This window comes from Impatiens glandulifera, chromosome 1 (assembly GCF_907164915.1).
Source record: "Impatiens glandulifera chromosome 1, dImpGla2.1, whole genome shotgun sequence".
Taxonomy (NCBI): Eukaryota; Viridiplantae; Streptophyta; class Magnoliopsida; order Ericales; family Balsaminaceae; genus Impatiens; species Impatiens glandulifera.
The window spans coordinates 61516135-61588223 of record NC_061862.1 but is presented as its reverse complement, the minus strand read 5'-3'; the positions used below and the strand labels follow the sequence as shown (position 1 = coordinate 61588223).

General features: G+C 33.7%; 6 protein-coding genes across 6 annotated transcripts; all 6 read left to right on the top strand.

The window, feature by feature from the left end:
• Positions 1–4259: 4259 nt before the first annotated feature.
• On the top strand, positions 4260–7293 carry LOC124917293 (probably inactive leucine-rich repeat receptor-like protein kinase At5g48380). The gene is made up of 3 exons (XM_047457755.1): positions 4260–4525; positions 4967–5829; positions 5974–7293. The coding sequence occupies exons 2-3, from the start codon at positions 4987–4989 to the stop codon at positions 6970–6972; spliced, it is 1842 nt and encodes a 613-aa protein (XP_047313711.1). The 5' UTR covers positions 4260–4525; positions 4967–4986; the 3' UTR covers positions 6973–7293.
• Positions 7294–21049: 13756 nt separating this feature from the next.
• Positions 21050–22387, top strand: LOC124929641. The gene is made up of 2 exons (XM_047470045.1): positions 21050–21432; positions 21544–22387. Exons 1-2 carry the CDS (start codon positions 21050–21052, stop codon positions 22385–22387), a joined length of 1227 nt encoding a protein of 408 aa, XP_047326001.1.
• A 14725-nt stretch (positions 22388–37112) lies between these two features.
• LOC124917279 lies at positions 37113–46124 on the top strand. Its single transcript, XM_047457751.1, has 7 exons — positions 37113–37495; positions 40854–40953; positions 42101–42160; positions 43163–43280; positions 44358–44440; positions 45119–45180; positions 45740–46124. The coding sequence occupies exons 1-7, from the start codon at positions 37302–37304 to the stop codon at positions 45849–45851; spliced, it is 729 nt and encodes a 242-aa protein (XP_047313707.1). The 5' UTR covers positions 37113–37301; the 3' UTR covers positions 45852–46124.
• Positions 46125–47096: 972 nt separating this feature from the next.
• LOC124917269 (ubiquitin carboxyl-terminal hydrolase 5) lies at positions 47097–55246 on the top strand. The gene is made up of 13 exons (XM_047457744.1): positions 47097–47460; positions 47936–48187; positions 48384–48528; positions 48629–48688; positions 48806–48901; positions 49760–50140; positions 50854–50994; positions 51072–51242; positions 51423–51680; positions 51778–51926; positions 52544–53095; positions 53828–54101; positions 54834–55246. Exons 1-13 carry the CDS (start codon positions 47339–47341, stop codon positions 55017–55019), a joined length of 2787 nt encoding a protein of 928 aa, XP_047313700.1. The 5' UTR covers positions 47097–47338; the 3' UTR covers positions 55020–55246.
• Positions 55247–56916: 1670 nt separating this feature from the next.
• LOC124917264 (auxilin-related protein 2-like) lies at positions 56917–64808 on the top strand. The gene is made up of 8 exons (XM_047457734.1): positions 56917–57830; positions 59750–61121; positions 61229–61367; positions 61623–61720; positions 61968–62033; positions 62347–62436; positions 63853–64029; positions 64385–64808. Exons 1-8 carry the CDS (start codon positions 57253–57255, stop codon positions 64421–64423), a joined length of 2559 nt encoding a protein of 852 aa, XP_047313690.1. The 5' UTR covers positions 56917–57252; the 3' UTR covers positions 64424–64808.
• A 2604-nt stretch (positions 64809–67412) lies between these two features.
• On the top strand, positions 67413–71468 carry LOC124917252. Its single transcript, XM_047457723.1, has 6 exons — positions 67413–67675; positions 67767–67801; positions 68713–68904; positions 69560–69610; positions 71071–71135; positions 71228–71468. Exons 1-6 carry the CDS (start codon positions 67599–67601, stop codon positions 71324–71326), a joined length of 519 nt encoding a protein of 172 aa, XP_047313679.1. The 5' UTR covers positions 67413–67598; the 3' UTR covers positions 71327–71468.
• Positions 71469–72089: the final 621 nt, after the last annotated feature.

The window sequence follows — 72089 nt, the reverse complement described above, 5'->3', positions numbered from 1 at the left end:
ATATAAAGAAGAATTTGACACAAGAGAAGAGACTGAAGCCCCAAGTTTCGGTGTGGTATCAATCGGCGTAGTTGACGAGTTACAAGATGACATACTTGCACGGTCTATAATCTCATAAGCATACTTTCGTTGAGAGAGGAACATACCATTTGCATGAGGCCTTACCAAAATGCCCAAAAAATAATGCAAGAGACTCAAATCTTTCATAGAAAATTTTGCACTCAAACTAGAGATGAAGAATCGACGGAGAAAGTCAGAGGATGCCGTCAATATTATATCATCAACATACAATAACGAGTATGTCATATGCTCACCCCTGGCGAAACACAGACAATGAGTGATCTAAAATAGTTCGAGAAAAACTAAGTGTGGACACAAAATCCATAAAGCGTTTGTTCTAAACTCGAGGAGCCTGCTTCAAACCATACAATGATTTCTTCAAACGACAAACATGATGAGGAAATGAGGAATCTCTGAACCAAAGAGGCCGATGCATGTATACAACATCATCAAGAGTGCCACGAAGAAAAGCATTTTTTACATAAAGTTGGTGAATTGACCATTTCTTCGATAGGGCAAGACTGAGGACCAACCGAATAGTGGTCAGTTTGACAACAAGACTAAAATTCTCCCCACAATCAACGTCAACCTGTTGAGTTTTTCCATCACCTACAAGACGGGCTTTATGCCTCTCAAAAGAATCATCATCATGGTCTTTATGAGTAAAGACCCATAAAGAACGAATAATATTAGCATCACTTGGACGGGGAGCCAACTCCCACGCCTTATTAGCAATTAAAGCATTAAACTCTTCCTACATGGCTAACTTCCAATTCGAATCCTATGAGGCAGCTACAAGGTTACGAGGTAAATGATATTTAGACCTAGTAGAAAAAAGATTAAGAATATGTTTGGGCCGAAACACCCCGTTGACTTCGAGTGACCGATCAAAGAGAAGAGGGAGGATGAATGGGATGTGGAGGTAGAGGTGGAGGTAGAGTTGGAGTTGGAGTTGGAAATGGAGAGTGAGGAGGAGAAGGTGGAGGTGGAGATGAAAATGTAGACTAATGATGAATCACATATGGTGATGGAGGATCATCGAGAAAATCATACGAGAGTGGAGGGGTAGAATTTCAACAAGATGAAAACGAGACTCGTCAAAGATGACGTGACGACAAACAATGATTTTATCATTTGATATGTCAAAATACTTATAGCCTCGGTGATTCGATGGATATCTAGGAAAGACACATGGGGTAGAACGTCAAAGAAGTTTATGAATCGTCGTGGATGGAAATAGAGGGTAACACAAACACCCAAACAGGTGTAAATGGTCATACGTCGGATCATTGTGGTATAAGCGTTATAACGGGATTAACGTATGTCGTGTGTTTACGGGAAAGAATATTTAGCAGGTACGTGGCCATTTCGAGAGCATGATGCCAAAATGAGGTGGGTATCTTGGCATGAGTGAGTAATGTACAAATTATATTATTAATAGTACAAAACTGTCTCTCGACTTTGCCGTTCAGAGACGAAGTGTGAGGACATGAGAAGCGAAAATTCATCACATGCGTGGACGCAAATTCCCTCCCATTATCACATTGAAAATATTTTATATCTCTCTCAAAATGGGTTTTGATGAGTGTCCGAAATTGCAAGAAAGCACAAAACACTTGGAATTTATGAGATAAAAGGAATGTCCACAAAAAAGACGAAAAATCATCGAGAAACAAAACATAATATTTATGGCCCATATAACATAACACATGAGACGTGCATACATCACTATGAATAATGTCAAACGGTAATAAAGAAGTCGAAGTATAAGCCTTAAATGGAAAACGAACATTTTTCCAATGAACACGAAGGACAAATATGAGAAACATGTTGTTTATTACAATTAATTAATTTATTTAATTTAAGAGATTCAAAACTAGAGTTGCTAGGATGATCTAGGCAATTATGCCACAAGGATGTCGACAAAATAGCAAAAACAAAAGATGACACATGTCTCCCAGTTGTGATCGGATATAGATCTCCCCGACTCTCACATCTCATTAGACGCGTCCCCGTCTGAAAATCCTTAATAGAAAACTCAAAAGAATCAAACTCAATAGACACAGAATTATCTGTAGTAAATTTACGAACAAAAACTAGACTTTTAACAAGAGCATAAGCATTGAGAACATTATTCAAGATAAGTTTAGGATTCAAAGAAGAAATAGTGGTATGCCAATATCCGAAACCGGAATCGTATTACCATTACCTATAAAAATATCATGTTTAACGCCTGAATTGAAATAAGACGAGAGAGTACCTTGTTGAGATGTCATGTGGGACGTCGCACTCGTGTCCATGTACCATGCAGTTTCCCTCGAGCAAGAATTTTCCACCACCATCATGGTAGATTTTCCTGGGGTCTTGGCTTATTGTCAACGTCTCAAATTCATGGTTGATCAGTTGAGGGCGTCGGTAGCCTAGTCTCAAACGCCCGCCTCATATTGTAGTTGGTCGCGGGCCTGGAGGAGGCGTACAACAAGGTGGCAATATTACTCCGACAGAGTGATCATTTGCCTCAGCTCTACCAAGCGTGCTCCATGTTGATTTTTGAGGAATCTAGCTTGGCGAAGCGGGTGGCCTCTAGTTTGACACCGACGTCGGGTGTAGCTCTTGTCTCCGACATGTCTGGGACAAATGGGTCACAACATATGTCATCGTGTGGATCTTGGCAGAAACCAAAGAAGAATGGCTCTCGTAATGGGGGTCGATTATGGCAGTCCCAATACCAAGTCCAAACTCAGCCTCCTTCTCCCTGATCGCAACAATGGGCTGGATGTTTAGGTTCACCATCATTGTCTTGGTAGTGGTCATGGGCTTCTTCTCTATGCCCGTATCCAACGGCTCAATGGAATAGACATCCTTCCAGCTATTGTTCGTTGACACCACAACAACAATTGGATCTCTGTGCCCCGTCCACAAGCATACATGGCTCAGTCTCCACCAACTTCGACGGACATTGAAACAGCCATGTATTTAGTATTGTTGGAATTTTAAACTAATTCATAAATTCCATTAATGAATGGAAATGAGAATTTGGATAAATAAAATCAAATGAAATTCAAACGAAATTCACATGAAATTTCAAATGTGAATTAAAGTGAAATTTGATCCAAATAATTAAATTATTATAATTAATTTGTTAATGATGTAATTAACATTTAATGGCTTGAAGAACAATTATCAAATTAAATATGTTTAATTTTGTTAATTGTCATTGTAACTTTCATATGATATTATTGCTATCAATTTATTGCTATTAATTTATTAGCAAGAAAATCATTTAACGTGTATTTTCTATCGAAGAGAAAATACAAAGGGCAATAAAGAGACAATCAAGGTCAGCCGTTGGATCAAAGATTAATGGTTGATTTTATTTTTATGAAAGTTTAACTTTTCAACAATATAAAACTCTTCATCTCTAATCTCAAACATTACATTATCTTATATTTTCGAGTGTTCTTCGAGTTCTTTGTTCGATATTTTCGTTGAAACCCGGTGATAGTTCAGGTACGCTGATCAAGTTCGGCGAGTAGTAATTTCAGTGCAGAATCACTACAAGATTCGTTGTACCCTGGGAGACAGCCATCTGTGATAAGCTCCAGCACAAACGGGAGACGATGAAACTGCTTTAAATGAAATGTGCTAAGCACATGACTCGAATCAACAACTTATTCGGTGATATTGTTTTTCATATATTTTATTTATTTCATTTATTTGTAACATCATTTTATATATATTTCTGTAATTTATTTCAAGACAGTATATTGTTCTTCTAATCTTACATGGTACTTAGACACTGGTGGGACGTTCTACATGACATCTCAATATATTATATTTATTAGATTTAAGGATCTCCAATATATTAAATTAATTACATTTATTAATTGAGTGTGAACGGATAAATATTATTAAATTTATTAATATATGCACAGTAAAAATATATTTTAAATATTATTTTATTTAAATTAATATTCCAATAAAATAAAATAAAATAGTTTTTAAATAAATTAATTTTTTTACAAAACCCAGATGAATGTTTTCAAACTTGGTCAATGTAGACAAATATTTACTTGATAATCAATTTATAAACTCAAAAGAGATTTTTCTTTCTTTTCATTTAAAAGAGAAAATATAAAGCAAAAGAGAAAAATGGCGTCAAAGTCGTCTATTTCCCACTTCCTTTTCTTTCCCCTATCAATTTAGTCAAGCTCAAGCCTTTGAGTCTTCGCCTCTCTCTCCCCGTTCTTGTCAGTCATCACTGAATGTGGAAAGAAGCAGGCTTGGCGTCTTTGACCCGATAAACAATTACATCCCTCCCTCCTTCCTCCTTCAATTTATCTCCCTTCATATCTTCCTCGTTTCACAGCTGAAGATCTCCATTTTACACACCGACGAATTCACGAGCCCGAATAACATCTCTCCTTTTCTTATCATGAGGATCTAGGGTTTCGTCGTATCAAAGGTGGGTGTGTGTGTGTTCATTAGACTATCTTAATTCATTATTTCTCATCACTCTGTTGTTTTCCATGTTATTTCACATACTTCTTAAAGAAACGTTATTCTCTCTATAGATTATAGTTGGTTGGTCGATTGATTGGATCGTAGGGTAATTGATAACTATGGACATCGAAATAAAGTAATCGGTCAGTTAATTCTGTAATTGACCGAAATTTATTTCATCTGAAGATCATCCTAATTCTCTTCATGATTCTATTTTCCTTTTAAGACGCGTCCATAGTTGAATTTATAAGTACACTTTAACATTTACTTTTTTCCTTTTGAATTCATTGCTGTCAAACATGTTCTTCTAACCATGTATTGATTCTTTAGCCTATCACTTTGTCAGAATTACAACTGCTTCCTATGAATCCCAAACTGATCATTTGAGCAATTTTATTGGTAGATTCAAGCATTCATAGAACAATGGAACTATTGAAGAACAGGAGTCCTGCTAATGTGATTATTTCAGTTCTCTTGATCAATTTCACCTTCTTGCTGCTCAATAACCAGCTTGGATATGGAATTCAGAGTGATATAGATTGTTTGAGAAATCTGAGAGATTCATTGAAAGATCCCTTAAAAATCTTAGCCACATGGAATTTCCAAAACAATACTGAAGGATTCATATGCAGGTTTACTGGGATCGAATGTTGGCATGAAAACGAGAACAAGGTCTTAAACATCCGCCTTTCTGATATGGAACTTCAGGGCGAGTTTCCTCGTGCTCTTGCAAATTGCTCAGCATTAACTGGCCTAGATCTCTCCAGCAATAATCTTTACGGTCAGATCCCTTCTGATATTTCGACAATACTCCAGTTTGTCACTAGCCTGGACCTCTCCTCCAACAATTTCAGCGGTTCTATTCCAGACAATCTTTCGAATTGTACCTACCTCAACAATCTAAACCTCGCTAACAACAGATTCTCTGGACAGATTCCTCTACAACTTGGCTCTTTGGGTCGAATCAAGAGATTTAGCGTAGCGAATAATTTATTGATTGGTCAGGTCCCAAATATAACAAACGCAACCTCAGACAGTTACAAGAATAATCCAGGGCTTTGTGGTGATCCTTTACCACGCTGTCGGGCTCCTTCAAAGAGTGTAAATGCTGGAATCATTATTGGCATTGTTGGTGGAGTGTTTATTGCAGGAATAGGCTTGACTATTGGCATGTTCTTCTATATTCGTAGATTGCCAAAGAAGAAGAATGATGACCCAGAAGGAAACAGATGGGCAAAGAATATGAAAGGGACTAAAGCCATTAAGGTAATTAAGCTCATTAGCTCTTTAAGGGCTAACGTTGTGTTGAGTCATTCATTCATAGTTTACTGAATTAAGTCATATTTTTTAGTTTTAAATGACAGTTATCAACTGCATATATTAAATTCCTTTTGAATGTTGAAATTTCAGCTTTCCATGTTTGAGAAATCAGTTTCAAAAATGAGACTGAGTGATCTCATGAAGGCAACAAACAGTTTCAGCAAATACCACATAATTGGATCTGGAAGAACAGGAACTATGTACAGGGCAACGCTCGAAGATGGGACCTCACTCATGGTGAAGAGGCTGCAGGACACTCAGCATACTGAAAAAGAGTTCACATCTGAAATGACAACTTTAGGAAACGTGAAACACCGTAACTTGGTTCCTCTTCTCGGTTTCTGCATTGCTAATAAAGAGAGGTTTTTGGTTTATGAGCACATGTCAAACGGAACCCTTAATGATAGACTACATCTTGCTAACAACGAAGGGAATACTTTGGAGTGGCTAACAAGACTTAAAATTGGTATAGGAGCTGCCAAGGGATTCGCCTTTCTTCATCACAGTTGCAATCCGCGTGTCCTACACAGAAACATAAGTTCCAAATGCATTCTACTCTCCGCAGATTTCACTCCAAAGATATCCGATTTCGGACTGGCTAGGCTCATGAATCCAGTTGACACTCATCTAAGCACTTTCGTGAATGGAGAATTCGGGGATTTGGGTTACGTAACTCCTGAGTATTCCAAAACGCTTGTCGCCACTATGAAAGGCGACGTTTATAGCTTTGGAGTTGTGCTTCTCGAGTTGGTTACGGGTGAGCAACCAACCCATGTGTCAAGAGCAGACGAAAGCTTTCGTGGGAACTTAGTCGATTGGGTTACAGAAATCAGAAACAAAGGGAAACTGCAAGACACGATTGATAAGTCACTTTTGGGTAAAGGAAACGATGGCGAGGTTTTTCAGTTTCTTAAAGTTGCGTGTAATTGTGTTCAGCTAAATCCGAAAGAGAGGCCGACAATGTTTGAAGTGTATCAGTTTCTAAGAGCTATTGGTGACCCATATAACTTGACTACAGAAGATGAAGTTCTGATGATATCTGATGTAGGTGATACTGGAGGAATAGATGAACTTATTGTGGCTCGATAAGGAAAGCGAACCGGGACATCGAAACACTATGTAAGTATACCTCGATATTTTTATTTGAATAAATCCATTGTTGTTAATCTTTCGAGGCTTATAAGCAGGTAATTAGTTTTCCTATGTATATTAGTTGTGGAGATTTGTCAAATAGCGATGCGAAGTTATGTTGTATCCAATGTGAAACTGGCCTAGTATTTGAGGTGGGGAATACATGAGAATAGGTAGTAGGTTGAAAGTGGTGTTATGTGATTGACACTTTGAAAACTCGTAAGAACTATTGTAATTTTTTCTCTTTAATGTGGTTTTTCACTATTGTCAAATTTTCTAGTTATCTGTTATTCACACATGCATGTGCAAGCCACCTAACTAGAGATTGCATTAAAGCAGCTTCTATAGGGAGAGATCGACTAGATCAAAATTAACTGTTCGTTTTTTTTATATAACACAGCCCCTCCCCTCATGTCTCAAAGTTTGAATCTGATCATTTTTTTTTATCTTGGGCTAATGGATAGAGAGTGTAGGGATAGTGCATGAATTATGAATTTTTGCTGAAAACCAAAGTCCGTATTCTCATCTACTTCAATTAAGTCTCAGAGCCTTCTTCTATCATCTTAAGTGGTGTCTCCTTTAACACTATATCTTACATCTTTTCATCGCTCTAAATGATGTCTTAACTTCTTACTTGATGTCTTTATTTTCGGTCTAGCTAACCATTTGAATGGTCGATGGTTAGCACATTGGGTTTTTGAAATACCATTCAGTTTTGTGAAGGTGTTATTTAGTGTTTGCCATGGAACTTGTTATTTCATTATTTGAGAAGGGTTAGAAAGAAGAGAATGAAGGTTGATAATATGATATGGCTATTTATCTAGGTACTTTGATTGTCAGGAAGGAACTATGGTTACTTAATGAAACTAGTTTTTTTTTTCATTTCCCAAGTCATGCACCACTTGAAAATAGAGTTTGAAAACAAAGAAATGGTTAACTCATTCTTTAGCTTGTCTCTTGAATTGGATGGTTCATTTTCCTCGTATCACTATTTCAAACCCTTCATCTTGAGACTTTATTATTTTATGGGGTTTTATTTTTAGAGGAAGTTAGTATTCTTAAGAAATTTTGGAGTTTGTAAGTTTGATTTACGAAAATGAATTATAATTCAATTATTTATGTTTTGAATTTTTTTTAAAATAATAATTCTTAACAAGTTATATATATATAACTAATTTATGGGCTTATTTGAATGGCCAATTTGTCGTTTAACCTAGTTGTATGCATATTTTAAATAACTTGGTTTTGTTTTAGGTACAAGAACAAGTTGTAACCTTCCCTTTAATAAAAGAATATGATTATATATATAACTAAAAATATATATTTTAGTTGATAATTTAAATAATATAATTAAAAAAATATATTAATTTAAATTGGTCTTGAAACATTTAAATAATTTCTTAAATATTTTTTTAAATAAAATATTAGGTTAAAAAATTATTTAATTTTGAAAAATATTATTTAATAATGTTTTTTTAAAGGTATTAATATATAATTATATTTATTAAAAATAAATAGAGGTTCAATCAATAAATAAAGAAATTTAATATTTTAATTAATAAATTAATTAATTTAGTCAAATCATATGATTATATTAAAATTATAAATACAAAAATGGAGCTGGGGCCTTGTTTGAAATCTCTACTTGTGATTAAAATATTATGATTTTGGCCAACAATTTGTTTGATATGAGATTTTAAATAATTTAATTATAATTTGAAAATCTTATTTGATGGAAAAAATGAATTACTTGATATTGTTTATGTTAAATTATTTTTAAAAAAATAGTATTTTATTTAAATTTTAAAAATAATTAAATATTTTACTTGATAATTTGAATAATTTAATTAATAAAAAGATAAGTTATTCAAAATTAAGTAATTTGAATAAAGAAAATATTTAAAAATAATGATTAAATAATCTTTTACAATTTGTTTGAGTTAATTAAAATTACTTTATTAAATTATTACTTAAAACATATTTATTTTAGTTTATAGTCTCAATCAAACTAGTTCTTAATTATAAATAAAAATAGAATATTAAAAAACTTTGAAATATAAATATTAGGTCTTGGATTGGGATTATTATAATAAGGGAGAAAATAAATAATGATCGGTGATGATTTTGAGGTAATGAGAATATTTTTGGTAAAATTATTTATTGGGTATTGAAAATAATAATAAAATAATAAATTTAAATTTAAATTAGATGATATTTTAATATTTGAGGTAATGAATTGAGTGATGTGATTAATAAGAGAAGTGTGAAAAGATGTTTAAGTGGGTTGAATTATTTAAATAACCCCAACCGAACAAGGCCTTATACTTCATAATTGAAAAGTAAAACAATTATTTGATGTAAGATGTGACAATCTATTTTAACCTAAAATAATCAAGTAGGTTATTTGAATTAAATCAAATAACTCATATCAAACAATTATTATTGTAAGAGAAAATATATTTTGTTTTGTTCTTAGACCTTGTTTTTGGTTGAGTTTGTTTTTGATTTATTTAAAAAATGTTGATTATTTTTATTTTAAAGAGAATAGTATTTTTTGATAAACATATTTAATGTATTAATTTATAATAATAAAAAAAATATTTTAATAAATTGGATGATGATGTTTAATTATGATTAAATTTGAAAAAAATAAACTTATAGATTTGTTTCGTTTAGGGTTATTCCATAAACCTATTTTATTTAAGAAAAACAATCTTAATTGATTTTGATTAATTATACTTTATTTTTTAGTAAGAATTTAGAGCTTAATCTATTGTCTTTTATAAAAAAAAAAAAAAACAATCAAATCACACTTAAAAGTCATTTTCAGGTTAGACATAGTTTATCATTAAACAATTAAATAATTTAAAAAAAATTAATATATATTAAAAAAATTTAAAATTTTTATTATGCACCTCTTTAAAATTACTCTCACTCAATTCTATTTTTTTTTTAAGTAAATTGAATTTATTTCATTAAATTCAAAGTAATAATTTTTTAAAAATTATTAATACATAATGATAAAAGAAAAAGAGAAATGATTAGGTGGGGGAATTCGGTGAGGGAATTTGGTGAGGGAATGACTTGCATAATCTTATTTGCCCAAAAAATCAAATAATTTCTCTCTTTTTTCTTTTTCCTCCCACTTTTACATTTTCTAACGTGATGCCAAGTCATTCCCTCACCAAATTCCCTCATCAAATTCCCTCACTCTATCACTCCTCATGATAAAATATATAAAATAATTAAAAAATATTTTAATATTTTAAGTTTTTTTGGTTTGGATTATTGAAATAATCTAGATAGAGAGAAAAATTATGATTGATAATGATTTTGAGGAGGTACAAACATTTTTTTTAATAATTTAAATGGTATTAATATATATAAATAAAATTAAAAATAATAATTAAAAATATGAAGTATTTTAATATTTTGGTTAATAAATTAATTAATTTGATAAATAAGAAAATATGTGAGATAATGTTTGATTTTGTAGATTCTTTATAATAACCAAAAATCGAAAAAGGATGAGGTAATGAATTGGGAGATATCTATATATATATATTGTTAGATAAAATTAGACCGGTCAACAAAACTTAACATAAATAAAGCTCACATGCAGGAACAAAGAACCGGACCGGTCAAACCAATGAACCGGTTAAGAAGATCAACCGGTCAAGCTATCAAACCGACCAGGAACATGACCGCACAAAGAAAGATAGGATCGGCCAAAACTAAAAGCCGGAAACACCAGACAGTCGGTTATTAAGAAGTCAAAGGAATAACCGGAAGCCATCTGGTTGAAAACCGGAAGTCATCCGGTTAACATAAACAACCGACCAGCATAAAAACACACTTCGGGTATCTGTTGAGAATGATACCGAAGGAACAGACTGAGCATTGCCATATTCATACAAGTCTGAGGACAGTTTGCAGGCTGCAGAAGACAGTCCTACAAGATCTTTCTACTTCAGGATAAATTAGAAAGACAATCTTCCAAGTACAGACAACTGTCTAACTGACAGTTACCACATTGAGTAAAAGACAAACCTAGCCGGTTTGTCCTATATACTGGAAGAACAGACTGCCAAGTCTGAAAGGTTGACTGACAGGTCTGAACAGTTGACCGCCAGGTCTGAATCACTGAACCTCTGCTCAGCCAATCAGATTCAAGGAAGTGAAATATGACCGTTGGCATATTTCACCTATAAAAGGAGCAGCTGAAGAAGAGTAAATGGGGGACACAGTGAGCAATTAATTTAGAAGTGATAAGATTGTGTTCTCTCTCTAGAAAAGGCCTAAGTGCTAAAATTGAAGTGTGTATTTACAATTTCGGTGTAAATTGTACGGGTGTTATCGAGCAGAAAATAAGTCTCGATCGGATTGTATTTGTATTCCTCAGTGAATATCCTTCTCGCGGTTTCGAGAGGAAGGGGTGACGTAGGAGTTTTATCTCCGAACATCCATAAAAACTTGTCTTGTCATTTATTTTATGCCTGGTCCACTTTATAACCAAGCTGCACTAACCGACCTACACCATCTTGACCGACTTTACACTATCTAAACCGAATCACCAAGTTACAAAAACCGACCCATCAATTTTCAAACTTGTCTTATCCAAAACCGGTTCTGCCTATCTCGTGAGTGTGCTGCTTCAACCTGAAACAAACCTCTTTCGCGCTTGAACCTGGTTCAAGGGTTTGTGACAGTTTGTGTAGTATTGAAACCCCGGTGTTAATCTCTAACCGGATTAATCACCACCCTTTGAGTGAGACGCGCTAACCGGCCTAGACCCCGGTCCTCCAGCGACGACCTAGATCCTAACAATTGGTATCAGAGCAGTTAGTTTCAATACTCAAGCAAGCATGTCGTTCGATAGGCCACCAATGCTAGAAGATGATGACTTTGCCAACTGGAAGGCACGCATGCACCTACACTTAATCACCATGGATGATGAGATGCAGTTCATTATGACCGAAGGACCGATAATCATTGACAAGGATAGAAAGGAATGGACAGCTGAAGACAGGAGAAGAAATAACCTGGATAACCATGCCAGAAACCGGATCTCCAACAGTGTGGACAGAAACACGTACTACAAGATCAGAGACTGCAAAACCGCAAAGGAAACATGGGACACGGTTATTCAGATTTATGAGGGAAATGAAAGAACCAAGGAAAACAAAGTAATGGTAGCTACTCAGAAGTTTGAAAGCATCAAAATGAAACCTGGAGAAACAATGAGAGAATACAGTGACCGGTTCACAGGTGTGTTAGACGAGCTGGCAACTCTTGGCAAGAGGTATGACAACAAGGAGGTCATCATGAAGGCGCTAAGATCTCTTCCAAGTGCGTGGGACATAAAGACAATGGTAATGAGGGAATCAAACTGCCTAAGTAAGATGAAACTACACGATGTATTTGAAGATCTTAAGGCATATGAGTTTGAAATGAGATCTAGGACTGAAGAAGAGGTTTCGGCCTCAACCTCAACCAGAGCACTAATCACATCCACAGAACCGGTTGCACCTGCACCGATCAGAACCGCCGAACAGTTTACCGAGGATGCCATGGCAATGCTTGCACAGAAATTTGGGAGGTTCATGAAAAGAAGCCAACCAACAAACTACAACTATGGTGACAAATCCAATGTAAGATGCTATAACTGTAACTGTTTGGGACATTTCAAGTGGGAATGCAGAAAACCGAGGAGGGATGACCGGAAACCGGAAAACCAAAATAACCGAAATAACTATCAACAAACCGGTGAAGGAAGTGAGGTTCAGAAAGCACTGATAGCCGATGATGGAGGAAGTCTATGGGCACACAGTGACAGTGATGATGAAGTCACATGCCTCATGGCAAATGAGGAACAGGTATTTGACTCTCCTTGTGAAGAATTTACTAAAGATGAGTTATATAATGCATTGAATGATATGGTAGCAGAGTATAAGAACCTACTTGCCTTGTTACCTAAACAACTTAACTTTAGAACCGACCCTATAGTACCCATTCTGACAGAACCAGAAATACCCGCTCTAATCGAACCAGAGATCATAGAACCTGATGAAACCCCTACCTTAGAAACCGAGTCAGAACCTGAACCATCACTTAAGACCGAACAGCCTAATGAATCAGCTCGAGAACTGACCGAGGAAAAAAATGCCCGACTTCAGTATAAAATGGCCGCATATAAAAGATCTAGTGACATGGTAAAGAAAATGTGTAGTTATAAGAGACATCCTTTTTGCATGTTTGGTTTAGGGTACAAAAAGGATAGATCCAAAGACTAAAAACCCGTAGATAAAATAAGGTTCACAAAGGATGACCTCCCCTTTATAAGTTTCATTAGAAGTTCCTTAACCGCTGAAGAGGAATTGACCGCATATTATACGGCAGAAAAACTAACCTATGTAGGTCCAACCGACTCTGAGAAGTGGCTTGACCCTGAGAAAAGAAAAGCCAACCTGCTCAATAATAGGAGAGTCAATCCTCAACCGCCTAGGACAAACCAAAAATCACCCTCATTTAAGGCCTTTGTAGAAAAACCGAAGTATCCAAAACCGAGTGCCAAAAGAACGGTTAAGACCTTAACAAAGAAAGTTGTCCGGTTTGTCAAGGTCTGGATGCCCAAGGGACTAATCGCCTGTGGACCCAAGTAAATGTGGGTACCAAATAGTTGTAAATATGTACATTTTGCAGGATTTAAAGAAACGGCTAGGAAACTCTGAATGGTACTTGGATAGTGGTTGCTCCAGGCATATGACCGGGAACAACAACCTTCTAACCGACATCAGAATAGAAACCGGTGCACTAATCACATTCGGTGACAACTCAAAAGGTAGAACTGTGGGCAAGGGTAAGATTGTCCATGGTAACCTTACGATTGATAATGTACTCTTAGTTGAAAACCTACGTTTTAACCTACTAATCATTAGTCAAATGTGTGATGCTGGATACACGGTAGAATTTCTTAAACATGCATGCCTAGTTAAGAATTCTCAAGGTACCATACTACTAACCGGAAATAGGCTAGGAAATATTTACAAGATAGACTGGAAAACTAAGGTAGAATATCCTGTATGCATGATAGCTAAGACTGATCAAACCTGGTTGTGGCATAAAAGACTAAACCATCTGAACATGAAAACCTTAAACTATATTCGCGGTAAAAAGTTAGTCGACGGAATTCCTGACATAGTATTTAATAAGGATAAGGTTTGTTCAGCATGTCAAATGGGTAAACAAATTAGGTCAACCTTTAAAAGTAAATAAAATATTCAATCTAACTGATGCTTAGATCTCCTTCACATGGATTTATTTGGACCAATTCAGGTCATTAGCCTAGGAGGTATGCTTTACTCCATGATAGTTATTGATGATTACTCTAGGTATACATGGGTAATATTCTTACCATCCAAACGTGAAACCACATCAAACTTGATCACACTACTTAAACGTTTGCAAAATGAAAAATCAACTCGCATTAATAGCATTAGAAGCGATAGAGGTACCGAATTTATCAACAGTACTTTAACCGCATTTCTTGATGAATCCGCCATTAGACACGAGTTGTCTAGTGCTAGGACTCCTCAACAAAATGGCCTGGCCGAGAGAAGAAACCGGACTCTCAAGGAAGCCGCACGGTCCATGATAACCGATTCGGGTATTGCTCAAAAATTTTGGGCTGAGGCTATCAATACTGCATGTTACACACAAAACCGGTCTCTGATTAACAAATTTCACAACAAAACACCTTATGAGGTTTATTTTAACAGGTTCCCAACCTTAAGTACCTTAAGATTTTCAGTTGTAAATGCTATATTCACATAAATGGTAAAACCTATCTTTCTGCTTTTGATGCAAAAACTGATACTGGGATCATGTTAGGTTACTCAGCAGTGAGTAAGGCATATAGAGTATATAATAATAGAACTTCAACCGTGGAGGAATCACTTCATGTTGTTTTCGATGAATCGGTTGAAAGTAATACTGCATCATGCTTTGATCTACACAATAGACTGGAAAATAACAATATCCATTCTGATGGTGAAGATGAAATTCTGGTTTTCAGGCGGTTTGTCCATGACCAAATGGGTAATGATGAAACCCAACCGGATCAAGCTGTCCCACGACAGGAAGCTGACACTTCGGTTCAAACCGAGGAAATCGGTCGGCCTGACAATCCTGCTCAGCCTACCGATATTTCTAGCCTTGGTCAAATAAACGGTAACTTGGTAGACATCCCTGAACCGAATTTTAAAAGGAATACTAAACATCCTCATGAGCAAATTATAGGTGACCCTTCAGAACCTGTTTGAACTAGGCGTCAAATTCTGGAGGAATACTTTAATTCCGCATTTATATCCCAGATTGAGCCGAAAAGAGTGGATGAAGCATTGTCAGATCCGTATTGGATCTTGGGAATGCAAGAAGAATTAAACCAGTTCGAGAGTAATAAAGTCTGGTACCTAGTCCCTAGACCAAAAGATCAACCGGTCATAGGAACAAGATGGGTATTTAGAAATAAACTCAATGAAGACGGTTTGGTCACGAGAAACAAAGCCAGATTAGTGGCACAAGGTTACAAACAGGAAGAAGGCATTGATTTTGAAGAATCATTCGCCCCTGTAGCTAGGATTGAAGCTATTAGGATTTTTCTAGCTTTTGCCGCATTCAAAAATTTTAAGGTTTTCCAAATGGATGTTAAAAGTGCATTTTTGAATGGTGATCTACGTGAAGAGGTATATGTTGAACAACCACCAGGTTTCAAAAATGCCGAACTACCCAACCATGTATACCGGTTAAACAAAGCTTTATACGGTCTAAAACAAGCTCCTAGAGCCTGGTATGACACACTAACCGCATTTTTGTTAAAACATGTTTTCACCATAGGTTTAGTGGATAAAACGTTATTTAAGTTTGAGAAAAAGGAACATATCCTACTTGTTTAAATCTATGTAGATGATATCATCTTCGGCTCAACCGATCCTAAGTTATGTGATAAATTTTCAACCCTGATGACTAACAAATTTGAAATGAGTATGATAGGAGAATTAAGTTTCTTCCTAGGTCTTCAGGTTAAACAACTCGAAGAATGAACTTTCATTAGCCAACCCAAGTACACTAAGGAACTGTTAAAGAAATTCGGGATGGATACATGCTCCTCAGCGGCTACTCCAATGAGCTCATCGGTCAAATTGGACAAAGATGATGAGGGTCAATCAGTAGACCTGACCGCTTACCGGGGCATCATAGGTTCTTTCCTATACCTGACGGCAAGTAGACCGGACATTCTATTTGCAGTCGGTGTGTGTGGAAGATTCCAAGCCAATCCAAAACAATCCCACTACACAGCCGCAAAGCGAATATTGAAATACCTAAAGGGAACACCTGACGTCGGCCTGTGGTATCCAAAGGACTCATCCTTTAACCTAACGAGCTATTCAGATGCAGACTATGCAGGTTGCAAGATTGATAGAAAAAGCACCAGCGGAACATGCCAATTCCTAGGTGACCGGCTTGTCTCGTGGCATAGCAAGAAACAAACATCAGTTGCCACATCAACCGCAGAAGCTGAATACTTGGCGGCCGGAAGCTGTTGTTCACAACTTCTTTGGATCCAACAACAACTGAAGGATTTCGGTATCACAGCCGAAGAGTCTCCAATCTTCTGTGATAACACAAGTGCCATAGCAATCACCTACAATCCGGTTCTACACTCCAGAACCAAGCACATTGACATAAGGCACCACTTCATTCGGGAACATGTCATGCTGAAGCATATCCGGTTGGAATACGTACCAACAGATCAACAAGTAGCCGATATCTTCACCAAGCCTCTACAGGAAGCTAAGTTCTCTCAATTCAGACTTACACTCGGTTTAACCGACATTAGTCAGATCATCCCTAAGGATGCTTAAAAGAATTCGGTTTGGACAGAAAAAACTGGTAGTTCCTCCTAAATTGTCGGATTTCAAATCTTCCAAGGTATCTATGGAAGAACCGCCTGGTCTATCAGTCAGAGTAAATCGACCGGTTACTTAGTGCATGCACCAAATAACCGCATCGGGACGAACGACTAATAACTGACTAGGTCGGAAATAGCTTATCTTAGATTATTTGGTCTTCGAACAAAAATGGAATAATTACCTGTGTTTAAACTTATCTGTCCTGAAACATTACATTTTCAAAGTAAAATGGTCGCACCTAAAAAGACGTGAAGATTTGATATCTTTCATGGTTCAGGTCTATGACCAACATCCTAGGCTGCAGACATGCTTATTTCATGCAAAACTCTTTATCCTATGGTTAATAGACATTATCACCTGTGATACCTGGATAATAAGATCCTCTCCCCACTAGTATATAAGTTGAACAAACCTTAAACAAAACAATCACAAGTTGTATAACTCTTCCTCTCACTAAGACAAAATGTCTCAATTTCCAAACATCCTTCAAGTGGATTTCAACTCTGCTCAAAGCACTGAGCACTATGAGGTCTTCAAGATGATCAAGTCACTTGAAGATACTGGTCTCCAACACTTTCTAGATGACAAACATGTCATCTATTCTGAGTCTATCATGGAGTTCTTTTACAACGCCAGGGTTTTTCGTGGAACTCCTCACTTTGACACTCACATACAGTCAAAGGTAGGAGGAATCGTATTTGACTTTACCGAAAATGACTTTGCCAGATGCTTTAACCTACCAAAGTAGAGGCTAACCGACCTCAACATACCAGCTGAACTAAAAGCCGAGATCTCCCTAGCCTTTGCCCGGTCAATCCATCCAGTGGATGACCACAGTGCTAAGTCACTATTGAAAGCTGAATACCAGCTTCTCAATGACGTAATCGGTCGAGGCATCCTGGGAAGGGATGTGACCAACACATACTGCACCGCTACCTTCAACATCATGGCAGCTATAACTACTGGCACACCGGTCAATTGGTCGAGGGTACTGTTCGACGTCCTAATCTGGATAATTGGCGTTCAAACAGTCGGCCTCGTTCCTCAAATAAGTTGTCTGCTTCTAGAGCTTAGAGTCCCAACATGCCCGGGGGAAGGGCTGAACCAAGCCCAAGTACTTACCAAGGAAGTTACCGACTCTTTCTATGAGCGGTTTGAGAAGGCTTGGAAGAGGAGGAACTGTCACATCCACTCCAACGGTCACACCAACTCAAGCGGAAATTAGGTCACTCCTTCTTACACCCGGTCATTTTGCTGCACGCACCGGCTGTATCTCTGTTCAACTCTCTTATGATCATTTCGGCTTCATCTATGTTCTCTTCGGTTTAGTCTAAGTTATCTTCGGTTTCAATCGGTTACTTTTCAATGTGTTGTTGCATCAGTCATTAATGAAAAGTAAAATTTAATTAATGAGGTAACCCCCAACTACTTACTACCCAACTAACTTGGTTACCTTTCAACTAAATACCTACCTCGAGCTCCGCAATAGGTCAAAAGTAACCTCTTCCCAACACACTTTGGAAACATAAATATTCCCTTGTCCAATAAGACAAAACTAACATTCAATGTTGATGTTTTCCCTCCAAAACCGAATCTATATAAAGAGACTTTTCCTAATCAAATTAACACATCTCAAATCATAAATCCCTTGAACTCCTTCTCTCTCTACTAGCAAAGTTTGAATCATGCCTAGCCGAACTCTTCCAAACTTCCTAAGCATTGATTTTGACTCATGCCTTGAAATCAATGATCATGAAACAAAGGAGCTGTTGTTTAAGTCTCTCATTGACACCGGCCTTCGAACTTTTCTCGAAAAATCCGGCCCAATACTTCTTGAGGATGTCAAGACCTTCTTTAGAAGTTCTTGCATAAGAGGAAACTATATCGTTTCTACGGTACGAGACCATACCTTCTAGCTGGATGAAGCCGAGTTTGCTCAGATGTTCAACCTGCCCACCGAAGGGTTTTTGGATTTTCCACCCCGAGAGGGCAGCGCCGCGGAATCCTATGCTTGACTGTTCTCTAGAACCGGGGTGATGGTGGAGAACAACGGACCGAAGACTTGTCTTCGGTTCCACACCCAGCTACTAGTAGAAATCGTCAATCGCTCGATAATCTGCCAATCTCTCAACCAGCGATACTCCAAAAAAGTGTATAACATGATGACCTACATCATGAGCTATGCTCCCATAAACTGGTCATCGGTCATTTTCAACAATCTGAAAACCATGGTGTTGACCAAAAGAGGTCTCGGCTACGCTCCTCACATCAGCCGACTCATTCTCAAGTACCGTCCAGAATTTGGACCGGGTGAACCGGCATCCTTCTCAAACATTCTTGATGTGGATGAGGTGGAAAACAAGTTCTCTAGGATGGTCATTGCCTAAGCAGTATCTTTTGTATTCCTTTCCTTTCTGTTTCCAAACCGATCCATATATCGGTTTCTATCTTGTACCTTTTCAATGAAAATCTATTTCAGTATAAATAATCGGGTCAAAGTAACAAACAAATTATACATCTAAGTAACCGGTTAATATCATCAAATAACTTTGTTCTCATCAAAGTATCAGGTCAATATTAATGAAACCGCATTCACATCTTCGCGGCTATACACGGTTTCGAAAAGAACCGCTTGATCCAAAGTTGCAAAAACTCTGCTTATTCAAAATAACTGGTTAAAATTCGATAAACAAACCGATGTTCGTAGAACTTTTCGGTCAAGGTCAAAACGCCGCAGCATTGCGGTTGACAAATCACTTCATAATACGGTTTCAAAAAAGGGGATTGCATCATCAAAATCGAAATCGAAATTTTTAAGAGGGAAAGATTCCCGCCAACATATCCCGCCAAAAGCTCCCGCTCAAATTTCCCGCCTCTGATTTGGCGCCCATGGTTTGCCGCCATTTTTTTTTTATTACCGCCCATGGTTTGCCGCCATTTTCCTTTACCGCCCATGGTTTGCCGCCAAAATCACTTGGAGGGAAAATTTCTCGCCCAAGGTGATGGGACGGTTTGGGACGGTTGAGCTTCCAGACCGCGCCTATAAAAGGGACTCTTGGCCATTTCATTTTTCTCTTACGCGAAACAACTTTCTCTCTCTAAGCTATCAAACTCTCTCACAACGGTTATTCTTTTGATCTCTCAAACTCTCTTAATCATCAGCAATGGGTCGTGACTCGGCATTGTTCAAACACATCATCCAGGTGGACTTTGAGGAAATTAGACAGAACGGCTCGGTTCCGGCAAAGGAAGTTCTTTCCCGGATTTTAGAAGCCGGACTCGAGTACTTTCTAGGCGGTCCTTTCGTTCTCTACAAGGAAGCGGTTCAAGAATTCTTCAAAACCGCAACTCTCTCTGGCGACAGAATAACCGCAACCGTTAGCGGTAAACAATTTGACATAACCGAAGAGTCGGTTGCGGAAATTTTATGCCTTCCAACAGATGGACGCAACGCTTCGATGGAACTAGACCAAACAACATTCGAGGCGGCTTGCCAGATTCTCTCGGTAACCGGGGCTCCGGTAAAAGTATCCGGTAAGAAGTCATCACTGCGACCGGAATATATACCGCTTTGTGACATCTTCACTAAGTCGGTTCAGGCGAGAGGTGGAAATTTTGACAACTTCACTAGGGCCAAAATCGAGATGCTTATCGGCTTACTGAACGGGATGAACGTCAACTGGGCAAAGGAGATCTTCCAAAATCTAAAAGACATGGTAAAACCGGATTCCGCCCGGTCATGGGGATACGTCATCCCACTTGGGAAGATTATGCTCCATAACAACATCAACATCGTTCCTGGTGTTCTTCTCTCCTCAAGCAAAATAATAAGATCTCGCCAATTTCTAGAGAAGAAGCAGCCGGCCCCCGGTTCTACAGGTGGCCGAAGAAAGAAATCTACCGCCAAGACACCGGCTCCGGTAAAAGACAAGTCCGGAAGCAAGGATAAGGAACCGATAGTATTCACGGAACCGCGCTCAGAAACGCAAGATGAGGAAGACTCGGCTTCCACGTCTGACCGAACCGGCTCGTAGAAAACCGATGACAATCCATCCGATAAAGAAATGGGACCGACTGAACAGGAACAATCGGCCAATATTGAAACCGATGCAGAAGACCGTGAGGAGGAAGAGGTTCCCGTTGACAACGACCAAAAGATAGCCGCGAACATTGTACGCAAAATCTTGGAGGAAATCGATCTGCGAGCTCAAGCGGCTGCCGCAGTATACCGGGAATGGTTCGGGTACCGATGCGACAAATTCTTCAAGCACATGCTACCGGGCCTAACCGATGGACAAAGTTTCAGAACGCTGAAGGAGATAGAAGAAGACGTTATAAGACTCACAAACGCCGAGGATCCCAACGAAGCCATGGACCGACACGCAATAGTGAAACCGCGTGCTCGGCAACAAAAGCTAACCGTACACATACGAAAGCTTACAGAAAGGTATGTTGCGGGAACACCGAAGGCTAAGTTACAACTCCTGGTGTTGGATATGCTTGAGGTCAAGAAATGAGAATTCATTGACGAGATAGAGTAGATTGAAGCGGTGCGCAGACAGCGAGGTACAGCGCACTCTCCGCGTCTTGAAACCGATGACGGTCAGAATCGAGGTGATACGTCCCCTCTAGCGGATCCGGTCATCAATGTAACCGACGAAAGGGAAGAGACTCCTTTCACCAGGCCACTTGAAACCGATCAACCGGGGGATTCAGAACCGGCCATCACAGAAGAAAGAGTAAAGACTCTTATTCAAGAGTTTGCCAGCTCAAAGGTTCGACCATGGAAGAGGAAAATCAAGAAAGCCGCTCTTCAAACAATTAAGTTAGCCGAAACAACGAGGGATGATCTTGTGAAGGCAGATGCCCGGATCACAAAGATCGAAGCCAACTACCGGGACGATACTATTCTGTACAACGACCATCTTAAGCGAACCGAAGGTTTGGAAGTTACAACCTCGAAGCTGGTAGATGACTTGGAACGGTTTCAAGAGAAAACCGATCAACGGCTCACAAAGGTAGATGAGGACCTAGGGCGGTCAAGCAATGAAGTCGGCTCGACACTTGACAGGGTCACAGATCTTGAAAAGAAGAATGCAAGCCTTGAAGAGCGCAACGACAAGCTTGAAGCCGACCTTAAGGCGGTCACCGAACAGGTGGCTGAGTTGATAAATGCCAAGATTAATGCTGATAAAGCGGTTGAAGAGGCAAATGCTCAAGCGGCTAAAGAACTACAGGATGCCTTGGATGAACAGAACCGGACAGAGAAGGAAGCATCGCGATCATCTGATGCGAACTTCAACGAACGATTACGGATGTCAATGGCCAGAGATCCGGAACTCGCAAAGAACATAGCAGCTCAAGAGGCCGAGGATGCAGACCGGTTAAACACTGAAAAATGAAGGCTCGTCGATTATGCCAAGGCTCACAAGAAGACCAAGGCGGTTTCCTCCTCTTCGGTTCCGGCAAAATGGAAAAGGAAAACATCATCAAGGAAGGTTCAGGTAACCGAGATGCTGGAGAGGATCATCGAGACGAATATCGAAACTCAACCGAACTCGGCGCTGCAAACCGAGAATGAAATCGAAGAGAATCTCGAGCCGCGATCTACAAGTCAGCGAGTCGCCCATGCGGTTCCAATCAGCACGGTCGGTCAACCGCAAGCTGGAGGTTCATCTTCAGGAACGGCTCAACCGGATGAGGAGCAACCAACCGATGAAATGATGAAAGACTTCCTGTCATCCGAATCAGAATAGGGGATTTCTTTTCTTAATCTATGTTTATTTCGGTTTCTACATATATAATACTTTACCTTTTACGGTTACTTTTATATATATAAAGTTATTTTTGAAACCGGCCTATATTTGCAATCTTACATGATTTTGATAATTTTAAATAAAATAATCAAAAAGGAAGAAATTGATAAGATAAAAGATTAGAATCTTCCAAAAATTTTCTCAAAATTTTTCTAAATTTTTCGAAAAATTCTCCCAAGTCAGTTTCAAAAATCCGGTCAAATAAAGAACCGGCCTACGTTTGCAATCTTACATGATTTTGATAATTTTAAATAAAATAATCAAAAAGGGAGAAATTGTTAGATAAAATTAGACCGGTCAACAGAACTTAACATAAATAAACCTCCCATGCAGGAACAAAGAACTGGATCGGTCAAACCAATGAACCGGTTAAGAAGATCAACCGGTCAAGCTATCAAACCGACCAGGAACATGACCGCACAAAGAAAGATAGGATCGGCCAAAACTAAAAGCCGGAAACACCAGACAGCCGGTTATTAAGAAGTCAAAGGAATAACCAGAAGTCATCTAGTTGAAAACCGGAAGTCATCCGGTTAACATAAACAACCGACCAGCATAAAAAGACACTTCGGGTATCTGTTGAGAATGATACCGAAGGAACAGACTGAGCATTGCCATAATCATACAAGTCTGAGGACAGTTTGCATGCTGCAGAAGACAGTCCTACAAGATCTTTCTACTTCAGGATAAATCAGAAAGGCAATTTTCCAAGTACAGACAACTGTCTAACTGATAGTTACCACATTGAGTAAAAGACAAACCTAGCCGGTTTGTCCTATATACTGGAAGAACAGACTTCCAAGTCTGAATGGTTGACCGACAGGTCTGAACAGTTGACCGCCAGGTCTGAATCACTGAACCTCTGCTCAGCCAATCAAATTCAAGAAAGTGAAATATGACCGTTGGCATATTTCACCTATAAAAGGAGCAGCTGAAGAAGAGTAAATGGGGGACACAGTGAGCAATTAATTTACAAGTGATAAGATTGTGTTATCTCTCTAGAAAAGGCCTAAGTGCTAAAGTTGAAGTGTGTATTTACAATTTCGGTGTAAATTGTACGGGTGTTATCGAGCAGGAAATAAGTCTCGATCGGATTGTATTTGTATTCCTCAGTGAATATCCTTCTCGCGGTTTCGAGAGGAAGGGGTGATGTAGGAGTTTTATCTCCGAACATCCATAAAAACTTGTCTTGTCATTTATTTTCTGCCTGATTCACTTTATAACCAAGCTGCACTAACCGACCTACACCATCTTGACCGACTTTACACTATCTAAACCGAATCACCAAGTTACAAAAACCGACCCATCAATTTTCAAACATGTCTTATCCAAAACCGGTTCTGCCTATCTCGTGAGTGTGCTGCTTCAACGTGAAACAAAACTCTTCTGCGCTTGAACCTGGTTCAAGGGTTTGTGACAGTTTGTGTAGTATTGAAACTCCGGTGTTAATCTCTAACCAGATTAATCACCACCCTTTGAGTGAGACGCGCTAACCGGCCCAGACCTCGGTCCTCCAGCGACGACCTAGATCCTAACATATATAATGATGCTTAATTTTTAAAGTGTCCCGAATTGCCGGGTCGAGAGTTGTGGTTAATTTAGATATATATGTGAGAGTAAATGAATATTTGGGTCGGATTCTGGGTTGATCCGTCCATAAACTTAAAACGGTTAAAAATAAAATTAAAAATACTATAGGTATTTTTCGAACTCGCAACCTAACAAAAATAATTATAACTTTTTAACCAATTAGTCTAATAACAATTTATGTTAACAATATATTTTATCCGTTTACATTTTACGAGAATTTTTTATTATTATTATTGATAAAAGATTGGATAGAAGGAATGATGTTTGATTATGTATTTTTTTTAATACATAAATCTTTTTATAAAAGAAAAAATAAAAAAAGCAGAAAGAATTCAATCATTATAAAATCATTAAAGGTATTATATACCATACATAATAATAATTTATGACAAGAACTAATATCCATTGACGTGACAATTGATCCTTTCTTTTTACCGTAAGATTCGTCTTCAACAACCCACACATCAACTCCACTCCCAAAAAGCAAAGGTTAGTTTGATAACTTATTCCTAATTTAAATATTGATTGGTAAGTTAAAATGAATTATTTGAATAATAATATATCAGAAGTGTATAATATAATAAAAAAATTAATTGTTTTGAAAAATAAATATAAGGAACTTAGGGTTAGTTTGATTCAATTTATACAAAGTTTATTGACATAGATATTTTGATAGGATTCAACTTATTTAATCGTTAACTATGGGTAAGTTTGATTTAACTTATTTAATCATTAACACTGGATAAGTTTTATTCACCTTATATACGCCCTGGGACAGAACCAAACATCGTTTTGATGGGCTGGAGAAAAATTATGGTTAAATTTAAAAATAATTTTAAAATTATAAATAAAAACGAAAGTGGATAAATGTAAGTGTTGTTTTTTTTATAAAAAAAATAGATAAAAAACACAATGTTTTAACTTAAAAAAATTAAGAAATTATGAAAATATTGTCACATTTGTACCATAAAAAAAATCGGGAATAGATCCACCCATGTATAAGCCTACCTTATTTATGTTATTTATTTATAATATTATTTAATAATTAATATTATATATATTTTTAGAGAAATGATTGGAGAGGAAAAATTATGTGGCGCAATCTTATTCGCTTAAAAAAAACAATTTTTTTTTATTATCTCTTATCCTTTATCTTTTTCTAGTGACGTGTCATTCTATCAAATTCTCTCACTGTCCCTCCTCATATTTTTATTAACTTAATTTTAAATTATTTTAATTAAAAAATAATATAATTTAAAATTATTTATATGTATATATTATTTTTTATTAATTTTATTAATATATAATTTTAAATATATATATATATATATATATTTAGTATGAATATGATATAAATATATTTTACTATTGAGTCGTTCTTATTTAAGAATTATAGTTATATTTATTGGTTTTGGTCTAATTTATCTATTTAACTTGTGAACTAGATAAAAAAAATATATATTAAAAAGTATGAGAGAAACACTAAAATTGTAAACTAAGACTTGAGTGAGGTAGACTTGTAGATACAAAATTGAGTTCAAAATGTGTTTATTATAATTTTTATATTAACTTATTAAACAAAATTATTGCATTACCCGAATGCAATACCTTTCATCGGTAACTTCTTAAGTGTTTTGATTGAATATGAAATTCTGAAATAGAATATGGTCTCAGACTGGTTTTATAAAATTTAAATAAAAATTATCATTAATTTAAAATTAAAATAATTTCATTTTAATATAATGTTTTAAAATATTAAATACAAATAAAAGAAATTAAAAAAAGGTAAGTCATTTAAAAATATAAATAAAACTGAAAAAACAAATTTAAACAAAATTTACTGTTTAATATAAAGGTGAAAGATTAAATCTAGAATAAGATAAACAAGTTAATAAGATTAAAAGAGTAATTAAAAAAAATATTATATTATTATTACTTTAGGAATTAATTACCAATCATTAAATATACATCTACTTCAATAAATATTTATCTCAATACTCCCCTCAAAATAGATATCTTCGAAAAAAAGCTTTCATGTTGAAAAATTAAAAAGTATTTTTTAAATACTCATAATATGGAGTGCATTTTTTCATAAGTTATTGATTTCATAAGTTGTTGATGATTCATTGATGAATTGAGATTGTTATTGTACAAACAATCTTTCCATAAGTCTTCTTCGCTTACTTGGTTTATTAATAGATTTCTCCCCTATTTCATTTAGTATTCGTAACTAGATTTCAGTAAAAAAAAATTATGTGGTTTAATATTCATAACTAAAGGTGTTTTAATATATTTATAACGCATTAGGCCAACATCATCCATAAATATAATTGGTATCATTTGTAATTTCGAAATAAAGAAAGAATTTTATAATTATAAGACCTTTTATTTTGATTTAGAATAAATGGATCTAATAAATATTTATAATAATATTTTGTTTTTGATTACATGAATACTATCAACATCATGTTAAATTTTGAGACCAAGAAATAATTTTGCAATTATAATTTTTTTTTATTTGAATCAATGGATATTTTTTAAGTATTAAAATATGATCAATATTATAAACATAGATAAGTAAACAATAATAGTTTTGATTAAAATGTCTAATATCTAAACACTTATTATATTTAAATTTATTTTTTTAAACTCATTTTGTTTAAATTTGATAATATTTTAAAATGTCACTTTTTAAAGCTTGTTTATGTTTCATACAGATTATTATTTAATTTACAAACTTAAATATATATATATATATATATATATATATATATATTTAAAGAGTTAATGAAGAAATATATTATTGTAGGTAAAAACAACATTTTAGAAGTTGTTAAAAGAATAACTAGCTAAAAATGGGGCAAAGGATTAAGTATGTAGCCCGCAAACACACTTAATCATTTAACCAGGCGCAGAACTTGCCGCCTGACGGGCTCGAACCCAGGATCTTAGGGTTGGTATCCACCTCTTTTTACCGCTAGGCTAGAAGAGGCAGCTGAATCGATTGAAACTATACAATCTCCAATTCAAAAAAAGTTGACCAGAGAAACACAAAAATCCCAAAACAAGAAGGTAAGAAAATTAAGGAAAATACAATTCCTTATAGCCTTGATATATGGGAAAAACAGAAAGGAAGAAAAAGTAAAGGAAGGGGAAGTAAAGCTGGAACATCTTCTTTTCATTAATGAACTTAATGACATGGAATATTAGAGGGTTAAATGACCCCATAAAAAGAAGAGAAGTTAGAAGAATAACAGAGAAGAATGAAATCACAGTATTTGGAATTATTGAAACAAAAGTCAGACAAAGTCAAATAGAGAATGTTGCCCAAGGTTGTTTCAAAGAAGAATGAGAATTTATTCATAACTCTAATGGGATTAAAAGTAGAATCTGGGTAGGATGGGATAAAAGAAAAGTTGAAATCAATAAATTTTTTGAAAGCAAGCAAGTTATTTTGACAGAGGTTATCAATCTGATGACAAGGGTAAAAATATTTTTTGCGGTAGTTTATGCAAGCAACTCTGGGACAGAGAGGAAGACACTTTGGAATGATTTAAGAAGAAGCATTACAGACGACGAACCATGGGTTATTATGGGAGATTTTAACGTTACAAAATTCAGGAATGAAAGAGAGCCTAAGACAGACATAACACAAGACATGCAAGATTTCAATGAATGCATTCGAGACATAAACTGCATTGAACCGTCTTTCTCAGGTAATCTATTTTCATGGTCAACTACAAGAGGGGCGAACAACATGAGAAAGAGCAGAATTGATAGAGGCATAGTGAATGAAAAATGGGTGGAATTTTACCCAAGAAGTCAAATACAGGTTTTGCAACCAGGTATCTCTGATCACTGCCCTTTGAAATTCTTTTGTGAAAGGAGAAAAAACAGAAAAGACCCTTTAAGTTCTTCAACTTCTGGATGAAAGATGAAGAATTTAATAAAATCCTTAATGAAACTTGGAACATCAGAGTTAATGGAACAAAGATGTTTAGAGTTTGTGAGAAACTAAGATTACTGAAAGGGAAGCTGAATAAACTAGACCGGAAAAAATATAGTGGGATTTCTAAAAGAGTAGAGGAAGCCAGAACGAAACTAGAGGAAATACAAAGCAAAGCACTAAGAGCCCCAAATCTACCTTATAACAGGGAAGAGGAAAAAGAGGCTCTTACGCGATTCAGAGACCTCTATTCTAAAGAGGAAAGTTTTGCTAAACAAAAATCTAGAGAAAATTGGCTTTCATTAGGAGACAAGAATACTTCTTTCTTCTATAAAAAATGTTCATCAAGGAATTTCAGAAATCAGGTCTTAAGGCTCACAAACTCAAATGGAGATGTTTTACAGGGACAAAAGGCAGTTCATGAGGAAGCAATAAGTTTCTACAAAGAGCTGATTGGAATAGAAACTAACACAATAATAGAGGACAACCGAAGATTGCTTCAACAGATTGTGCAAAGGAAAATCAGTGAAGAAAGTGGTAACAAATTGATTACAAGAGTCAGTATGGAAGAAGTTAGAAAAGCTGTGTTTTCGATAAAAGGGGATAAAAGCCCAGGGCCAGATGGTTTCAACGCGAACTTCTTCAAAGAAAACTGAGAAATAGTGGGTAAAGATGTAAGCGAAGGGGTTTTGGAATTCTTCCAAAACAGGAAAATGTTGAAGCAATGGAACGTCACTGTGTTGAATTTGATTCCTAAGAATTCAATTCCGGAAAAAATTCAAGACTTTCGTCCTATTTCATGTTGCAATGTTATTTATAAAATTATTTCAAAAATTATTTCGCAACGTTTGAAAACAGTTATTGATAAACTTGTAGGATTAGGGCAATCAGCATTTATTCCCAAACGTTCTATTTCCCATAACATCCTACTCATGCAGAGCTTATTGAATGGATATGGAAAGAAAAACATATCGCCACGCGTGGCTTTCAAAATTGACATTAAAAAAGCTTTTGACTCGATCAGATGGGGATCAATCCACGAATTCCTCCTTACTGCAGGTTTTCCAATTATTTTCATTGATTGGATTATGCAATGTGTTTCCACTCCTCACTTTGTTGTGAGCGTGAATGATATTCATGGAGGCTTTTTCAAGGGTGAAAGGGGAGTAAGGCAAAGAGACCCTATATCTCCTTACCTATTCGTCTTAATAATGGAAATTCTTGACTGCATTTTAAAAATGCTTCTAAGAAGTCATCATTTCAAATTTCACTTGTACTGCAAAGAAGAAGAAATAACCCATATATGTTTTGTAGATGATCTATTTTTTGTGGCTTATGCGGATGTTGAATCTGTTAGTATAATCAAAGAAGCTCTAACAATCTTTTCGAGTATTACAGGTCTATACATCAATGAGGACAAAAGTCAGGCTTTCTATGGAGGGGTTAATGAAGAAAGGAAAGAAAACATTTTCAATATTATGGGAATCAAGGAAGGTGAACTACCAGTGAAATACCTTGGAGTACCCCTGTCATCAAAACAACTCCGATACAATCACTTTAGACAACTGGTAGAAAAGGTTAGAAATTCTGTTTTGGGTTGGGCTGCGAAAAAACTGTCTTATGCAGGTAGAATCGAGCTCGTTAAAAGAGTCATTTTTGGAATTATTGGCTACTGGGCACAACAGATAGTCATCCCAAAGAAAGTAATGGTTGAACTCGATAGAATCATGAGAGACTACATATGGGGAACACAAGGCAGAGGGGGAAAAAGTCAAATGGGAGGATGTTTGCACTCCCATAGAAGAAGGAGGATTAGGAATAAAAAGTTGTGTTGAATGGAACAAAGCCCTCACCATCAAGAGCTTATGGGAGTTGGAGCAAAAAGCGGACTCCCTATGGGTCAAATGGGTGCATACAAGATTTATGAAAGAAGAGCAGAGTATCTGGACACTAAGCATCAACGAAAGAATGACATGGTCATTGAAGAAAATCCTAAAAACAAGAAAAGATGTCTTTCAAATGGTGAAAACCACAATTGGAAATGGAAGAGGGGTACTATTCTGGCATGATCCTTGGCTGGATAATATTCCCAATATATTTAAAGAAGAAATGCAAGGAAACATAGTTAGAAAAGAATACATCAAGTACTCATTTAGAGACGTATATGAAGGTAGATGTGATTCACTTTTGAGGCGTATTCCAGAAGGTGATACAATCCTAAACCTAATGAGGCAGAAGCAACTTAATGAAAATAATGATGAAATAAGCTGGAAAACAGAAAGCAATGAGAAGTTTATTACAGGAAAGGCATGGGAAATGGTTAGAACAAGAGGACAGAAGGTAGATTGGCATAATGTGGTATGGTCTCCAAAGATTATTCCTCGTCACCAATTTATTCTCTGGCTGGTATACAGGAAAAGGTTGACAACAAAAGACATAATTCGAAAATATATAAACATTCCTGATATCAACTGTGTCCTATGTTCGGGAGTTGAGGAAAGCATAAACCATTTATTTGGGGAATGCTCTTTTGTAATACAAATCTGGAGGATGTATGCTGCAAACATGAACATCATCAACTTTCCAAGAATAGGGGGAAAAATCCAAGAGTGGATGAAGAATAAAGCAAAAGGAAGATCCTTCTATGTAAGTATGTTGAAATGCTACTTTGGAGCAGTAATCTACAATATCTGGAAAGAAAGAAATTCAAGAACTCACAGTGGAAGAAGTAGAACCACTGAAAATATTTGGAGAGATATAACTTCATATGGAAATGCACTCATTCAATCCTGGAGAGGAATCGAAAGGAATGAAGAGAATAGAAAGCTCTGCCATATATGGGATATTTCGTTTGAGAAGGTCACAAGTAAAATAAAAGTAAAAACGTTGTAGGCGCTAATTGATTATTGTTATTGTCTGTAATTCAATTATTGTTTCATTGTCAAATCTAGAAATTGTCTAGATCTGATCTTAAACTTTTGTATTTTTTTCCCTTTTTTGGGTTTTTTTAATGAAATGGCACTAAGCTGTTTTTCAAAAAAAAAAAAAAAAAAAAAAAAAAAAAAAAAAAAAAAAAAAAAAAAAAAAAACTAGCCTAACAACAGTATTGAACATGCACAAAATATTGATTATCAGTTTTAACTTTTTGACTGTAGTCTTTAATTATAAATATTGTTTTGAATTTGTTTAATATGTCATTATTATTATTTTTTTATTTTAATATTGAAGTCAAATTAATTTTTAACTGAAAAAATACCAAACTTGATTTTCTTGAAAATAAATATTCATGTAAATCTTGTATATATAATTATCAATATGTATAAAATATAAGTTAGAGTTTTTTTTTATGTCTCCAATAATTTGAATCAAATCAAAATAATTTTATATTTTTAATTTCATGAATGATTTTATTTGATCCATTTGTCAAGTAAAAAATTATTTTGTTTTAGTAAAAAAAATATCATTACAAATACGATTTGTTTTGTTAAAAATATTTGTGCTCATTCTATTCAAAAGAAAACAAAAATATTAATTATAGTTAGAATATTTACTTGTTTTTTCTAAAAAAAAATTCTTTTCTTCCTATTCACTATTTTGAAACATTTTTTTTTTGAATATTTTGTAATCATCCATAATTTATTGATCACAATTCTTGGATCTTGAATTAAATGGTTTGATGATTCATTTTCATTGATGAAATTATGTTTTACGAACTTTTTTTATCCGTCAAGTAAATCGTTGAAGTCAAATAAGTGGTTATCATTTGAGTTTTCCTTTGAATTGATTGTTCTTGGATGTTCTTGAATCGAATTGTTTGTTCTTGGATGTTCTTGAATCGAATTGTTTGATGATTCACTTTCGTTGTTTAAGTTAAATTTATAAACTTCTTTCTATTCGTCGAGTAAATCCTCGAAGACAAATGAGTTGTTTTCTTTTTAGCCTTCATCACATTTTACTCTGATACAATGTTAAATCTAAGTGTGGAAAATTAAATTTAGAGTAAGATAAACAAATTGCTAAAAAGATTAAGAGAGAAATAAAAAAGAAAGATGTTATATTATTATTATGTTGTGAATTAATTACTCATAATTAAATATACAAGATTTTTACAAGTAAAATGAAGAGTACTCCTTACTATCCTATTATTTATATATATTTAAATAAGAAACAAAACTGCAATATCTATAAATAATATAATATAATATATATATATATATATATATAATACTTAATTTTTAAAGTGTCCGGATTGTCGGGTTGAGAACTGTGGTTAATTTGAATATATATATATATATATATATGAGAGTAAATGAATATTTGAGTTGGATTGTGAGTTGACCCGCCCATAAACTTAAAACGGTTAAAAATAAAATAAAAAATGATATATGTATGTTTCAAATTTGCAACCTAACAAAAACAAGTACAACATTTTATTAAAACTAGCATTTAGCCCGTGCATTTGCACGAGTAATAATATAAAAAACCGTGAAAAAAATTACGGATAACATTTTTAATTTTATTTTTAACCGTTTTAAATTTATGGGTGGGTCAACACATAATCCGACCCAAGTATCCATTTACTCAACATCATTATATATTAGTTAGTTAAAAAGTTGAACTTATATTAATGTTAAAACGTCCCGCGTTTATCAAATTTGGTGTTGAATTTAAAATATAAAGTCTTTGTAGCCTAGTTGGTTAAAGAGTTGTACTTGTTTTGTTAGGTTGCAAGTTCGAAACATACCTCTAGCATTTTTAATTTTATTTTTAACCGTTTTAAATTTAAAAACGGGTCAACCCACAATCCGACCCAAGTATCCAAATTAACCACAGCTCTCGACCCGGCAATCCGGACACTTTAAAAATTAAGCATCATTATATATATATAGATATGGATAATAAATAAGTATACTTGTGAATTTATATATTTAATTATATTTATTAGTGTTTATGGTAGAATCAATGTGAAATCGAGGTAGTAACACAAATATCATCACCGCCTCATTCTTAGTCAACTACCTATTAAACTAGGGAAAAACCGCTGTATCAGAGCAATTTAAATAGAAAACTACTGACGAATAATAATTAACATCCTTACATCTAATCACTCTTTTTATCTATAAAAATACTAAAATTATCATTCATTTAATTATTTAAAATTAATTTATCATTTAATATAAATTAAAGAGAAAAAAATAAGGATATTTTGATCCATACAAACCCATAAATTAATTTATTTAATGTAATTAATATAATTTTTTTAATATAATTAAATAAATATTATATATATATTAATATAAAATAAATTATTTAATTAGAAAATAATTTTGGTATTTAAATTAATAAAAATGATTGAGTAGATAGTTGATATAATGATTGTGTTTTTGAGATAAAAACATAGGCCTTGTTCGGTTGGGGTTATTTAAATTACTCAACCCACTCAAACATTTTTTGTACTAAACCTCTTATCAATCACATTACTCAGTTCATTACACCAAATACTAAAATACCATTTATTTTAAATTACTATTTATTATTTTATTATTATTTTCAATACCTTTTAAGTAATTTTATCAAAAATATTCTCATTACCTCAAAATCATCACCAAACATTATTTATTTCCCCCTCTAAGTTATTACAATAACCCCAATCCGAACAAAACCCTAGTTTAGGGTTTTATCCTAATACTCAAATATCAAACAAACTCTTATTTTGAATAAATAATATTTAGGGTTATAATTTTAGCTTATTTAATCATTAAATTTGGGTATGTTTGAATTATCTGCCCAACATATTTATTTTTTATATTTATAATATTATTTAATAATTAATATTATATATATAATGTTATATATACTCTATATTTATTAATTTAATTTTAAATATTAATAAATGATTTAAATTAAAAAATAAGTATATATTTAAAAATAAATTATATTAATATATTAATTTATATATTTTTTTTGTTAATATATACTTTTAAATATTAATAATTAATTTAAATTAAAAAATAATATATTTTAAAATAAATGATATGAATAAAGAAAATAATTTATTATTATTATATATATTTTTCACCATTCAACACTCTCTAACCCTATATTTCAATTGTCAATTCATTTTCGGGCTCTCTCACTCTATTCGTATTATCATTCATTTGGTCACGTCGATACTTTTAAATAATTACTTAAAGCTAATTTGATTTTTAAAACTATAATTATAAATAAAAAAAGCAGTATATTTATATTTCATATTTTACTTAATTATTTTATATATTAAGATATACATATTATAAATAATAAATAAAATATATTTAAATGTATATTTTTTTAGTATCATAATTTTATATAAACATATAAAAATATTATAAATATATGGAATAGATGAGTGAGAATGAATAAAATGATTAGAAATAAATGAAATAGATAGGAGATAATGAATAAAAAATATTTAAAAATGATTATAAAGAAAAACGCTGTGATTATAATCTTAAACGCTAAGAAGGGAGGTAGAGAGAAAATTGAGTTTAAACGTAAAAGTGTGTTTTATTATAATTTTTTGCGTAAACTTATTATTACTCAAAGTTGCTGTAGCAGCTTATTACGCAAACGCTCATACACGACTTATAAATGTCGAATCAAATGAGGCAGTGAGCTTAATTAAATGAGTTCAAATTTGAACGAATAAATTAAAAGATATTATAAATAAGTTTATGAAACACGCAAGATATTGATGCCAAGAAAGTTAAAACACTGTCAACTTAAATACAAGTAAACAACCAAATACGTTAAAAAATTTCAATATTATTGTTTGTTTAATTTTAAGAATAATGAATTATAATTCAAATATCAATTACAATTCTAATAAAATTAATATATGTACACTAATCTTTAAATACATTTTTCTCACTATTTCATTGTAATTTTAATTTATTTTTATGTACATCTAGCATATCATTTTTTCTTTTCTTTTTCAAAATAAATTTGATACAATTAACTATTAATACTAAATTGGACTTTTGTTTATGTTAGTATTAATGAATAATAAAATAAAAATTACAATTCAATCATCTTTAGTAAAATATAAAGTAGGAAGGTGATGCGAAAGAAAGTAACATCATAAGTGAATATGAAAATAACAACAAAGATTGTGAACGTTATATTGTAGTATTTGATTGTATCGTTGTTTGATTATTACCCTTCAAAAAAAATTTATTGACCTTCCCACTTTATGAGTTTCTTAATAAAATTGTGCTAAATTGTTTTCTAAAAAAATAAAAATGAGAAGACAATAATTTTAAACATATAAATTGAATTGTAATTTAATTTGAATCTTATAGAATTCAAATACTAACATTACTTATATATCCTCGATCGAGTGGTTTCTCTAGCCGAATTAAATATAGAAAAAGATTAAACATTATGGAAAGTTTGTCTCGTAAAAAAGTTTATTTTTTTTATGACGCAAACAAGTGTTTCCATTTGAACATGACGTTATGCATTCACAAAACATTAATAGTTTTAATGTGGGCATTGCTATATGTTGTTAGCTAAGATGGGTTCATTTTTGTTGGGAGAAACTTTGAGAGTCAAAGATTCTATCTAAGATCTCGTTTTTTGGATGGTGCGTTATTCACGGTGAAATTCTTACGGATAATATGTGCATGAAAAAATAGTGTATTATGGTTAGTCGTTGTTGTATGTGTCACGAAAAGGTTGAATCAGCAACTCACTTACTTTTGTATTGTCTAGAGTTAACTAGTATCTAAAATCTTTTGTGGAGTATAATTTGTTGGAATTTTTAGGGTCACTAGTATAATAAATAATTGTGCAAATGTCATATTTAATATAAGCCAAAATAATGTGATCTAATGTGATTAAGTTTATGACTTATGCATGTATTTGTCATTAATATAAAGTGAAGATACTTAAGTGACATTTCTAATTTTATGAAGGGGCTGAAATAGAAATAACCTAACTATAATAACTAACTTAATTTTGGTTATATATAACGGTAACGGTCCCCATTTGAAGTACGGACAATTCTTTTTTGCGTCCCCATCAACAAAGAGAGAAATATTGACGTATTCATCAAATGGAAGAACCATTTCATATAAGGAAAGTCTAAGGAAATAAAATATTAAAGAATCATTACATCCATGCAAAGTCTAAGAAAGAGAAGATTCATGATTCATCAAATTAAGGTACCCTTCTGCTATTCAGATTTTAATTTCTCACACATTAAATTAGGATATAATTAGGATAATTCTAACATCATTGAGATTCATTGGGTGATACCCAAGTCTTTGAGTAGTTGAGAAATTTGGATTGATACGGCTAATATGACAAACCTACACAATTGTGTTATCATTCAAATTATTTTTTGGTGAACTATCTGGTTAGAGAGAAATCGTCAAACTTTCATTGATCATAGTCGTTTGATTCGTAATGCTATTATTATGATGGTTTATGAGATTCATTCTGAAAAGTCTGTAGAGTCTGTCGGAGAGTTAATTGTTTTTCTCGAAAACTTACAAGTTCGATAACCTATTGAGTAACATTTTTTATTTTTATTTATTTATTTATTTTTTTTGGATGTGCTCAAACATTTTTATTTTATCATTTTTAACGTCAAGTTTTTTTTTTAAATTTTACAAAATTCCAAATAAACAAAGATCAAACAAGCTCCAAGAGTTCCGTTCCGTACACATTTTCTTCTCTTTTACCTCTCCAGTCTCGTCTTTCTCTTACTTTAATCGAGATTAATTCTCGCACTGTTCTCAGCTCTGCTCTCAATTCCCAGCCCATACATCTTTCTCTCTCTCTCTCTCCCTCTGCATACATACATATTTTATATAGATATAGATATTCGCTTTTAGGACTTAGCCAGAAAGACCGACTAGAGAGTAGAAATTGAAGGAATTTCAGATTTTAACTGCAATTTAGGATTGATTGATTGATTAGATGGCTGCCAGCGCCAACGCGTGCGGAAGCGGGCAAGATTCAGCTAATGCGAATGGCGCCGCCACTAACGGTTGTTCGGTGCCGCAGGACACTTCCGCTACAGGAGCAACTCAGAACGCTTTGCGGCATAATCCTGGTCTCTCCGCCGAGTGGTCCACCGAGGAGCAGTCTCTCCTCGACGAATTACTTATCAAGTCAGTAACCTCCATCCCTTCTCTACTCTTGTTTGTTTGTTTGTTTGTTCTTTGCTTAGCTATCAATTTCGATCCCTACTGGGTAATCCCTTGGATCTCGAGTGTAGTGTATTTATCATTTCTGTCAATATGTCGATTATCAAATTATTATTGATCCCAGATCTCCATGATTTGGCTGTAAGTGAGAGCAAAAGATACCGGATTTGTCTAAGTTGTTAGGCCAGTGGAACTGAATTGGAGTCATTCAAATAGTAAAAACGTACCTGTAAACAGAACAAGATTAATTGGGGAGCAGATTTTGCTCTGCCAAAGTCTTGATTTTTATCTTTGTAATTGTTTTATGAGTGAATTATTGTGCCTATCAGCTACATATAGATATTGAATTGATAAATAATCTCACATAGCTAGAAATTAGAAACACTGTAAAGTAACGTATCAGATTGCTGAAATCAGGGGAGGAGCCCTTGGTCTTCTCGTCTTGACCCGACCCGAATCAAAATCATTTAGTTAATGAGTGGACTCAGGATGTTCTTTAACATCCCTTGAGCAAAATAGCGAGTCACAAACTGTGAGCTTGTCCTAAAACAAATTGATGAGAGGATAACAGTTTTATAAGAACATCCACAATCTGGTTGTTAGTTGAGATATACTGAATAAGTAAGGATTCCTGAGTAACTCGTTCACGAACAAATTGAAAATCTATCTCAGTGTGTTTTGTGTGAGAATGAAATACGTGATTAGCAGCCATAGGAACAGAGGTGTGGGCAAGGAGACACGGAGAATGGGTAACATGTGACCATGTATGATTATGAAGTAAAACATTATATTGACTCAACATGGCAGAGTGCTATGTAGGGTCTTGGTTTGCAATTGTAAAAGATGTTTGTTAAGAAGTGAAAGTGATAATAATGAGAGTGACTGAGAGGCAAAGATCTGGATTTGTTTTGCATGACCATAGAGTGAGTAAATCATGTTGGGGTCGGAGTGGTGACCAAGTAGATGAGACTTTGGGGGACTTCAGATGTTAGATTAGAAACTGGTGATGGGAGTACCGAATTCAGGAGGAGACTTGACAACAAGTGTCAAAGACACAATCTCTTCTACAATTCTTGTATCAGATGGAACTGCGACAGTAGCGGAATTCGTGCAGTCAATAGAGTACAATAGCCTTTCTGCAAGAAACTATAGCCATTACAGCAACACGTAGTAGTCTTGAAATCTAGCTTGTACTAAATTGTAGGGTCGAGTTAGTGGATAAACCTTTTCAGCCTAGTATAATTTGGTGATGACCAAAAAGTATGTCTGAGATGGAAGTCGGTTAATAAGATAAATACTTGTTACTAACGCTTCAATGGACAAGTTCACTGGCATGTGAGCAAGACAACCGATGTTAAATTCATTTAATTTTTTCAGCATTGCGAGATTACCGTATTCACTGCCCTTGTCAGTTTATAGTATCATAATGCTACGAGTGAACTGATTTTTAACTGTATTCAGTTTCTAGAAATATTTTTGTTTGAGCGGATATATCCAAGTAAATCTATTGTAGTCATCCACAAGTAAAACAAAATAGAGAAAACCGAAAACCAATGGAGGAGAAATAAGGTGCAGGTCCCCAAACATCATAATGTATCAAATCCAATGGTGCTAAAGTTTGCAACAAAGATAATGAGAATAATTCTGTATGCGTCGTTTCAAACTGACATTGACTACCTAACACTAGTAGTGAAAGTGAGATCAAACATAAGTTGAGTGTATTTGCGGGCTATGTGCTTAACCCGCGGGGATTAGTCGCACTCCGAAAGAGTTGCGGAACCCAGCGTTCTAAGAAAAAACATAAGTTGTCGTTGTTGTAGACAGATGTTCTAGGCAGTGGTGCCATGTGGAGGAAGATGAGCGTGTGGCAAGGCAACAAAAGAATGCCTTGGAGTAGTCCTGATCCTTCACAATGCAACAATCAGGATGAAATTCAAAGAAAACATTGTTATCAGCAGAAAACCGGACAACATTTATATTTTTTTCGTAATCTCATGTAGAATAGTATGTAAATAAAGTGATTTGTTGGAAGTGGAAATAGCAGAAGTACTACTATTGCAAATAGTTGGAGGGCATACCATTACCCAAAGTAATAATTTCCATACCTGTATAAAGTGAATATAGCTAGAGATTATTCAGATTTGATGTCAGATGATCACTAACTCTGGAGTTAAGATACCTTTTCAGCACAATAACAGTTGTGAGATCCAAGTTTAAGTGCAATGGAATTGTCCAAGCCTTAAACTTAGGATTGGGATTACATTCACTGTGTCGTCATTTTCAACGGTTGATATGGTTCATATTGACGCTAATCCTTCTCTGTGTTATTCTGTTAATATGTAAATTTTCCCTTCTCTGATATCAAGTGGAATAGTTTAATGCCTGGCTTTAAACAGAGTGTAAAATTAAGAACAAGATCAATTGGGGAGCAGATTTGCTCTGCCAAAGTCTTGGTTTTTATTATTTTAATTGTTTGAATGAGTGAATTGCATTGTACCATATCAGATATATATAGATATTGAATTGAAAGATTTAAGATTTTCTCTCGGATAAATCTTTCTCTTAATAGATCTCTTCTTGTTTCTCAAATAAGTAGAAATTAGGAACAATATAAAGTATTAAATCAGATTGATGAAATCAGGGAGGAGCAGGTTGCCCTCTGGTAACTAGACTTGACCTGAGTCAAACTCAGTTTGTTATTAAGTTGACTGAGGATGTCCTTTAAGAGAGTCTAACACAAAAATGATATAGATTCATATTAAATAATTAGTTTTGAAACAGGTTGTTGATGTGTGCAAGAGTTAGTCTGATTATAATTAAAGCTCCATCAACAGTTCATAACATTTTGTTGCTAAATGAATGAACATGTGCTAGAGTTGACTTAGGGAAAAAAGAGTCACAATGATCACAATTAAACGCAGGCTCGGTTCTCTTTCAAGACCACTCAGTGTGGAAAAATGTGCAACAGCTACATGTCTTTTCTTGTTTTCTTTTCACATTTATCCATCCAATGGCTTAAGCTATCACATTTAGGTTGATGATCTTGTGTCAATTCCACCCAGGATTGAGGCATGTGAGAGAGAATCACAATAACTTTTACGGAAGAGTTAATTGATTTTTTCTTTATCCTTAACTGCTTTCTACTTTCTCTTACTTACACAGTACTGTTAATCTCTCTACTTTTGTCTGATCCTATATAATGCAGTTATTCCCTCTAGAAGATGATGCTGAAGTTAAGAATAGTCTAAATGCTGGAGATTAGTATTGTTATAGAATTTGTTTAGTAATGAGTAGTAGTTTGGTCTGTTTATAATATTTGCAGGTATGCATCAGATCGTAACATAACTAGATATGCAAAGATAGCAATGCAGTTAAAAGAGAAGACAGTTCGCGACGTGGCTCTGCGCTGCAGATGGATGACAGTATGTTCCAATTTGTATATAATTATTGCTTGATTGGTCAGTTTATTTCAGGATGAATCCCCCTCCTAACCCAAAAAACAAGAGTAAAAAAAAATGGTTATTACGTTGAATGCCTTCACTCTTAGGTGTTTCATTTAATGCTAACAAAAAACATTGATTACTTGCCTATGCTGGCCCTTTCCCGACTTTTTTTTTTATTTTCTTTAAATGGTGTGTTGGTTCTGTATTTGTAGTTCTAGTCTTGATATATTTTCTTCAAATTAATACCTATAAGAAGGAAAAAATAGCTATTGTCTGAGTTATTTTTCCATAAAAAAGACTTTACATTGTGATGTGTGCGTTAACATTAGCTGTTTATAGCTAGCTATATGTGTGTGTGAGAGAGAGAGAGGGAGAGGAAGAGGAAGAGAGGTATAATGATATTATCTTGTATACATTCAAGAGACAACAGTGCAATAACAGATCACGAAGGTGAAAATGAGGATACTGTTATCGAATATGCAGAAGGTAATACATAAACAACATTTTGCATGTTGAAGCTAAATGAGATTTCAAACCAACAAGGTAAAAATGAGGAATATGTTAGCGACAGTTAAAGAATAAGTAACGTTTGCCCGTTGAATCTATATGGGATTTCAAACCAACAAGGTAAAAATGAGGAATATGTTAGCGACAGTTAAAGCATAACTAACGTTCTGCCTGTTGAAGCTATATGGGATTTAATTGGCTGTATTATCTACAGTTACCATTCTCCTCTTATCTCTTTCTAGTTTAAAAGGCACTCTACCTCTTTCTTCATTTCTGTATCTAGTTGATAGTAAACTAATATTGTGTTGCCCATCACTCCATGACAGTCTCTAGTATAAACCTGTTAAGGCAGACTGGACATTATATTCTACATCCATCAATTCCATGATATTCTTCTGTGGATAGTCAATAAGACATCAGTGTGGTTATATATAATTGTGACATCTTAGTCTAGAAGTTGCTTTAAATAATTTTTTTCATGGCTGTTGATCACTCCCGATTTAACAAAATGTATTGTTATACTTTCTAATGGAGGCAAACAAAAAAATGGAAAAAAAAAGAGACATTATACCATTTACCTGCAGTGTAACTGCATTGCTGCTGTTTATGTTCACTGCAGAAGAAGGAAAATGGAAAGCGACGGAAGGAAGACCATGCACGGAAAAGCAAGGAAAAAAAGGTATGCTCATATCCTAGTATGATTGGTTGGTGTTGAAAGTCATCTTGATGTGATCTATGGTTCTCCAAGGGGCAAACCTTATGGAGGAACCCTAAGCTTTAGAAAACTGTTTTCAAGCATACCAAATGTTTTGGATAAAGAAAGGGGAGTAATAAAAAATACACCAATCCCACGACATGGTTCTTTGACAATTAGACAAGTTTTAATTTGAAAAATTGAATATATTGTTACTTTGTGAGATCATTCACCATTCTTTCTTTTAACTTCTTCATTGGATTTAGTGTAGGTTGCGTTTCTGTTTTTCCATTAAGCGTTGAAGATGAATACTCGAATATGTCTAAAAAAACGGGTATTTTACATGGTCAGATCAAAGGAACTGGAGCAGGTTATACCCATTTTCATTGGGGTCTGACATGATCCCGGTTAGTCGAGCTTTAGTCCGGGCCAGGCCTTTTGTTTTGGCATGATGTGTTCAAAAAGAATAATCTATTATGTCTCTAAAATGGGTATTCTACGTGGCTGGAGCAAAAGAAAAGTGTTGTAAAAGGAAAATGGACTAGGTCATAGACGTGTTGTGGGTAGTACGAAGCATAATTATGGTAATCTTTTTCGAGAACTAAATGATAAGCAACTCACTTGGGGTAATAATATGTATTTTACTTGGCCAAATTGGAGAGAGTTGGAGGTATTTAAGATAAATTGTGCGGGTCATACCCATACCCATTGACCGGGTACAAAAAATGTGGTTCTAGTTCAGATCGTCCTTGTCTTCTGATGGATTGCCCACATCTCCATTTCGTTTGCACTGACAAAAACATTTTTGAGCATATGGTCTCATGAGTCATGGCTGGCCATTTTCCTCTGTTACTTATGCTATTCACAACAAGCATGTCTAACTAAAAGCCTTTATTATTTGTTACTGCATCTTGAATTCGAATTCATTTTACATTAATGACAAATTACAATGCATGTACTGTATTAATTTAGAAAATATATTCTCAGGAAAAGGTTACAGATCCTTCGGCAAAATCAACACCACACACCACAAATCGTACAAATGGTGCTCCATATGCACAGTCAATTATGCCAATGGATACAGATGATGGAATCTCGTTCAATGGTTTGCCATTCTCAAATATGTTATTGTTTCCCTTCCTTTGGTGGAGAAAAGTCAATTTCTAAAGTACTTTTTGCAGTTACATTGGACACATATCTCAATTTTGTCATAACATATTTTACTTACATTATTTGTGCTGGTTATACACTAAATACACGTTTTTTGGTGAGCCTATTTGAAAAATGGTATTTTGTCACTATCTTAAAATTGAAAGTGATTTTTTTTTCCCTTGGTATAAGATTGTTATCCAAATTTAGATATATTTTGATTTTTGGTTTCATAAATCTAGATTATTTTTTTAAATTCCAACTTAAATGGGATATGATAGATCTTTATGGTATAACATTCTAGCTAAATCATGATCCTGATTATTTTCTTGTCATTGTGATTTTTAATAAACATAACACATGTAGTTTCTCCTGAATCATGATTCGGATTATAAAATGCGATAAAAAAATTGGTTAGTAATTGTTTTTGTAACCTGGATTGAGAAATTGATGAACCTGTGAATATATATCACTTGAATTAGTTTGGCTATAAGCATCACTCCAGGTTTTAGCTTGCCTCCAGTCTACACAAATATTTTATGATTGGATATTTTTGGTGATTTGGAAAGGTTGAACAACTATACTGTATTCTCTTAAAAAAAACTTAGATTTAGTTTAATCAAATTTTCAGGATTTGCTGCATCAATTGTGGAAAAGGAGGTTTTAAACATCAAATAGTAAACATTATCATTTAAGAGAGAAAGCAGGAGAGAATGTTTAAGTTTGAAAGATGTTCATTTATTATATCAATTTATGTTGCTGTTTTGTGTTGTTAAATGCTTGAACACTTGGTGATTTCACAAGTTCCCCTTATGACAAGCAATTTAAGTGGTTTTTGATAGAGCTTAATTTGCAAGTCACTTAGCTGACTTCTTACTATAAGAGACACCCAAACTGGAGCTTTTCCCATTAATTTATTTTTTAACACATACAAGATTCTAGTACTTTAGTACCTATTTCAATGCATTTTGCACATGTGAAAATCATTCCTCATTTGTTCTATAGTGATTCAGTTTGGAATTTCTTATTGCAGCCATAGGTGGTGTGACTGGGCAGCTGCTTGAACAAAATTCTCAGACCTTAGAGCAAATTTCTGCAAATTTTTCATCTTTCAAGGTGAAGCAAATATTATGCATAGCAACTGAACATCTTTTTCAAACCTATATAATAGCAGAAAGAGTAGGATGAATTGGAATTGGAGTTATAATTTTAATTCTATCTTTAAGAATTGGAAATTAATTGCAATCCAATTTCTATGTTAGAAATCATAGAATTATAATTTTTTACGAATTTGTTTTTGTTCTTCTTCTTTTATTTTATTACATTTCTCTTTTATTCTTCATTAATATTAATAGAAAATTCAAAATCCAAGGGTCTGCAATTTGAATGCAAAATTATTTAGAATTCAATAATTTTCAGCATTTGAATGCAAAATTATTTAGAATTCAATAATTTCTCAAAATCTCTGTCCAAACAGAGAATCTCTGGGAAAAGGTCTTAACAGCATTTGAATGCAAAATTATTTAGAATTCAATAATTTTCATTCTGCAATTTGCTTAAAAGATCTCAAAATCCACTTCTCCCGAAAACAAATAAGGTCTTCGTCTATTTATGTGTTCTGATCAGCCATTTTATGAATTTGGAGCTTATTTTGCTGACACCAAGGGTAGAACACCTACACTATATATTCTAATAAGTACACTACATTGTAAAAGCCAACCCTGAGATGAGTAATTTGTGAGATTATTAAAGAAAGATATCTGAATTTAGTTCTTCTTCTTTCTTTTTCTGCAGATGCATGACAACATCAATCTATTTTGCCAAGCTCGAAACAGCATCCTAAGCGTCTTGAACGAGTATGAAAAAATCGTCCTTGTTTTTGGGGTTTACTTTTTTTTTTTCTTTCTATTTTCCCTGGCATGTTTTGCAATTTACCTTTCTCTTGCTTCTAGTTGTTTATTGAGTCCATCATGGTTGTTTTCTATCTTTTTGGGAAAATGGTTGTTTTCTATCTTTCATTTAGCCTAATTGGAAACTGCTATAATCCGCAATCATGATCCCATTTAAAGGATCATAATACATTATACTGATTTTTTTGCATCATTTGGCGTAGGTACTTTTTTCTGTATGATGATCAAACTATTTCTCATTGGTTTTTTGGCAACATAATAGATGTAGATTTTGCCTGATCATAATCCAGAAATAGAAAACTCATACCAAAATAGTCCATGTGATCATCTCAAGTCTTGCTATAATATCCGTTCAATCCATTTATATCTCATAGATACATTGTTTGCATTTTTAGACTACAATTGTTTTTTGCATATTTTGATTTGGACATGTTACATACTTGGGGGATGCATTATATTTGTTATAGATTTCTATCTAATACTAACTTGATTAAAAATGGTGCAGCATGAGTGATATGCCAGAAATAATGAGGCATATGCCCCCATTACCAGTGAAGATAAATGAAGAACTTGCCAACTCCATCCTTCCTAGACAGGCTTTGCATAAGAGCTCATAATCGAGATGATCGTCATCATCATTGCTCTAGCTTCTTCCTCTTCCTCCTCGGTTTTTACTTGTCTCATGATCTCGTTCCAACTTTTAAATTCACTCAGTTTGGTAACTGTTGTTGTAGTGTAGTAGTCTTTAGCAATAAAAAAGTGGCTAACTAGGTCAAGTTTCAATCTTTCTCAGTTTAAAGTTTAAAAGGGTTAAGTGTTGATTTTCCCATTATATCCATTTCATGATTAGTTTTTTATTTTGTTTTAAATTATATCACTCAGTTTTCCCCCAATGATTATAACGATTCCACGACTCCTGTGAATACTTGGTTGTTAATCCATGTATATTTTTGGAAATATTAAAATTTGTATTAATAAAGTTGTTGCCAAATGCGACTTCTAGTAACTCAAACAATGTTTATACCAAATATTTTAGGACAACAACTCAACTTACCAAATATCCTTGTTTGAAGAAAAAGTTTTTATGCTCTCATGATTTGAGAAATATTAATATATATATGTAAATAAAGAGTTGGGATATTTTAAAATCTTGAGTTATTTTTACAATTTTACAATTATAAAATAGACTAATAATATTGATTCTAGATTCTAGATGAAAAAAAAAAGTTCATCTATAAAAATGAATTTATTAATTTGTAAATATAATTTCTTTATAATTTATAATGTCATTTACTTATTATTATTATTTTTTTAAATTTTAATTATATATATTTTTAAATAATTTATATATAAAAATAATTAATTATATATACATTAATAATATTATATAACTAATATTCATTGAACTTAAGAAACATTGTACTGTCTCTCGAAAATAATAATGGGCAACACACGTTTCTTTTAGTTTCTTATCATTATTCTAATATATTATTTAAGTTATATATATAGCTGAAAATAAATAAATAAAAAATTGTTAAAATAAATTTAAATTTAATATGTCAATTTTATTAATTTTAAACAAATTATTAACTGATTCATATTTAATTTTAATATTTATTTAAAATTAAATAGAAAGCAATAATAAAGTTAATAACCCTAACCGCTAAATATAATAATACATATTTTTAATAGTGGATACGTTTAAATAAAATATATATATTGAAATAAATAAAAAAAAAATAAAAATTTTATTTTATTTCATTTAAGAACAATTATTGATTTAGAATTTACTTTGAGGGTAAGATTATAATTTGATACGCGTCGTCTTCAAGCGCTTACAGAAAACCTTGTTCTCACATAGCATAGCATAGTGGAGTATTTCCGTTTTACATAATATTGAGAGAGAAAGATAGTGAATTGCTTGCGACTGGTGGTATAACAGGTTGCGATTCTGCAGAGATCCGAGATTTCTTAACTCTTGAATGTGCTCATTCTTGCAATTCTAGATTTATTGTATATGTACCAGATTAGCTGCAATTCCTTCTTCAGATAGAGAAGAAGAAGAAGAAGAAGAAGAAGGCAGAGCAGCAAGGGCTAAGAGAAGATGGTATCCAATGACGTACCGGAGCCCGCGCCGGAGGAGGAGAAACTGAAAATTAGAGACCTTTACTTGACTGCCGAAGCTCAAACTAAAGAAGGAGATATTTTTTATTTAATAACACAGAGGTATTCAAATCCCAAATGTGTTTTCTTTTCTTCTTTAATCTCCCCTGCTGTTCTGTTGTAGTATCTCTGATTATCGCTACTGCTTCTACTTTTGTGTCATCCGTTTTTTTTTTTTATTTTCTTACTCTTTAGCTGCAAAAGACTAGGGTTTAGACACACTGGAGTTTAGGCATGATTTTGCCCGTGTCTCTCTCTACTTCTTCAATTGATATGGATCAGACGTTTGGATAGGTTTTCTATGTTTATTTGTCTCATTTCGATGAAAGCAGCAAAGATTAGTACGAGTATTGAAATCCAGAATGTTAAGTTGCATATGAGCTTGCTTCTAAATTAAGGGACTCATGTGGCTGCAGACGATATATCAATCTAGTTTAGTGATTCAACAAATAATCTCAATAGCTAGTTGACTTGTTTTAGGTAGGAATTATATTAATTGTTTTTCTTTTCTTCCCCTATTTGCATTGATCAATTTTAGATGGTGGCAAGACTGGCTTCAGTTTGTTTACCAGAACCAGGCAAATATGGTTCCAGAAGGATCATCTTCCGATCATCATGAGTCAGCTGGTTTAACCAATATAAAGAGGCCATTGGCTATAGACAATTCTGATTTGATATATGAAGCTGCATCAGAAGATGATGCTGCTGGTATTGAGCTTCTTGATACTTTAGTTGAAGGCACCGATTATATACTTCTTCCAGAGGAAGTTTGGAATCAGTTATATGCATGGTAAGCTGGGACATGGTTTTATTAACTTCTTTGTAAAATCATAAATAATGGCATGATTTACTTACGATCTTTTACTTACTGAAATCCCTACATTTCATTATTCAGCTAGTCATAAAGCTCTTAGATATATCATCATCATCTACATTTGACGCCTAAAGGTGACAACACTACTTACCTGAGTGTTTGATGGGTTCAGGTACGGAGGTGGTCCTATATTGGCTCGAAAAGTAATCAATTGTGGTCTCTCCCAAACAGAATTGGCAGTAGAAGTATATCCTTTGCGCCTTCATCTACATTTGACGCCTAAAGGTGACAACACTACTATCAGAATTAGCAAAAAGGTAGAGACTGATTTATGATTGTGAAATGCATATTCTGCAGACATGCACCTTTTTTTCTTTGTTCTGCAGATAAAAGAGTAAACTGTCTCAAAATTGGCAGGAAACTATTGGGGAACTTCATAAAAGAGCCTGTGAGATATTTAGTCTTGATCCAACACAAGTAAAGATCTCCCTTCAATTGATATTTCATAGCTGATTGAGTTGGCTTAACGGTGCTGGATTTTATTGCTTTTTTTCTGAACATTCTTTCGTTATTGAAAGTTTTTCTTTCGCACAGGTCTGCATATGGGACTACTATGGACGTCGGAAACATGCATTGATGAACAACATGGACAAAACGCTTGATGATGCCAATGTACAAATGGATCAAGATGTGAGTCTTTATCCTTCATTTCTTGGGGGGATCTTTTTGGATCCATTATTTCTAAAACCTACTGAGCTTTATGTCTAAAGAACTGCATCATATTTCGAGGTGGTTCGATTCCCACTCAAAGCACCTTGATTGAAGTGTCATTTCATGGCTGTCCTAGGGAAAAAGACTCTGGTCTAAAAAAAGAAGGAAAAAGAACTGCTCCATATTTTCTTAGAGTAATAATTGTTAATTAATTGTGGAATAAACCTGTTAGGCTCAACTTTAGGTGACCATAACATGGCTATGCACATCATTGTGCCACTATTAGCTCTAACTACTTTCTAGTTTCATTTGATAAAGTGTGACCATGTACCATATGGGAGATCAATTTCATCTTTTAAATAGAAGGCGTTGTTTTATGTTGTTACTGAATGGTTTGTTCTGAGGTACGATCTTTAGAGATAATTTGATTCTTTCGTAGTGTAAGACTCTCCTAGAGCAATGAAACTAATTCCCATGCATACTTCCGTGCTATATGTTCAGATTTTAGAAATTTCTGGTTCTGGATAAATCTTTTGCCTACAAAACTCTTGATGGATTCTTGGTTGCCTGAGTACAAATATCTAAGAGCATTATCCTATGTAGCTCAAGTGGTAAGAGTCTTGAACTTAATAATAAATTGAGGTATTAAGTTCGATTCCCACTCAAAGCACCTTTATAATAAGTGGGAAAATCACCTTGTTAAAAGTGGGTGGTCATGGCAGTCAGATGTTGTGTTAGCCTCCTGTTGTTCTATAGGAAAAAAATGTGGTCTAAAAGAAAAGAGAAAATTTATGAGCCTTCACTTATATACCTTTGTTTTCAATTCTTTTGCAACAGATTTTAGTGGAGGAGGTTGCTTTAGACGCTTCTTCATGTTCTGTTCAAGAAAATGGACATGCAGATAAGAACCAAGGTCCGGCTCTTGTGGAGGAGCTTCCAAAGTCAAGCCTTTCGCTCTCTGCAAGCAAGGGATTGAATAGAAATGGAATTTCAGAATCGTCACTGTTGCAAAATAGTACCTCCCCAGAAAATGCTTTTGGAACCAGTGGTGTCACTACGAGGGGAGCTTCTGGTGGTCTGACTGGATTGTTGAACCTTGGAAATACTTGTTTTATGAATAGTGCAATACAATGCCTTGTTCATACACCAGAGTTTGCTCGATATTTTAGGGAAGACTATCATAAAGAAATAAACTGGCAGAATCCTTTAGGCATGGTGGTAAGTCCTTTTTTTCTCTTTGCTTTAATAATTTCTGTTGGTGTTCTTACACAATAAAACAAATTATAATGGTTGCTGTTTTTCTTCCTAATTCATTTCTGGTCCATCTTGCTTATGATGTTTGTATTAGCCTAATCTGAAAATGTGATTTTTAGAAGGAAAAAATTGGTTGTATCTCGATCCCATTAGAAATCACCAAATTCGTAGTTGTAACAAATATATTCTAGTTTGGTAAAAAAGTGTTGGTTGTGTAAGATCACAATTTAATTTGAAAAATAAATTGTGAAATTTTGAGAAACAAATATTTTGCAGTTCTTGGCAAGACTTTCCTTACAAGCAGTTGAAATAATATTTTGGAAGACTTGTGTCAGCGACTCTTAGAATTTCTACTTGTATTAAGCTTGACAGTTCAATCACAAGATTATTCATTTCTTTAAGAAGGTTATGTCCAGCAGACTAATAGCTTATATCAAACAGTTTCCAGATTTAAAGTTTTGGACTGCTGTGCTAGAAATAGCTGTCAAAAATTCCCCTTGCTACAAAAGTTACAGAGGCAATTTTATTTGTGAATGTAAATGGTTGAAAATTATTAAGCTTGTTCCCACTTTCATCTGAAGTTGTACGAATTGTAACAGCGGTTCTGCTAGCAAATATCGCTAGCTTGTCTTTTCTGAAGCTCTCCTACAACTTTAATCAACCTTCATGATTTACAGGGTGAATTAGCTCTAGCATTTGGGGAATTACTGCGGAAACTATGGGCACCTGGACGAACACCTCTTTCACCTAGACAATTTAAAGCCAAGCTTGCTCGTTTTGCCCCTCAATTCAGTGGATACAATCAGCACGATTCTCAGGTTTAATACAATTATTGATTTGCTTGAGCTTATCGTTAAATGGTCGTAAGCAGCTAAACAGTTAATTGTCTGCTCAGGAACTCCTTGCATTTCTGTTGGATGGACTTCATGAAGATTTGAATCGTGTGAAACATAAACCTTATATAAAATCTAGGGATGCTGATGGGAGGCTTGATGAAGAAGTTGCTGATGAGTATTGGGCAAATCACATTGCACGAAATGATTCCATCATTGTGGATGTGTGTCAGGTATAATACTTTCGATTCTCATAGATAGCATGTAAATTCCATTCCTTTGGTCTGCTTCCCATATCTTATGGATATTTGACTTTTCATATACTTGAAGTCTTCACTATCTTGTTCTGAGTAGTACTGCTACCACTGTGATATTTTCCCATCACTGTAGCTGAGTAAAACTTATTTTGACAGGGTCAATACAAGTCTACACTGGTTTGCCCAGTTTGTAACAAAATTTCTGTTACTTTTGATCCATTCATGTATCTATCTTTACCTCTTCAATCAACCACCACCCGGAGTATGACGGTAACAGTATTCACTTGCGATGGATTTGCTCTACCAAATGTTTGCACTGTATCTGTTCCAAAACAAGGTCGCTGCAGGGACTTGATCCAAGCCATTAGCAATTCTTCTTCCCTAAAGCATAATGAAAAGCTTTTGCTGGCCGAAGTGAGTAATGTCAATTATTGAACTAGATCAGTGGTGGTATTAATCATATTTCTGCTCTCTCTGGCTTTACAATGTAAATATGGTTGCTTTCTTTCAGATAAGAGGCCATCTGATACACAAGTTCTTGGAAGATCCTCTCATATCATTGTCTTCAATAAAAGATGATGATCACATTGCTGCCTACAAGATTCCAAAGTCCACAAAGAACACTAAGTACCTTCAGTTAGTACATCGCCGGGAGGAGAAGTAAGTACATCTTGCTACATGTGATGAATTGTTGATGTTGGTTTTGTTCCAATCCTTTCTCTCTTGTTAGAGTCCAGCTAAAGTGTCCATGCCTACTAAATAGCTCATTTTGAATAAAATATCTGTCTATTGAAGGATGTGTTTGATAAAACTGAAAAGTAAGTGTTTGAATCCTAATTAATTAAGTGTCTCAAAATTAAATGTTGAATAAACTAAATACAAATATGTAATTTTTTTATTTGATAAAATATGGAACTAATGTTGAAAAAGTACTTAGAGATTATTTTACCCTTGTTAATTTGATTCATTTATAAGTGTTAAAGTTGTTGTCCTTACTATATTACCGAGTTAAGCTGATCACAAGTTACTGAATTACACTATTTGTTTAGCTTAATTTAAGCCGAACCTAAATAATTAAATGGTTTTAAATAGCAGTTACCAAATGAACCTAATTCAAAAATAAGCACTTGATTATGTTATCAAACATAAGCCTAAGTCTATATCTTCCTGTTTCTAATGATCACAGCCACACATAGAACTTTATCCACTTGATTTCTGTCAACTTTGTTATTTGTCTCTTTTTTATATTCCCTGTTTAATGTGTTATATATTTTTAGGCAAGCTGGTAATGCCAAGGGCACAATGGGATGGAAGCCATATGGAACTCCTCTTGTATCTCCAATCCCATATGATTATGTTGTTAGAAGAAGTGATATACAGGCAATGGTTCACACAATGATTTTCCCCATGCTCAAACCTCAGAACATTGATAATACAGATATCGGTACTAATGTATCATCAGAAGTATCAGACCGGTCTCATGCTATTAATTCGACGGATGTGACAGACTCTATAAAAGATGGCGACGATAAGAAAGCTAACCCCCAGAAGCTTCTTCTTCAGTTGGTTGATGAAAATAATACGTGCATTAACCTATCTGTAGGAGAAGATAAAGCCGTTAAAATTTCCTCCTCTTCCATGTCGATCTTAGTCTTTCTTGATTGGTCAGACAAGCTTTTGGAGAAGTATGACACTAGCCACTTGGAAAATTTGCCAGAAGTGTGCAAATATGGACCGATTACCAAGAAAGCTCGTAATGAACCCCTTTCTTTGTATACATGCCTGGAAGCTTTCTTGCGTGAAGAGCCATTGGTGCCTGAAGACATGTGGTTAGTTTCTTTCTATTCTATTCTATTCTATTCATTCTTGTTTGTTCTAAAGAGGTTCCATGGGTTAACTGTTTATTTTTGCCCTTTTTGAAATTGATCCTTTATGGTAATGCTGAGAACTTTTATAATGAACCTGTTTGGAAATTGGTATTTTTTTCACAATCACCTCCATTGGAAAATTGCCAAAGTTAAAATTGTGAAGTAATTTATTTTGTTTGATATAAGTATTTTTTGGACCATGGTCCAAATTAAAGTGTGATTCTTGTTACTTCATTTGGTATACAAATTATTATTTAGGTCATGATATTGATTATAGTGTAATTTTTGTTTCATTTAGTATAGAGATTTGCTTTTGGGATTATGATTCATTATTTTCTATATAATTGTGATTTTTGGCAAACATAATTTTTGTGGATCACGATTCACATGAGAAAAATGTATAACAAAACAAATATAAACCTATCAAATCCTTTGTGGTAGATATATAAATGTAATTTATAAATTTGGAGGAAAACTATGCATTTGCATTCTATCTAGATTTAACATATATTTCAAGTGTTGGTTTGTAATTATTTAATTAGAATTACCTAGTAATCTATGGATTTGCAGCAATGTTTTATATTGGTATTGGTATTTTTAAAAATTAATTTGAAAAAAGAGAGAAAAAGATAGATGTTTCTGTATTTTATCAGATCTTATGACATTATAGTGGCATAATGTTCATCTATCCAGGTATTGCCCTCAATGCAAGGAACGTCGACAAGCAAGCAAGAAGCTTGATCTGTGGAGGCTTCCTGAAGTGCTTGTTATCCATTTGAAAAGGTTTTCATACAGCAGGTCAATGAAGCATAAGTTGGAAACTTTTGTCAATTTTCCTATATATGATTTTGACTTGACAAATTATGTTGCACACAAGAAGGACACTCGGCCTGAGCTTTACGAGCTCTATGCCTTGACCAATCACTATGGAGGTATGGGTAGCGGCCACTACACTGCTCATATCAAGGTGATTAACAAAACTCTCTTCTTTTAATGTTCAAGTCTCGTTTGCTTCATCTGTTGATGTATTTTTGAAAGAGTAGTTTGAACCCTTTTATTATTTCTTTCTCGTATAATCATCGTTTCAATTATGAAACCATTTTCATCTATAGTTTTTTAATCGATTTTTTTTTGTTTGACATTTTAAATTTTCGGTTGCATCAACACCTATTTAGGGTTTAGGGAATGAGATTTTTTTTCCTTTTAAGTTAAATAGGTGTTAGATGCGACAAAAAACAATAAAAGAGTCCCTTCAACTAAAATGAATTTTTGCTGTTATAAAGGGCTGCTTATATTGAAAAGTAATAGTTTAAGGAAGGATTTCAAAATTGAAGAATTGATTTTGATGGCTTTATTATGAGTTCACATATGTTTTAACCATCAAAAATCTACTTGAAGTGATTTTTATAGGATAGTGTTATAAGGGGGAAAGGGTTATGACTAATGCCCCGATGGTTGGAGTCGGATCATTGTCGGCTACAAATAAAATAGTATAAATAGATTAATAGGGTTATCTTGTAAAATACAACTGGGATGAGAGAGAGATAGAAACTCTAAAAAGAGTATTCAACTAATTCATCTCATAACTATAACATAATCCTACTAATCTATTTATCATCGGGCATTAGCTCTAACTCTTTCCCCTTGTAACAAGTATTAGCCATATTTTTTCAATTATCATATGTATGTATGTATGCAGCTAATGGATGAAAAGAGGTGGTACAACTTTGATGATAGCCATATATCTCCTATAAACGAAGAAGATGTAAAGTCAATGGCTGCTTATGTGCTTTTCTACAAGAGGGTGAGAACTGAAGAGACAATCGGGGTCGGGGCCAATGGCAGCAATGGGAGACAACAACATCAATTTGCAGCAACAAGCTGATAAAAAAATTGATTGATTATTCAGAATTAGACCAATGGAGAAAACATGTTAACTAATTTACTGTTGGAGAAAGAAAAATATGGTGAAAATGTTGTTGTATAAGGAGATGTTGAGATCAGTTCAGTTCATTGTAGGAAGATGGAATGGAGTGTAAATAGTTGATAGATTATTATCATCATAAATACATGTGTCTTTTCTTTGTTTGTCTGAAATACATTTTGTAGTCACACTTAGTCTTCTTAACTTTCTTTGTTGAACCTTCATAATTATCATTCTCAAATCTTAATGCAAGTAAAATGGTTCATAGATTATTATCGTTATTTTATTTGATTATCAAATAATTAGGGCAACAAATGTATCGGTTCGAACTCGATTCGAGTTCGAATGAGTTTTTAAATTTGAGCTCGACTCGACTATTTACCTACCATTTGCTCAATTTGAAATAAACTAAAATTTTCAAATATTTGTAAAGAAAAATATTTATTTTAAATTTTAATATTAAACTAAATAAATATATTATTTATTATCAAGTTTTACCTACCATCAAACAAATATTATATGAGTTCGACTCGAATATTAAACGAATTGGCTCGAATTCGACTCAAATTTGGTCAAGTCAAGTTTTGACCGAGCGACTCACGAGTAGCTTAACTAATTTGTTGCAACTAATTTGTCGCCTTAGCTCTAACTCAAACTTTTATTAAATTCTATTTATCATCACAAAAATATAGACCAAACTACAACCTATTCATTATCATGATTTGAAAAAAATTATTTGTAACAAAATTATAATTTAGAAACTAGTTTTTGACTATGATACATACAATAATTTGATTTGAATCACTATTTATAAAATTATTTAGAAATAAAGTAAAAAATTGTAATCAATTTGAATCATGATTCATAAAATAATATAATATAAAAAATATTATTTTCTAATCTCAAAATATAAGTTTTTAAATGAGTTCAAGGAGTAGAACATCATTGGAAGAAATATTTTCAGACAAATTATAAATAAATAAAGATGCATTTATTAATTGAGCAATCCTGGATTCAGCATGACCAAACTAAAGCAAAATAAAATTCAAAAAGAATGACAATAACATATGTTGTATAAGTTACAACAAATAAATGAAAGATAGAGAAACTTATCACTTTAAAGCAGATTAACTAAGTCTATATCAACAAAATAAATACATAAACTTATTTAAAACTGTCTTCTCCACATTTTTCACTTTACATGTTCACAAAAAAAAGAAGAAGATTGAAATTATACATTCATTACATTGCAATACACCACAAATTCATTTTTTTTAAAGATTTAATTGTTTTTAATTTATTGAAATGATGTCTAGTTGTAGTTGGATATTAAAGTTCCATTCACTTTCTTATTTAATTTCTCTAACTTATTTCCATGTTATCACATTTATATCATGATTTCTTTATATGTTCTTAAAACTAATTTCAATATATTATACAAGTGAAAACATTGCTCTAGTCAAATAATTTTTTAAAGTGAAAGTTGACATGACAACATTCCTACTTATCAATCATCGGTGTAAAACGTCGTTTATTCGATCAAACCCTTGTATTATATCATATAAAAATTTAATTTTCGACATATATAATTGAAAAACATTATTAGAGATTTAATACGTTTATACCAACGAGTGTGTGAAAATTTGAACCGTTCAAATCGAATAGCCGACCAAGCTAAATGGAACCATCTTTAAATGGCTAATCTAACCCAAGATTTTGAAAAACCAATGTGAGCTATCAATATGAACTTTTGGGTAAAAAAAGTTGCTCCACCAAAGTATTATTCTCTAATTTACATTTAGGTCTCTATTTATTTATTCAAATTAACTCCCAAACTCTTAATCTTCTTCAACCTTCTATAGAGAGACGAAGAACAATAAGAAAATAAAGGAAAAGAAAAAACAATCGAGCTGATTTTCTCTGCCAAACCATGATAGATTACATGTATGAACAAGTATAGATGGATCGTCAATCGTTTCGGTTTCCCTCGTTTGTTTCTTGATCCTGAATGGCTCATAATCAACATAAAATCCCTCATTTTGTTCAGATTTTTAGTTGATCCTTTCAACAATCTGATTTCGAACCCTCGAGAGTAATTCTCTCAGGCTCGATTCCAACAGAAATTGCTAGATCCGATAGATTTCAGGATCTTGAAGAAATTAATTTTGCTTTAGGGAGCTGAAAAGGGCTGTAAATGGACGATTTCGGAATGTTAGCGAGAGATTTTGGGTACAAACCCCAAGGAAAAGCAGCTCCCATGTCGGCGTCTAGAGCCAATATTGGAGATGCAGGTGAGCGGCGGCCTCGATACGATGATCACAACCCAGATGAATCGTTGTTCAATGATGTCTTTGGTGGCCCACCCAAATACTCAACTTACAACGATAACAGTAAACCGGCGTCTACTTTAGGAGATTTGGATTATGATTCCATCTTCAAGAGTTCGTCGACCTCGGGGTTCAATAGCACGAAGAACGAGAAACCATCGTCATCGCCAGTGTATGACAAGCCGGTCTATGATGAGGACATTTTCGATGGCTTGCCTGGTTTGAAGACTAAAGCTACATCTTCTTCAGTTAGATTTGATGATGATGCTTTTAGGAGCATTTCTTCGCCTCCAGAATCGCAGCGGCAAAGTGCTGCTGCTTTTGATGATCTTCTTGGAAATTTAGGCAGGAATCTAAAATCGGAAGCCAGTAATCAAAAGAGTTCTGGAGAAATGGATGATCTTCTACCAGGCTTTGGCCGCACTGGTTCTTCTGCAAGCATCAGGTACATAGCTTTTCTTGCTGCAACTGTACTGAATTCATTATGGAGATTGAATGATTTCAGGATTATTGTGAATGCACAATTAGGTTTTTTTTTTTTAAGGATAAAACCATTTCATTAGTCAATACAAAAATTATGGTGAACCATAGAAAACCTACAGTCATAAGTTATGACCTTAGTAGTCATAAGTGACAATCAAATCAGAATAAAACTCAAAAGGTAGGTAAGACTTGGAAAATCAACAAAAAGGAGACAATGGTCCATCTCAAGGCGCACCTGAATTCAAGGTCGCAGATCCTAAGTTCTAAGGTCTCTTATGCGATCATAATTCAACTCGTTATGAATGCACAATAATATTATAATTTGACTGTTTACTAAGAACTATTGAAATATTGTGTACATCATCTATTGAAGAATTTTGCTTGCATATGAGATGCTCAGGTGCTGTATGTACCTCAAAATGACATAGAATTCATGTCCTTTACATGCCGAAGTTGATTTATTGCATCAAGGCAAGATAGACAATCTTCTTTTCTAAGAGATCTTAGCGCCCAATTCGAGTTACTACCCCACATATATCCTGTACAAGCATAAGTGATAACCACCAAAAGTTTCCAATTCCTGTATATTTTGAAACGGTAGTATCTTTTTACTAACCACATTTGACGCGAAAGTGGCATCAACTGTGGAGAAAACCCTAAACCATAGTAGTAATACAAGTCAGATGTGGGAAAGTTCCAAAATAGAAACTCAAAGCTCTAAAACAAAAGAGCAGAGGTCAACTTGGAGCTCAACTCTTTTAGCGGATGAGCGAGATCTGACCTCTCTTTCTCTCATCGTAATTCACACTGCTATAGAATTATTTTTCGAACTTGAATTTTAGCTGTCTTCATTTATTTCTTCTATGTGCTCCTCACAATATTGTTAATAGTTTCCTATTCCTGCATTACGAGTAGTTAAATGATCAAATGGCCAATAAGGATATAGGAAATTGCTTCATCTTTTGGTTAAGTACGAGTTGCCTCCTTTATTTTCAGAAGCTCTATTACAGGTGAGCTTCATCTCTATGATGATAGACCAATGGTATGCTGTGAAATGGACCACCTTTAGAAGGAAAATCCTTTAAAGAAATCTCATCTCATAATATCACGAGATTCCACATTGTCCCTTTTCTCATTGCCTAAATAGTGCCAAACCACCTACACTGCATCTCTGTTTTTTAAAACCATGATTGGGTAAATCTCTGTTTATAGCAAGCAAGTTGTATCTCCTTTTCCTTTTATAGTAATAAAGTTATAAGCAAAAACAGACCCCTAAGATGTCAGCCACCAAAAGAAATGCCTTTTGCCACAAATAAAGATAATGATGCTATGCTCTTGCTTTTTTTAGTACATATTTTCCAGGGATGTTTTTTTGCACTGGTCCAATATTGATCTCAGGTTTTTGGGAATGCTTCTGCAGCCCAAAATGAGATGATGCATGCTTATAGGTGGGAGAGCTCAGACATTGTTATTATTTATGTATTAGTGGAGAAAGCCAGCCTAGTTCATATTTCTTCTCCTTTGTGTTTAATCCTCTTTGGGATCAGCGGTTCTTTTTCTTCTTCTATATCATATATGATCCTTGCAATATCGGAATCCCATGTATTCCTTGCTTCTATTCCAACTGTCTACAAGCTTGTTTGATTTTTTTAGGGAAAACCCTTGTTTGATGAGAAAGTGGATTATTTGGGTTAAATGATTAAAACATCCTTTGTATTTAATATTTAAAATCTTATAAAAAAAATAAAGGGTATTTTAGTTGATAATTTGAATTAGTTGTTTATTGAAGTGATTGATGATGAGATAAGGGGGTACTTGGATTAAATCCAAATAACCCTTCATCAAACAAGGTTGGATTAAAAAATAATATTTTTTTTACAGATCACATTCAGAGTCCAGACAGCCCCCTACTAATTCAAGAAAAGAAACTTTTAGTGTATTGAATGATCCTTTTGTTGTATTGGAATCAACCTCAAAAGCAGCAGGTTCATCATCAAGCCCGTTTGCAGATCCATTGGATGAGATCGGTAAGACTGGTAGCTCCAGAAAAGTAGAAGCCACAAGTTCCTCCAACAGTGGAGCATTATTTGATGATATTGACCCCCTTAAAGATAGGGTGAAAGAAGGTAGCCCCTTGAGAACAGGATCAAACACAAGAATGGAACAAACATCCAATAGTGAATCAATTGGGAGATCTTCTTTCGGTGGCCATGAAAACCACTCTCAGAAGAATATGTCATACAGAAGTTTTGATGAGTCTCATCTAAATATGTTTGACATCCCAAGTGTTTCCGATATGAGCCATACCTTTGAAGATCAAGTTGAAACATCTGGAAAAGTATGGCTTACAGTGATGGACTTTCCTCTTGTTACACAGCCAACAATTTCCCCTCCACCATCAAGGCCCCCTCCTCCAAGACCAGAAGCAGGGTTTTTTTCAACAAGAAAAAGCACTGTAGCGAATCAAGTAGATGAACTTGATGATTTTTCTATGGGTAGTAGAAGCAGACACAATGACAATGCCTATGGTGAAGAAGAGAATGCCAATTCATCTGCTGCTGCTTCTGCAGCTGCTATGAAGGAAGCTATGGACAACGCTGAGGCTAGATTCAGATATGCAAAGGAAGTTAAAGAGAGAGAGCATGGAAGGACTTCTAGAAGTAAAGAACCTTCCCAACAGGAAAAGGACGAACTGCTTATGCAAGATGAACAGGAGAGATTAGAACATGAAAAGCGTCTGAAGGAAGAAGAAGAGAGAGAACAGAAGAGACTCGAGGAGAGGGAGAGAGCAAGAGAGGTTGAGAGAGAAAGGGTCAAAGCGAGACAAGCTGTAGACAGAGCCACTAGGGAAGCACGCGAGAGAGCAGCTGCTGAAGCTCGTGAAAGAGCTACCTCAGAAGCCCGCTTAAAAGCTGAAAGGGCTGCAGTTCAGAGAGTGCAAGCTGAAGCTCGTGAGAGAGCTGCAATAGATGCACGTGGAAGAGCAGAAAAAGCTGCTGCAGAAGCTAGAGATAGGGCGAGTGCAGAAGCAAAGGAGAAAGAAGCAAGGGAAAGGTCTGCTGCTACAGCAAAAGCAGAACGGGCTGCAGTAGAAAGGGTTGCTGCTGAAGCTCGGCAAAGGGCAGCGGTTGAAGCTCGGGATAGAGCAGCTGCTGCTGTGAGAATGAGCCAACAAAAGAATGACAATGATCTTGAGTCCTTCTTTAGTGCTGGTTCACGTCCTAGTAGTGCACCTAGGCCAAGGGCAACTGCTGTGAGTACCTAAGTACTTTCAAGTATGCAGTATCTTTTTGTTTTTTACAGATTTGTATTGAAAACAAAGAATGCATAATACATCCCCTGGGTTTTCTCCTATTTCAGGATCCCGTTGATTCCTTTTATCAAAGCAAGGGAGCACCTGATACAAGGAAGACAACATCCTTTGTTAGTACCTCATCCAATATCAGGAAGGCATCTTCAGCTACCAATATTGTTGATGATCTCTCATCAATATTTGGAGGTAAGGAGCCTATTTGGAAATTAGTATTTTGTCATGACCTCTATCACAATCACGATGTCAAAGCTAAAATTGAAAATTATTTTATTTATTTTTTAGTTTGGTATAAGAATTTTTATGAATCACTGAACAAATTATTTTCTTACCATGATCTAGATTATTTTCTAGATTATTATGATTTTCGGCAAACATAACAAATGTATATTTTTCTCAATTTTGATCAATATTGAAAAAAATGGTATACCATTGCTTTTGAAGGTGCTCCATCATCTGGAGACTTCCAAGAAGTTGAAGGGGAAACCGAAGAAAGAAGAAGAGCAAGATTGGAGCGCAATCAGAGGACCCAAGAGCGTGCGGTATGTGTTCTCTACTGTAAAGTTTTCCTGTATTATAGTTGGGTTGAGAATAGATCCCGCTTGGAAACACTTTTAATTTAAACTATGCTTCTGACTAAGTTTAGTTTTTAACCTAGTATTTGAATCCAAATACAGAAACAAAAATAGAAGTGTTCCCAAATAGGGGTGCAAACCCTAAAGTGGGATTACCAAAGATTCTCTATTTTATTTCTAAATGTGTTTTTTGTACTGTGAATTTGATATTCAGGCTAAAGCACTTGCTGAAAAGAATCAGCGCGATCTTCAAGCTCAGCATGAACAAGATGAAAGACATGTGAGTTACCTCTATATTTTTTTTTTTTGAAAAAGAGTTACCTCTATGTTTGTATAACTGGGAATGGCTTTTTTTTGTGCTTTAGTGTTGGAATATTATAGTCTTATTAATGCCTCAAACTTATAACTGCTGTTAAAAAGCCTATAATTAATATAGGTTCTCAACCTTCCTTTGCTGACTAGTTATGATGCAATCAATTACAAGTAGTATAAATTATTGACAGATATATATACTTGCACTTTCTTTTTCTTTTGATTGCATTATTTTGTATTGTTTGTTTTATTTGTCTTATTATTAGATGTTTCCATTTCAGAGAATTGCGGAGACATTAGACATCGAAATCAAACGATGGTCTGCAGGGAAAGAAGGAAATCTGAGAGCACTTTTATCAACATTACAATATGTGAGTGACATTATCTGCATATTTTTCCTAAACTGGAACCGTTATTACAGGTTGAGTTATTATGCTAGGTTCGGCATTGTATTTATTTTTGTTATTCTAGGTGATTTAGTATCCTGTAATTTGATTATTCTCTGTAATAGCATTTATTACGGTGAGCCTGTTTGGAAATTAGTATTTTGTCACAACCTTTGTCATAATCACGATCTCATTTTAAAACGTCAAATTTAGAAAATTGAAAGTTTTATTTTTCATTTGGTATAATATATATTTTTGAATCATGATCAAATTATATTTTACATCATGATCCAGATTATAGTATAATTTGTATTGTTTCATTTAGTATACAAATTATTCTCTTGATCATCATCAAATTATAGTGTTTTTCGCTTCATTTTGTATATATTTTTTCTTGACGATATCATAATCAGACTATTTATTAGGAGTTTGTTTGACCTTGGGTTATTTGTTTTTTATAAACACCGTTCATCCCATCATTAATCAAATCATCAATAAAAATACCAATTTACCCTTATTTTTTTTTTTTTATAGAATTTAAATATTAGATACAAAATATATATTTTAGTAATCTAACCCAAATAACCCACTTTTTCATCAAACAATATTTTATTTTCATAATCTTGATTTTTCAAATAACCCTACATCAAACAAGCACTAGATCATTGCAAGTTTTCAGATATGATCAACATGAAATAAAGCTGGTAATTATGTGCATGTTTTGCCTAAACTGGAACTCGATATTACTGGTTGAGATAATCTGCTAGATTTGTCATTGCTTTTTTTTCTTCTAGGCTTTGATTATTTTCTGTAAGAACATTTACTCTCTACTTAATCAGGTTCAAGATTTGTTTATCATATGTTTTCTGCATCATGTAAACCTTGATTCCCTATAAATGTCACAAATTGAAGGACCTATACTCTTTCTTCATCTTTTTTAATATTCTTTTGTGTTAATTATATATGTTAATTATCAAGTGCATTAGCTATGTTTATTTATATTCATGGAGTTAAAATATGCATTAATAAAAAAAAATCACTTCTTAACTTAGAAACAAAACAATAATCAATATAGTAGGGTTAAAATGATAAAAATATATATATAAAAAGTGGATAAGTAAATAGCTAATTGTTTTTTACCAATTTATCTAAATCAATCACACTTATGATGCCAAATGCAAAACGTAAATCACTCACTTTTCATTTTGACGATTTTCCAATATGATTTGTGATATTATCGCAGATTGTGATAAAATACCAGTTTGAACAGGCCTTTGTTTCCTTTTGAGGTGTCTCTTATCAACTACTTTCTTTCTAGGTTAATTGTTTAACCAACCTTGTGAAATTGAATTTGAATTTAGTTTTGATTATTTGGTTCTTCTATTGGTATCTGATGGTCAGGTACTTTGGCCTGAATGTGGCTGGCAACCTGTATCTCTGACCGATTTGATAGTGGGCGCGTCAGTTAAAAAAGTATATAGAAAAGCGACTTTGTGCATCCATCCTGATAAGGTGCAACAGAAAGGCGCCACTCTTCAACAGAAGTACGTCGCTGAAAAGGTTTTTGACCTTCTCAAGGTGAACAAACTCCCTTTCTTGAATGTTATGTATTCCTTCGGCCTCTCATTTATTTTCTCAGTCTTCTTTGATTGCATCGTCATCTTGGCAAATTGCAAGGAAACCAGTTATTTTTGTGTTTCCCCAGATATATACTCGTACAAAAATATATTTATTTGAGATTATTTCCAAATAAACCACCGTCTCATCAATCCAATCATTCAAATCAGAACCAAATTACCCTTATTTTTTATTTATTTATATAAAACAATTTGGTCATTTTATCCAAATAATCAAAGAAACCCTATTCAAACTCTTAGTTTTCAAAATATGGACAAGCTCTCACATCTTTTTTTTTATGAAAATAACAAAACAGGAGGCTTGGAACAAGTTCAATTCAGAGGAGCTTTTCTAGGCAGGCATGTGGGAACCATGTGGTCAAGTTCCATCAGTTTAGAAACCCTATTCAAAGAATGCTTTTTGAGCTTTTCAGAGGGTTTCTACTTCTTATCCTATTTATATATTAAAAGAAAAATGAAGACTTCCCTCATTGGTGATGAGATAGATGACAGCATTGTACGCCGAAGCAGGAAGCTGATGAAGCTCAAACAGGTGATTTGTTTTAATCTATATCCAATAGAGTTTATATAACTATTATGTGTTTATTATTATTAGTACAAGGACCGCCATGAAATGGACCAAATTATGTACTAGAGTTGAGAGAGGAGTCTTATGATTGTTATGTATATTCATTTGCTGCATTAAAAAGAAAAGAAAAGTTGAGGTTGGAATTCGTTGCATTTTCTTCGAGCATGGATATGTCTTGATCAATTGTTATCTGTTCCTTCTTTTTTCTTTTTATAAATGGTCACGAAGATTCGAATTCACGATCATGTGAGTTCTCTATTTATGTATCATTCTCTTCTGCTGATTTGAGCTTTTATTTGGGCATTTTAGTCATCTTTATGGCTTCTGTTTTAGGATGATGAAGCTAGATTTGTTTAGCGGGGGTTTTATTCATGTAGTTGAATATTTTACCTACTTTTATTTTATTTGTTCCAATTATTGTCTTTCTATATTTTAATTTAATGCTTCTGAATGTTTACCAAGGACCTTTTTTCTTTTCTACACCACATTTATGAGTAAATAACTGTTGGAGGTTTTGAATGGATGTCACTTTCAAGCCTATGTGGTCCCATTGTTAAGTTGTGGCCTTAAAACCTCTATTTCTCAATTGGTAATGAAATTAAGGTTTCCTTTTGGAAGGACTGCTTTCAAGGGGTGGGATCATAAATGTGTTTCATGATCTTTATCATACATCTAAAGGATGCTAGTGATAAATCCCTTAGTAGATAATCACTTTTTTTTTAAAGATAACCATATTTTTTGGAAAGATGAATCTTTACCATTCTTTGAAATGCCAAGATCTATTATGAAATGTCAAGATCTATTACTAATTTTCGGTTCTCCCCTTAGGAAGTCATTCATTAGGAAGTTCTAGAAATAAAAGGATTCACACGTTATGGTTCATTGCATACTCGTCTCAAGTGGGTTATGTCTAATTGCTGGATTTCTAGATGGACAATTTAGATGCGGGTTTGATTAGGGTTTCTTCTTTCACATTTTTATCTTAAAATTTTGATGGGGATGAGACTTTTTAGATTTGATCATAATGGAATCTTTTCAAGTTAGGTTTGTCAATTGTTTTCTTCTCAATATTTCATTGTTATAAAAGTTCATCTTCAATTTGATGCTTCAGTTTGTGTGCTCTATTACTCATTTTATCAATTTGTTGTTCTTAGAACTAACGTGAAATTATAAAATAAATGTGGTGTTGTCAATGTAAAGTTTTACAAGAGTAACCTCTAGAACTTTGTTCTTACTATAATGTTAAAAATATATATATATATATTCAGTGTCATGAGAATTGGGCTATTCCATTCCCATGTAGAAAAACTTGATTTTTTTTTGTCTGCCCCAATTTCTATTTAAAAAATTACTTTTAGTTAGATTATAATCCATAATTACATAAAAGTTATAAATTTTTATTATAAACTACTTAATTACACATTTTTATACTAAAAAACTTAATAAATTTATCTAAAAATTTAATTATTTTTATTAAATGAGTTGCCATATATTGTTAAAGTTTCTATCAATAAAATAACTCCAATGATAATGTTTAATAATATAAACATTTTTCCTATACAAAGCTTCAATCTTATACTAGATCATCAATTCAATTAAATTTTAAATAATAAAAACACTTTAATCATTTTATTCAAATAACCCATCTCTTATATCAAACGAGTTTATTTTTTCTTTTTTAAATAACCAATTAATCATTTAAATAACTCATTTCTTATATCAAATAAGTTTTATTTTTTTTTTCTTTTAAATAACAAATTAATCATTCAAATAACTCCATATCAAACAAAAAAATATTTTGCTGTTGACTTATGTTTTAACTCAATTTCACATGGTTTTCATGGAAAAGTCACATTTATTTTATTTATGGTTTTGTTCTTTCTATATATATAAAAAATTAATAAAAAAAAATACACACTTCAATTTTTTTTCTTAAATATGTAATTAAAATATTATCTTAATATTAAAAAAAATATGTGTTCAAAACATTTATCACATTTTTTCATTCAAACCTAATTTATCTTCAGCTCTATGTCTATATATATAGGGTGAGAAAAATTACCGATATTATATAGTATATCGAAATCCCGTACCGCAATATATCGAAAATATCAATTTTTAAGGTATACCGAAAAAATATAAGGTAGGATACCGATATCAAAATTATTAGTACGGTAAAAATATAAAAATTTTAAAATTTTGGTATATCGAAATAAATTATAAGGAAATAATATTTATAAATTAAAATATATATAAAATATATATATATATATAATACTTCTAAGGAAATAAATTATATAAATTTGATATTATTTTAATTATAAAAATAATTTTTGAATAATATCAAAATATAATTATACTAAAATATTATTCATGCAATATCTATCGGTAACCGATAAGATTGATTTTTTAAAGTTAATATATTTTTTAGATATCAAAAGTATAATATCGATACCGTACCGAAATTAAGTTATACCGAAATCAAGGTAATGTAAATGTATGCATTTTTTTATACCGAAATCAAGGTTTGTATATCGAAATTTTTGATAAAATATAAAGAATGGATAAAACGTTAAGGTATACCGTACCGTACGTACGAGTAACGAATTATCCAATCCAGCTCTTTTTGTATTTTGATTTTATTTTGTTTAATAAAAGAAATAGATAATAATTTGGGTTCCAAATTCATAACAGGAACAAGTGTGGGGGTAAATTATAATTTACAATTGAAGAACGTTAATTTGGGTGCCTAATCAATTGATCTTCCATTTGTTGTCAAATTTTCGATCTTTTTCTCTCTCTCTCTGTCTCCAGAGAGGACGGTGGAAAACTGATGTGAAGATCCAAGGTTTGGAAGCTACCTTCCGTGACCTTTAATAAGAATTCTGCCTCTGTGTATTAGGGCGAAAAGCTCCGTTGTTGTTGGTTTTGTTGAGATTAAAATGCTGGAAAACCCTACAGAGACTTCATCCAATGCCAACACAACCTCAGTTAAGCGTTATGCGCCGCCCAATCAGAGGTCTTTTTCTTTTCTTTATCCCTTCTCGGTCTAGATTTTGACTTTTGTTTGCGACTGATTACCGTGATGATGTGATTGTTTTTGCTTGCAGGAATCGTTCTCTTGGTCGGAGGAAATCTGGAGTTGGTGAGTAAACATAAATTATTATGCTTTTTTGTTAGGGTTAATCGAATTAGGGCATCAATTTATCAAATTGTTTGGATGAACTACATCAACTAGCTACTTTGACTGCAAAAGTGGATTTCCTTTTTGTATGTTTATGACAAAATTGAAAATTTTAGGTTTACCTAAAAGGTCAGGAACTCCAATTTTTTGCACAATAATGTCAGATATGTGCTTTTGTTTATGGCTGGAGTTTATTTGCTTGACGAGAAAACCATTATCGTAAACTTGTTTGAATGTGATTAAAACCTATCTTCACACAAGTAACATTAGTTTTGTAATAAATGGTTTGTGGATAAGATAATAAACTAAGGATATAATTGCATAATATGTTCTTGGGAATTTGCCTAATTTTGTCATCTGTTAGTTTTTATGGTAGTTGCTTTTCTTCTCATATATTGATTTACTGACTGTTGTAGGATCTATATGTTCAATGTTTCATTACTCATGAATTCCTACTCACTCACTACTATAACAGGCTGTTTTGGTATACCATTTTTTAATGTTGATCACAATTTGGAAAAATCAACGAATGTTATGCTTGCCTAAATGATCTATAAAAAGTAATCTGTTGTAGAAAATAGTTTGCATCATGAAAAATATCTGTGCACGAAATGAAACAAAATTTACACTATAATTTGAATCATGATGTAGGAAATAATTTTATACCAAATGAAGCTACAAAATTACCCTATAATTTGGATAATGATCTTGAAGATAATCTGAATCATGATTCTGAAGAAAAAAAAATCTTATACCAAAATAAGAAAAACGACTCAGTTTCAACTTTGGTGATTGCCAATGGGATTGCGATTGTGACAAAATTAAAGTTTCCAAATAGACTCAACATATTGCAACGGTGTTTCATGGTGCAGAACGATTTGATCGAATAAATAATTTTCATGCAAATGAGGGGGAGAAGAGTCAAGCTGGTGTCTCAAGGAATATTCCTACTATGGATCATGGGGATGCAAGTGGCAGTAATCTTGTCTATGAGACTCCCTACCCGCGGCTAATATCCTTATCTGGATGTTGCAATAGTGAAGCTTATCAGCTCTTAAATGACAGTACGTATGCACTAACTTGAATGTCATTTTCTTTTCTTTTCTTTTTCCCATCATTTGGTTTAAATCTCATTAGAGGATACTCTGACATCCTTTGGTTAGGTGTCTGTCCTTATTCAAAAAGTAGATATAGTTTAGCATTTGATTTTGAAAAGCATAGATTTGGCCCTTTTCCAGTTTAGCATTTGATTTCCAAAAGTGTATATGTGGCTGTTTTCTAGTTTAGAATCTCCTTTCTACATGATGCACCAGAGGAAATCTCTTGCAAAGCCTGTTGTTGCACTTCTTTCATAATTGACTAATGCTTCTATTTCTTACATTTGTCAGAATTTTTTAAAGTTAACTCATGATCTTTGTAAATGGGTTATGCATTCTCAGATTTTTGGAGATATTCCTTCCTAGATTATTCCTCCAATCTGTGTTTCTTTTTGTAAATCACTCTTTGTTTGTCTCTAGAATCTTCTCCCTTTCAGCCAAAAAAACAAAAGAATCAAGGATAGGGGACAAACCTCCATAGCTACCTGTGAACCATCCTTGTCACGTTCAAGACAGATTACAGTTTTAATTGTCATCATATTTTTCTGGTAGTTGTAGTATAAATCATTCCATTTTATTATGAACCAAGGAATGAACATTTTCTCTCTTGCTTCCTTTGCAGGATGGGTTGCTGCTATAAGTTCATATAATGACACATCAGTAGATTTGGCTGGTTAGTAAAAGTACTTTCCATGTTTTTGCATAGACTAAGAAGTGTAGTCTCTTGTATAATATCCATTGTTAAGTTAATAACCCTTTTTGTCCCTTCAGTTCTTGCACAATAACACAATGTTCAATACACAATATAGGTTTATTTTCCACATTTCATGTGTTTATGATACTGATTAATAGAGTTGGGTCATGTATACATCTCAACATACTATTATGACAAACACCTAAAGCTTGTCTGATGTATATTTTTTTTTGTTTTAATAATAGGATTCTTTAGAAATGAAAAAGTGAATTATTTGGGTTAAATTATTAATTATCCTTTGTATTTAGTATCTTAAATATTATAAAAAATAAAATAGTGATATTTTGGTTTCTCCATCAAAAACATAGTCAACGCCAAAGTCCATCGACTATGTTAGAAATACAACAAAGTATATACAAGTCATATCATGTATGTTCACGAAATCAAAAAAAGTGACAAAGGGTAATGACACTCGTTAAAATATGGATACAGTTGAATCTGGGAATGATGAAGGGTATTCTATTGATGATTTGAATGTTTGATGGAATAAGTTTAACCTTCCTCAAACAAGGCCCTAATGCAACCCATATAAGAATTTTAGTGGACCAAAGAACCTATAATAGAGGTGATAGTATTACTATATACATGGTGCAACTACTTTGAAGAGGTTTAAAGACACTGATAAATGCGGATTCAAACTTTCTTAGACTGTAAGGGTCTTTCATCCTATGGGTAGATTGAGTTCAAGTTAGTTCCTTGCAAATAGTTGTCTGTTGTGCACTATATGTTTCATCTTATATATGTAATCTACAAGAACTAGGGTTACACAAATTTGAGCAAGTTATATCTAGATAAATGTCCTTCATAGAGGTTGTGTCAACATTATGTTTATGGCTTATTATACATACATCATTTGTTGCTTGTTATCCACATTTATTTTCCTCTCAGGTCTCATGTAGTGCTCTCAACAGTCAATTGAATGAAAGTGTGTATACTTGAAAAGAAATTTCATTCCCATGAAAGAAAATATATTGATTAGTAGATTAAAGTTTTTTTTTGTAAATAAACTGATTTGTTTTTAGAAAAAAACTTGTTTCATGACAAACTGGATTATTTGGGCTATATGACTAAAATATCCTTTTAATTGATATGATGGGATAAAGGGTTATTTGATTTGAATGATGAAGTATACGGGGTTGTTTGGATTAATTCTATTTTCTGGTGTTATATTGGGTTGTTTAGGTACTCATATTTTATAACTGGAAAGCTGAAACTTCATTTGTGATTCAAATGAAACTATGATTTCACACAACTACATTTTTTTTAAACAAAGGAAAACAAATTTGTTTCTCATTGGGATAGTAATACAACCTAAAATTGTTTAAGAAAAAATAAAATTTCCAGATGAGCTTAATTTGTTCCTTCTCTTCTGAATACAGACAGACCAGTGATGTACTCTAGCAATACTGGTCCACCCATGGCACAATTTAGACTTCCTCACCAGGTAATTACACCACAATACAAATTAAACTTACTCTTGCGAGTATGTATGAGACTGACTATATGACGATAAACAACTTCTCTTGTTTTGGTCAGTTAATTAATCCCGGAGCATCATCAGGTTCTCAGATGGATTTCTTGAGTGAGCTACGCCGTGCCATGTCTAACGCGAATGCCAGCTCCAACAGCTTCTAAACTGTTTGAAATCTTTTATGTATTAGAAGCGGCTGTTGTACTTATCTGACAAAATTCCTTAAACTCTGTGTGACACTGGTCTATTATGTTTGTTTGACAACCTCTAAGATAATCATAGTATATTCCTGACAGTTTGTTTCTATTTATCTGCCATGAGCAGCTCCCCCATGTGATCTTGCATCTTCATCTATCTTTAGCTAGCTCATCATTCTTTTTCTTTCTAGAATCCTACACAAAACATATAAATATAGATGTCATGTCATACATAACTGGGAAATGATTTTAGGTGAAAGTGAAGTCTAGAATTTTGTTTGTTATCATGACAGACTTCATTCCTAAACACACATGTTTTTATATCCTTGATGTTTGGAAGTTAACTTAGGGTTTGTTCAGTATAGGTTATTGAAAAATGAGTTATTTAGAATATTGTATTTTGACAGTTTGGTTAATGAGTTGAATATTATTTGATTGATGAGAAAATACATTATTGAATGTTGGGTTATTTTGAGATTAACCTCAAATATAACCACAAAGCCTTAAAATACACTACTGAATTGATGATAAGAACATTGTTGATTGAGGAGTGATAGAGTGAGTGAATTTAATGAGGGAATTTGGTGAGGGAATGACGTGGCATCACCTTCATTGGTTGGAAAGTGTAAAAGTGAGAGGAAAGAGAGAAATTATTTGATTTTTTCAGCGAATAAGATTATGCCAGATCAATCCCTTACCAAATTCCCTCACCTAATCATTTCTCTTGTTG

Bases quoted from the DNA above. Each gene is read 5' to 3' on its own strand.
- LOC124917269 (XM_047457744.1), top strand. From the start codon at position 47,339: ATGGTATCCAATGACGTACCGGAGCCCGCGCCGGAGGAGGAGAAACTG. The intron at 48,188-48,383 runs GTAAGCTGGGAC...TGATGGGTTCAG, and splicing joins TGGAATCAGTTATATGCATG to GTACGGAGGTGGTCCTATAT. The intron at 51,681-51,777 runs GTGAGTAATGTC...GCTTTCTTTCAG, and splicing joins AAAAGCTTTTGCTGGCCGAA to ATAAGAGGCCATCTGATACA.
- LOC124929641 (XM_047470045.1), top strand. From the start codon at position 21,050: ATGGGACCGACTGAACAGGAACAATCGGCCAATATTGAAACCGATGCA. The intron at 21,433-21,543 runs GTATGTTGCGGG...AGCGGTGCGCAG, and splicing joins ATACGAAAGCTTACAGAAAG to ACAGCGAGGTACAGCGCACT.
- LOC124917252 (XM_047457723.1), top strand. From the start codon at position 67,599: ATGCTGGAAAACCCTACAGAGACTTCATCCAATGCCAACACAACCTCA. The intron at 67,802-68,712 runs GTGAGTAAACAT...TTCATGGTGCAG, and splicing joins TCGGAGGAAATCTGGAGTTG to AACGATTTGATCGAATAAAT. The intron at 69,611-71,070 runs GTTAGTAAAAGT...TTCTGAATACAG, and splicing joins CACATCAGTAGATTTGGCTG to ACAGACCAGTGATGTACTCT.
- LOC124917293 (XM_047457755.1), top strand. From the start codon at position 4,987: ATGGAACTATTGAAGAACAGGAGTCCTGCTAATGTGATTATTTCAGTT. The intron at 5,830-5,973 runs GTAATTAAGCTC...TTGAAATTTCAG, and splicing joins AAGGGACTAAAGCCATTAAG to CTTTCCATGTTTGAGAAATC.
- LOC124917279 (XM_047457751.1), top strand. From the start codon at position 37,302: ATGGCTGCCAGCGCCAACGCGTGCGGAAGCGGGCAAGATTCAGCTAAT. The intron at 40,954-42,100 runs GTATGTTCCAAT...TGTTCACTGCAG, and splicing joins TGCGCTGCAGATGGATGACA to AAGAAGGAAAATGGAAAGCG. The intron at 43,281-44,357 runs GTTTGCCATTCT...TTCTTATTGCAG, and splicing joins TGATGGAATCTCGTTCAATG to CCATAGGTGGTGTGACTGGG.
- LOC124917264 (XM_047457734.1), top strand. From the start codon at position 57,253: ATGGACGATTTCGGAATGTTAGCGAGAGATTTTGGGTACAAACCCCAA. The intron at 61,368-61,622 runs GTAAGGAGCCTA...TTGCTTTTGAAG, and splicing joins TCTCTCATCAATATTTGGAG to GTGCTCCATCATCTGGAGAC. The intron at 62,437-63,852 runs GTGAGTGACATT...TCTGATGGTCAG, and splicing joins TTTTATCAACATTACAATAT to GTACTTTGGCCTGAATGTGG.